General features: G+C 57.5%; 7 protein-coding genes and 2 long non-coding RNA genes across 14 annotated transcripts; 4 read left to right on the top strand and 5 right to left on the bottom strand.

Moving 5' to 3' along the window:
- Positions 1 to 4602: 4602 nt before the first annotated feature.
- On the top strand, positions 4603 to 9397 carry TMEM190 (transmembrane protein 190). Of its 2 annotated transcripts, none has more exons than XM_051990089.1 (5): positions 4603 to 4750; positions 4843 to 4878; positions 5140 to 5265; positions 5787 to 5871; positions 9238 to 9397. In XM_051990089.1, exons 1-5 carry the CDS (start codon positions 4693 to 4695, stop codon positions 9275 to 9277), a joined length of 345 nt encoding a protein of 114 aa, XP_051846049.1. In that variant the 5' UTR covers positions 4603 to 4692; the 3' UTR covers positions 9278 to 9397. The 2 variants fall into 2 exon arrangements, with proteins under 2 accessions (XP_051846049.1, XP_051846048.1); XM_051990088.1 differs by lacking the exon at positions 9238 to 9397 and adding an exon at positions 6738 to 7010.
- Positions 9382 to 12696, bottom strand: TMEM238 (transmembrane protein 238). 2 transcript variants are annotated; one of them, XM_051990090.1, is made up of 2 exons: positions 11733 to 12696; positions 9382 to 10359 (listed from the first exon to the last, which is right to left on the bottom strand). In XM_051990090.1, exon 1 carries the CDS (start codon positions 12254 to 12256, stop codon positions 11744 to 11746), a length of 513 nt encoding a protein of 170 aa, XP_051846050.1. In that variant the 5' UTR covers positions 12257 to 12696; the 3' UTR covers positions 9382 to 10359; positions 11733 to 11743. The 2 variants fall into 2 exon arrangements, with proteins under 2 accessions (XP_051846050.1, XP_051846051.1); XM_051990091.1 differs by having other exon boundaries at positions 9382 to 10356.
- Positions 12697 to 14992: 2296 nt separating this feature from the next.
- Positions 14993 to 16521, top strand: RPL28 (ribosomal protein L28). The gene is made up of 5 exons (XM_051990092.1): positions 14993 to 15081; positions 15381 to 15492; positions 15590 to 15713; positions 16180 to 16298; positions 16390 to 16521. The coding sequence occupies exons 2-5, from the start codon at positions 15412 to 15414 to the stop codon at positions 16477 to 16479; spliced, it is 414 nt and encodes a 137-aa protein (XP_051846052.1). The 5' UTR covers positions 14993 to 15081; positions 15381 to 15411; the 3' UTR covers positions 16480 to 16521.
- A 2307-nt stretch (positions 16522 to 18828) lies between these two features.
- On the bottom strand, positions 18829 to 20501 carry UBE2S (ubiquitin conjugating enzyme E2 S). Of its 2 annotated transcripts, XM_051990083.1 has the most exons (4): positions 20409 to 20501; positions 19948 to 20095; positions 19678 to 19868; positions 18829 to 19297 (listed from the first exon to the last, which is right to left on the bottom strand). In XM_051990083.1, exons 1-4 carry the CDS (start codon positions 20409 to 20411, stop codon positions 18965 to 18967), a joined length of 675 nt encoding a protein of 224 aa, XP_051846043.1. In that variant the 5' UTR covers positions 20412 to 20501; the 3' UTR covers positions 18829 to 18964. The 2 variants fall into 2 exon arrangements, with proteins under 2 accessions (XP_051846043.1, XP_051846042.1); XM_051990082.1 differs by lacking the exon at positions 20409 to 20501 and having other exon boundaries at positions 19948 to 20390.
- A 414-nt stretch (positions 20502 to 20915) lies between these two features.
- LOC127556717 (uncharacterized) lies at positions 20916 to 21772 on the top strand. Its single transcript, XR_007952501.1, has 2 exons — positions 20916 to 21010; positions 21473 to 21772. It is a non-coding gene; the product is annotated as an uncharacterized LOC127556717 (long non-coding RNA).
- A 9759-nt stretch (positions 21773 to 31531) lies between these two features.
- Positions 31532 to 40677, bottom strand: SHISA7 (shisa family member 7). 3 transcript variants are annotated; one of them, XM_051990077.1, is made up of 6 exons: positions 40371 to 40677; positions 36947 to 37655; positions 36186 to 36340; positions 35583 to 35648; positions 35233 to 35382; positions 31532 to 34890 (listed from the first exon to the last, which is right to left on the bottom strand). In XM_051990077.1, exons 2-6 carry the CDS (start codon positions 37633 to 37635, stop codon positions 34235 to 34237), a joined length of 1716 nt encoding a protein of 571 aa, XP_051846037.1. In that variant the 5' UTR covers positions 37636 to 37655; positions 40371 to 40677; the 3' UTR covers positions 31532 to 34234. The 3 variants fall into 3 exon arrangements, with proteins under 3 accessions (XP_051846037.1, XP_051846038.1, XP_051846039.1); XM_051990078.1 differs by lacking the exon at positions 40371 to 40677 and adding an exon at positions 39040 to 39138; XM_051990079.1 differs by lacking the exon at positions 40371 to 40677 and adding an exon at positions 38533 to 38879.
- On the top strand, positions 39651 to 40607 carry LOC127556710 (uncharacterized). The gene is made up of 2 exons (XR_007952500.1): positions 39651 to 39803; positions 40366 to 40607. It is a non-coding gene; the product is annotated as an uncharacterized LOC127556710 (long non-coding RNA).
- A 128-nt stretch (positions 40678 to 40805) lies between the features above and the next one.
- ISOC2 (isochorismatase domain containing 2) lies at positions 40806 to 43247 on the bottom strand. Its single transcript, XM_051990080.1, is given in 6 exon segments — positions 40806 to 40973; positions 41144 to 41235; positions 41238 to 41260; positions 41848 to 41918; positions 41991 to 42203; positions 42950 to 43247. Coding segments are annotated over 6 exon segments (618 nt in total). The 5' UTR covers positions 43088 to 43247; the 3' UTR covers positions 40806 to 40892.
- A 557-nt stretch (positions 43248 to 43804) lies between these two features.
- C3H19orf85 (chromosome 3 C19orf85 homolog) lies at positions 43805 to 44779 on the bottom strand. The gene is made up of 2 exons (XM_051990081.1): positions 44607 to 44779; positions 43805 to 44328 (listed from the first exon to the last, which is right to left on the bottom strand). Exons 1-2 carry the CDS (start codon positions 44777 to 44779, stop codon positions 43887 to 43889), a joined length of 615 nt encoding a protein of 204 aa, XP_051846041.1. The 3' UTR covers positions 43805 to 43886.
- Between the last annotated feature and the right edge of the window lie 20127 nt (positions 44780 to 64906).

Raw genomic sequence — 64906 nt, 5'->3', positions numbered from 1 at the left:
GAAGTGAGACACCCAGAGGGAAGAAAAGGTTAACTAAGGCCGACACCAGGATGCTCAGTTACCCAGGACTGGCAGGCCCAGAGATGGGCAAGGACACACACATAGGACCGTGCAGAGACAATATGGAGACCAGGTGCCCAGAGACCCACCCACTGAGCCACCCAGGTGTAAAGCCACTGAGCTGGAGACAGGGAACGAAGGAGACTTAGAGGGTTATGGCCCTAGATGGGGAGAGAGAAAGACCTCAGTGTACCTAGAGATGGGCAGAGATGGGCAGATTAATGAGAGCAAGCCGGCAGCCCCTGAGACCAAAACCCTGAGGAGGGAAAGGAGAAAAGTGGGAGGGAGGGAGAGAAAGGCGGGGGAGGAAAAAAGGGAGGGAGAGAGAAGAGGGAGAAAGGTGGGAATGTGTGTGTAAAAGAGGAGGGATGGAGTGAAGGAGAAAGGGAGAGAGAAGAGGGAGAAGGGTGGGATGTGTGTGTAAAAGAGGAGGGATGGGTGAAAGAGAAAGGGAGGGAGGGAAAAAGGGGGAGGGAAGGAGGGGAAGGAAGTAAGGAGAAAGGGAAGAATAAAGGAGGGGAGAGGGCGAAAGGGGGAGGGAGAGGCAGGGAGGGATGAGGTGGAGGAGAGAGGGAGGGAAGGAAAAAGGAGGAAGGAGAAAGAGGAGAGGGAAAAAGGAGAAAGGAGAAAGACGGAGGGGAGGGAGAGAGGGAGGAAGAGGGAAAGAGGGAGAAAGAGGGGAGGGAGACGGACAGAATCCTAGGGACCCCCGGGAGACACACGACAGAAGAGTGACCTCTCAAAGCTGGGAAGTGAAAGAGTGAGATGAGCCCAAAGAAGAGAAAGCGGGGGAGGAGACTGAGGCAGGGACCCGGTAGCTGCAGGAAGGGGCAGGGAGCCTGCAACCGACACCAGAGGGAAGGAGACCCCGAGCTGGGGAGCAGCCGGAGCGCCAGATGGAGAGAGGCTGAGAGCGGCGGCGCCAGTGGGGCAGGCTGTGCGGGGCCTGGGCTCTGGCTGCCCCTGCCAGTTGCCGATGAACGGGGGAGGGGAAGAGGGGTCCCTTGTGGGGGGTCCTGGAGAAGATGACGTCATATACCCCAGCGTGGGGCATGAGCTCATAGGTCAGGTGATCCATCCCTACCTTCCCAGTTACAAAGGGAAACCGAGGCAGGGGGGGCCGGCTCTGACCACCAGCCTCCGGGTCTCCACCCCGCAGGGGGCAGTTTCCGGTGGGTGACTCAGTGCGGGGGGCCAGAGGCCGCATCAGCTCTGACGTAGATGTCATTCCCCCCACCCCCACCCCAGGTCAGTAGTCAAAGTGAGTCAGGCCCGGGGCAGGGGGATTCACTGACTGGGGGAGGGGAAGAGCAGCTCCAAGCAGACCTTCCCCTCGGCTAGATCTCCAGACTTTGGGGCCCCGGGGCTTTGTTCCCTTGGGGCCCTCCTGGGGCCGAGGTATTCACCGGCCTGGGGGGGAGCCAAGGGCGTCTGGGGAGGGGGAGAACCAGGGGCCTCTGGGGGGGAGGGGCTGTGTTCAGAGACCTGGGCCTCCACTGGAGGAGGGGGAGGGGCTGCCCTAGCCCTAGGAAAGTCTAGGGCGCCAGAAGGATGCTTACCTGGCAAGGAATCCTATGGGACCATTTTACAGAGGGGAAAATTGGAGAGTGTGTGTGTGAGGTGTGAGTGTGTGTGAGAGTGTGTGAGGTGAGTGTGTGAATGTTTGTGTGAATGTGTGTGAGGCAAGAGTGTGTGTTTGCTGAATCTTGCCGGCCATAACCCGGACCTGACGCCTCAGCTCTCGCTTTGGGGGGGGGTCTGAGGGGCTGGGGTCGGGTCCCCAAGCCGGGGCTGGAAGCCGAGTCTGACACGGGCCTTTCTCGGGGGATGTCCCGGGGGGCCCGCGAGGGGGGGCCGGGAAAGCCCTTGGGCATCAAAGGGAGCAAGGAAGGCCGAGGCCGGGCGCGGGGGGAGCGATGGGCCGGGAGAAGGCCGAGCCGGCGGCGCAGGAAGCCGAGGCCCCGGGGCCAGGGGCGGGCGGCTCCGGGGGGCTCCCTAGGTGGGGTGGGCTGTGAGCTCAGCGGCCGGGGGGGGGGTGTCTGCCGGCCGAGGCCGCGGGGGGCCGTCTGGGCCGCGGAGAGGGTGACGGGCCGGCGGCCGCAGAGGCAGGGGCAGCCTGTCATTAGTGGTGTGGGCCGGTGACGGAGGGCCCGGCCCCACAGGGAGCCGCCCCCCGCCCCCCACCCCCTCACTGAGCTGAAAAGAATCCCAGGAATGGGAAGTTGGCCCGCGCCGCTATTGACACAGGAAGCGGCGGCCACGGCTGAGGCCGCCCCCCCCCCCTCCCACCTGACCGTGGCAACTCTGACGGAGACGCCGGCCCCTCAGCCCACATGTTTACTGGGCTGGGGGCGGGGGCCGTTACCGGCAGTCTCACCTCCCCATTGGCTCTGCCCGGGGCCAGGTGCCTTCCCGCCGCCTCATTGGCTCGCATCGGCCGCTTTGGGAGCCCGGACCCCAGCCCGCCGCGCTCACACCCACATCCCTTCCTTTCTCAGGGACCCCCCATCCGGAGACCCCAGCACCCCATTCCTGAGCCTCCTCTATCGGGGACCCCCCATCCGGAGAACCCCATTCCTGAGCCGCCTCTGTCAGGGACCCCGATCCTCCCAGGTCCCTCAGGGACCTTAATACCCTGAGGGCTCATCCATGTCTCCCTTCAGGGAAAGAGGGTCTTTCATCCTCCCCCCCCCCATCCTGTCTCAGGGAACGGAGCATCTAGTATATCCAGCCCTCTCTTCCCTGGGGATGCTGGTTCCCTACACTCCCACACTCATGTCACACACAAACTCACACTTTCTTACCTCACACTCACACACATTCACACAAACTCACACTCACCTCACACACAAACTCACACTTTCTTACCTCACACACACATTCACACAAACTCACACTCACCTCACACACAAACTCACACTTTCTTACCTCACACTCACACACATTCACACAAACTCACACTCACCTCACACACAAACTCACACTTTCTTACCTCACACTCACACACATTCACACAAACTCACACTCACCTCACACACAAACTCACACTTTCTTACCTCACACTCACACATTCACACAAACTCACACTCATCTCACACACAAACTCACTCTTACCTCACACTTACACATTCAAACTCACACTCTCATCTCACACACACTCACTTTCTTACCTCACACTTACACATTCAAACTCACACTGTCATCCATCCACTCATTTTAACATACACATTCCTCTCTCCCACACATACACATTCATTTCACACACTCACATGCACACATTCACTCTTCTCACACTCATACACACACTCACATTTCACACTCATCTCACACACTCAAATACAGTCATCTCAGATACACTAATCTCATACACACACTTTTCTCACACACATACACTCCTCACACATTCTCTCATCTCATACATACACACTCTTCATCTCACACACTCAAATACACTGTCATCTCAGACACATACACTAATCTCACACATACACACTCTTCTCACATACACTCCTCACATACACTTATATCACACCTACTTTTCTCACACCATTCCTCTCACACTTATCTCACACATACACTCCTCCCACACTCATGCACACACTCCTCACATATACACTCATCTCACACCTACACTCTTCTCACACATTCCTCTCACACTCACCTCACACATACACACTCTTCTCACACTCACACACACTCCTCTCACATACACATTCTCATCTCATATACACTCTTCTCACACACACACACACATACACTCCTCACATACACTCATATCACACCTACTTTTCTCACACCATTCCTCTCACACTCACCTCACACATACATACTCTTCTCACACTCACACACACGCCTCTCACATACACACTCTCATATACACTCCTCTCTCACACACACATTGTCTCATCTCACACATTTACAACCCCCCCCCCATTGAGATATCCCAACCATGGGGGTCTGGCTCCAGGTCGAGGGGTCCAGAGGCCCCCTCCCCAACTCCTCAGAGGCCGTGCACCCCGCTCTCCATGCTTGGCCCTGCTCCCACCCCCCTCTTCTCCAAATTCCAGGCGGTCACCGAGCCCCTCTCCATCACCAAGTGGTTATTGTGCCGGGCACTGTGCCGGCCTCAGGAGCTTCCCTCCTTCCTCTCAGGAAGGAGAGTGCTCGGGGAACAGAGCCGTGGGCCTAGGAGGCCCAAATGCTGGTTCTGCCCCTCGCTCCCGGTTCTGAGGCCCTGGCCCGGCCCCCTTTCTTCTCATGGCCCCTGGGCCGATCTCCTAAAGCCGCTAGGAGCTGTCCGGAGGTGGGGGAGGCTTCAGGTCGCTTTGGGTCTGAACTCGGAAGAGGCTGGAGATCCGGAGAGGGGGCGGCCGGGAGCTAGCGCCAGGGCACGGCCCGTGGAAGCACGGGACGGGGAAGGAAGGGCAGCGGCGAGCAGGGCCCCGAGCCCCCAGGGCCCCACCCTCGGGGATACTGGTAGTCATGGAGAGACCCACCCCTGCAGGAGCATTCTAGACTCTTGGGGCCTGGGGCGGGGCCGGCCTGGGCTGTTTGGGTTACCGGGGGAGGCTCCTCAGAGACCCCTCGAGGTCAGGGGAGGAGGAGCCCGAGTTAAGGGCTCCCGGGGCCATCATGATGGCTGCCGCCCTCCCTGCCCTCAGCCTCCTGCTGCTAGTGATGGGCAGAGCTGGTGAGGGGGAGAGCATGCTGGGGGGGCTGGAGGCTGAGAGGCTCCTGATTCTGTCCCCCCTCCCACGACGAGGCTTCCTTCTTTTCTTCCAGAGGGGAACGGAATCCAGGGCTTCTTCTACCCGTGGAGTGAGTTGGAGGACTGGAGACCCGGACCCCTGGGTCCCCGAGGGAGGAGGCGGCTGTGTACACATCATTGTGCCCGGCTTCCCGAGGGAGGAGAGCCCTTGAGGGAGGAGAGGGCCGGGGAGCGAGCTAGCGGGGTCCTCAATAAAGGAACAGGCTAGATCGTGGCCCTTGGTCCCCGAGACAGAGGGGGCTGGGGCGTAGGACCCCGAACCACTGCGGGAGGAGGGATCTGGGATGTTTGGTCCCCATCCCCTCCCGTAGGCTGCGAAGGGGACGTCTGGGACAGGGAAGCATGTGGGGGACAGGCGGCTGTCGAGAACCCCAACCTCTGCCTTCGGCTGCGCTGCTGTTACCAGGAAGGGATCTGCTACCACCAGAGGCCTGACGGTGAGCGGACACGTTCCGGGAGGTGTGCGGTCCGGGCGATGAGCGCCTGGGAGTCTTCCTGGGATTTCGGGGCCCCCCATCTGGGTAAGGAACGAGGGCGGACCCTAGGATTCCCATGAGGCCAGGAAGCCGTGGGAAACAAAAGCAAGAGGGGGGCACCTTGGAGCACCCAGACGGCAAAGTGGATGTAGCACCTGCCTTGAAGTTCAGGACCTGAGTTCAAATCCCACCTCAGACACTTACTAGCTACGTGACCCTGGGAAAGTCACTTAATTCCATTTGCCTTGTGAAAAAAGATCAGGGGGGGACCTGGAGGCCCAGGGTCCCCAGGCTAACTGGGCTGGGTCCCCCTTCCCCCCAGGGATGAGAAAGAAGGCTGGTCCCCGCCCTCCCTTCCCTAGGTCTCCGTGGGGGAGTGAAGGGGGGCCAGGTCTCTCCAGGGCTAGATCGGGTCCGTCCCGGGAGGAGGAAGCGGCCGAGGACTCCCAGACAGCCCGTTCTGCCTTCCTTCTCCCCTCCAGAGAACCTGCGAAAGAAACACCTCTGGACCTTGAGCCTAACCTGTGCTGGGCTGGTCACGCTCATCTTTCTCATCTGCTTCTTCTGGTGAGGGGCCAGACCGGGGGCTTGAGCGCCAAGGGAATGGGGCCGGGAAGCGGGGGACCTCGCTGGGAACGCCGCTCCTCCCTCGACTTCCTTTCTGGGGTCCTCGCCTGGGAGGCTGCTCTCAGCTCCGCTGGGATGTGATTCTGTACTGAATTTCCTTCTAGCTTTCCTTCCATGATCCCATCACCCTCTCTGAACCTCAGTCCCTTCCTCTGTGAAAGGGGAATGATAATGAACCCATTTTGCAGACTCTTTAAGAGCTGTTGCAATGGGAGCCATTTTTGATAGCCAATCGATTGATTCAAATCGATTCAGGGGCCATTCTTAATGGCAGATTGATTGATTTAGGGGCCATTCTTGATGGCCAACTGATCGATTCAGAGGCCATTGTTGATGGCCGATCGATCGATTCAGGGGCCATTGTTGATGGCCGATCGATCGATTCAGGGGCCATTCTTAATGGCAGATTGATTGATTTAGGGGCCATTCTTGATGGCCAACTGATCGATTCAGGGGCCATTGTTGATGGCCGATCGATCGATTCAGGGGCCATTCTTAATGGCAGATTGATTGATTTAGGGGCCATTCTTGATGGCCAACTGATCGATTCAGGGGCCATTGTTGATGGCCGATCGATCGATTCAGGGGCCATTCTTAATGGCAGATTGATTGATTTAGGGGCCATTCTTGATGGCCAACTGATCGATTCAGGGGCCATTGTAGATGGCCGATCGATTGATTCAGGGGCCATTGTTGATGGCCAACTGACCGATTCAGGGGCCATTGTTGATGGCCAACTGACCGATTCAGGGGCCATTGTTGATGGCCAAGCGATTGATCGAGTACCCGATCATCTCCTCCTCCAGGTGGGCCAAACGCCGGGGCCTGTTCAAGCATCTGAAGATGCCGGGCCATCTCAACAGAATAAAGAAACCCAAACTGTCCAGAAAATTCTCCAGAATGTCCCCCAAGTCTCCTCTCCTAGAAGCAGAGGGAGGTGACCCCCAGCAGTCTGCTGCTGATGGCCCAGAGGGCACGGAAGGCTCTAAGGTGGAACGGGAAGAGGAGGGAGGACGGGATGAGGATGATGGAGAATAGGGGGCACCGGGCCACTTGAAAAAAATAGAGCTTTGCTCACAGCCCCCTTGCCTTCATTTTCAGCCCGACCTGGTGTGTGCCCGTGCTTGTGGGCCTGATGCAAGGCTCCGAGGGGAAAGGGGGTGAGGGTCTTCCTTTGGCCACAGCCAGATCCGGGGCTCTGGGAAAATCTCCCAGGGAGGACGTGGAGGCAGCGGGAGCCGTGCCCCGTGCTTGCCCGAGCCCCATCACTCCGGGGAGCAGCCTTCCGGGCGGGCGGCCGGACTCCCCCGGGGAGCGGAGCCAAAGGAATCCCAGGGAAAGGCCGAGAGCACTGACGGACGACTCCGTGAGCATTGAGTAAACGCTCCTCGGAGCTCCGAGGAGACTTCCGGGCATCTGGGCCGACCAGTCCCAGGCTGGAACAAGAATACTGTGTGCAATTCACCTCCCTGCGGTCATCCAGTCTCCCTTGAAGCTCCCTAGGGAGAGAGGGCTCCCTGCCTCCCGCGGCAGCTCATTTCACTCTCGGGCAACCCCCCCCCCTTAGGAAACCGAAATCTGCTGGGAATTTCAGGCACTGCTTGGCTTCTCCCTTCTGGAGCTAGAACCAAGCTAACCCCTCTTCCCTGCGGCAGCTTTCCGGTCCTTGAATTTAGCCTCCTTTTCTCTGGGACAAACATCCCCGGGGCCTTCTCCGGACTGCTGGATCGGCTTTCCAGGCACCTTCCATTGGGAAGAGCGGAGCTAGATAGCTGATCTAATCAGGACCCGCACAAACAAGAACTTTGCCTCCCTCCAGGGAAGGACATTATAATGTTTTATATATATGTGTGTGTGTATATGTATATGTACATATATATGTATATGTATATATTATTATAATTATTATTAATACATTATTATAATTATACACACACACACATTATATAATACATAATGTCCTGGACATTAAGCCTCTCTCCCCCCCCCCCCGAGACCTAAGATTGCTCTAGTTTCTATGTTCTAGTTTCCAGTGTCTTGTTTGTAGTCCACTAAGACCATGAGTCTTTTTCTTTCTCCCCTGCCCTTCTCCCAATTAGACCTGTGGTTTCCTGGTGTAAGGAAATCACCAATGAGGAACCTTCCTCCTCTGAGGCAGATGGGGAACTGTCCTGTAACTTAAAAGTTTCAAGGAGCCGCTAGGGCACCAAGAGGTTAAGAGCTTGGGACCAGAAAGCCCGGGCTTGCCTCCACCAGGTAGGTCTGGCCATGGAGGCCCCCCGTCTCCAAGGACAACTCTCCCCCCTAGGCCGCGAGGGCCTCCTGGATTTATTCCCCACGAGCCGTCCTTTGGACGTGTTTGTCAGATTCTGCTAAATGGCATTTCGTCACCTTCCCCCGGGGCGGAGGGGAAGTCATTTTTCTGAGGGTGACACTTAACCGACATCCTCTGCTGCCTCCTCGAGCCACGGACGTGGGCCCAGTAGTTTTGCCAGCCGAGTCGGCAGAGCCCGAGAGGCTCGCCGTCACCGCGCTGCTCCCCGGGGAGCCCAGGGTGCCCGCCGGAACCGGAAGGAGTCTGCGGCTCGCTTCGAACTCGTTCCTCGGGCGCCTTTTATTCGGCTTGGCCTAGACTCTGAAGGGTCTTTGGGAAGCCCTGGGGGCATCTGCCCGTTTCCAAGCTTAGCCACCTTTGAGTCTTTTGGGATCAAGAGGCCAATGTTTTCAGGACACAGAGAATTTCTCTTGTGTGTGGGTGTGTGGGGGGAGCAATAAGGGTTAGGTGACTTGCCCAGAGTCACATGGTTAGTGTGTGTCTGAGACTGGATTTGAATTTAGGAAGACGAGAACCCCCAATTCCGGGGCTGGCGCTCTGTCCTCTGCTCCACCTCGTTGTCCCCCCAAAGGGGATTTCTTTCGGCCCTGTGAGGGGACCCGAGCTCACAGCAAGAGTAGCCGCAGGCTCTCTTCTGTTCTCAGAGATCTCCCCTCGCCCTATCCTTTCCTGCCTGAAAGCAGAGAAGAAAAAAGCCAAGCAGGAGTCATTGTTCACCTTTCCATCCCCCGTGTACTCCTGCAAACCCCTCCCAGAGACCCTGAGCAGTGCGCTCCATTTGCTCTTCTCTCCGCCTCGGTACAGCTGCTTAGAGGCAGCTCCGTGGTACCGTGGAGAGCGCCACGTCTGGGATCAGGAAGACGCATCTTCCCCAGTTCAAATCCAACCTCAGACACATTAGCTGAGTGGGTTCAAAGCCAAGCTGACTCGTGCTAGCCGTGTGACTCTTCCCTTCACTCTGTCTGCCTCAGTTGTGTCAGCGGTAAAATGAGCCGGAGAAGGAAATGGTGAACCGCCCCAGTCTCTCCGCCCAGAAGCCCCCCAATGGGGTCAGGAAGGGTCAGATGCCCCTGAAATAACTGACCGAGCACCCTCAGCAACCTCAGATCATTAAACACTTTTGTCCTGGGAGTTTTATAGGGCTCTGCCTCATTTTGACATTCGGCTTGTTACACGCTCTGAGTCTCTGACGCACGCTTTCTTACGGTTTTGAGTCCTTCCAGGGCGCTCCGGTGCATCCACGGCTCTCTTTAGACGGCGTTTTCCTTCATTTCAAGCTTGAGAATTCTCCATCCCATCTGGGCCAGTGTCCCACGCTTGTTCTTTAAACAGTTTTAACTCCGTTATGTCCAAATCTCTGGGTCTTTGCGTTCCCCTCAGCTTACCCAGCATCCACCTTCACTATGGAGATTGATGGATAACTGCAGGGATGCACAGAGACGGACTCCCATGGTACCCGGTCTCTTGGTCACGGACCACAGACTCAGAGCTGAGAGGGTCACAGGTTATATATGCATCTATACATACAATGCCCTCATTTCACACGTGGGGAGCCCGGAGGAACAAGGGATTTGTCTAGAGTCACACGGAACAAGCCAGAGCCTGAATCTGGGCCTAGGTCATGTGACTAGAGAGCCAATCGTCTCCCTCGGCCACCTTGAAGGGGACAAGCAATCGAGGGCAGGAGGAAGGCGAGGAGGCCGTGGTTGGCTTCCTCGCTCCCGGGGGGCAGAATTCCTAGATACCAACAGGAGACTGAAGTGGAAAGGGAATGGGGGGGGGGAGATCTGGCCCTTCATCTCTCCAGGTCCAATTAGTGGGGGGGGGGGGTCCTTGAGGCTCCAAGGAAGGCAAAGTCTCCTTGGTGCTGAAAGTTGGTCTCCCACACCCGGGGTTCTTAAACTGGTTCCTAACATTGCCCAAAGATAAACGTGGGAGTCCCGGTCAGGAGGGGAGTGTTTGTCCAGAGGGCAGCGGATGGGAGGAAGGGAGGGGGCAGGGACAGGGAACTGTGTCTGAGGAACAGGGGGCTCGTCTTTGCCTCTGGGGCCACGGCAGTCTCTGTCTCCATCCGGATCTGGGCAGGACACCTGCTGGAGAGAGAACGGCCTGTCAGCCCTTACCCCAAGTCCCCCAAGAAGCAGGGGGGTGCGCACGCGCTGCGCCTCGGCATCTCCCCCTCCCCAAGGAGGTGGCGACTGAGGGAAAACGGAACCGGGGAGAAGGGGAGAAATCAAGCCCCTGCCAAGTGCCAGGCACTAGATGGGGGGGGGGAGGTGGGGGAAAAGGGGATACAGAATGGGACTGGGGAGAGTGGAGAGAAGGGAAGGAAAAAGGGCAATGGAGAGAGAACAACGTGTCTGGGGATGGCAGAGGTGGAGGAAGAGACAGATGTAGGAGGGGGGTCAGGGAAGAGAATGGAGGTCAAAGAAATCACAGCATTCACACACACACACACACGCACGCACAAACACATGCCCACACGCACAAATGCACACATGCACACACGTACAAACACACAAACACACATGCACATACGCACACACACACGTGCACACACACACAAACACACGCACGCACTCTCAGCTGAACAAATCCCTTCAGGCCCCCAGCCAATGGTCTTGCGGCCTTGGTTTGGATACAAGGCCACGCTCTCCTTCCTTTCTTTGGGGAGACGGCGATCTGCCAGATCTGAGCGTCTCAATAGACTTAAGTCCAGTTCGGATCTACAGTAAAACAACCCGCCCAGAGCCCGGCCCTGCCCCCTTGGGCAAGTTCCGCCATCGGGGGCTCCGAGAGGAGCGGGACCAACGTCGGTGACCGGGACACCGGCAAGGAGGAACGGGGGGAACCTAAGAAATGTCTTGGCGCGTTCGAAGGTCCCATGGGAGGCAGAGCGCTCGGGCCCGTCCCGTTTGGCCCAGAGGGGGCGGCCCCGTCCCGTGCTTGGGGAGGAGGTGGAGTCTCTGGGAACTTTCTAACGGGCCCGAAAGGCCTCGGGCTCCTTTGGAGGCGGGAGGGGGCAGGGGTGAGACTCCCCGGTCTCGCTGTAACTCGGGAGGGGGCACGAGGCGGGTCAGACGCTCCAACACCCTTTAGTTTTGGGAAGGACGGAGGGAGAAGGAAAGAGGAGGATGGAGGCTGTGGGGGAAGCGGGGGGGGGGAGGTGGGGGAGAGGGGAGAGAAGGCGGCGGGAGGTGGGGGGTGCTGTGCCGGGGCTCGGGTGAACGGCTGTGGGGGGGCCGGGGAAGAGCGACCCACTTTACGGTCCATTTCCTCGAAGGGGCCGCCCAGCCTGAGAGGGCAGCGTGGCTGGGGAAGGGACCGAGGGTGGTCCTCCGGTGACAGAGGCCCGGAGGGACGAGGCCCCCCCGTAACAGTGCAGAAGTGGCGGCCTCCACCTCAGGACTGGGGGGGCGCGATGGAAGAGAGCCGGCAGCCGAGCGCAGGGTCCCCGCCCTCTCACCTGGGCCCGGGTCACTCCGTCCCCGCTCCCGCCGCCGGGGCCTCCAGGGGCGTCAGCTGCAGGCGTACCCGGCGCGCCGTCTGGGCCTGCTGCTTGGGGGCGCCCCGGCCCCCCCTCCGGCCCCCGGCCCCCGCCCCGGGGCCCGGCGGGGCGGACCAGCGCCGGGACAGCTTGTGGGCCAGGCGGGCCAGGGTGCCGGGCCTGCGGCCGTAGTCCCTCTCCAGCTCCTGGCGGGAGATCTCGATGTTGCCCGTGTACCAGAAGATCCAGCCCAGCAGGCTGAGGAAGACCATGAGGGCCCCGGAGTAGATGAGCAGGTCTCCGAAGTCCCGCCCTTGCACCTGGAGGTGGGCGAAGACGCCGGTCAGCAGGGCCACCATGCCCGCCACGTCCAGGCCCACGGCCAGCAGCAGGGCTGCCCGGCAGCGGCCCAGGCCCGAGGAGGCCGGGGATGGCCGGGGGGCGGGGGCCGGGGCCGCCGAAGCGGGCCCGGGGCCCGGGGAGGAGGGAGAGGAGGCGGCCATAGCCCGGCTCGCTGGAGAGGGGGAGCCCCGAGGAAACCGGTCCGACAGGTTCCGGGGTGAGAGCCCCAAGGGGCGGGGTTAGGGGAGGAGGGAGCCGGGAGCCCTCGCCATCTTCCCGGCCCCGGGGTGAGGGGCCCCGGCTACCCGAGAATGAGGAGGGTGGAAAGGTCGGGGAGCCGAGCCTTGAGCCCAGGCCGCTCCCAGAGAGGGGAAAGGGCGACCCGAAGGGGTCAAGGGGCTCCCTCTGGCTCCGGCCCCAGGAAGAAGCCGGGGTCCTGAGGGGCCGCCGGGGCCCTGGGCCCAGCCGGACGGGGTCTCCCCCTCAGGGCAGGCACGGAGTGCGTCCCCCGCCCCCGGGCCCGAGGGTCCTCGCCCGAGAAGCCGGCCCTGGGTGAGGGGGCGCTGCCCACACCCACGAGGCAGCGCCTGGCGTCCTCAGGGCCAGCCTGGAGAAACTGAGGCAGAGAAGGCCCAGAGCCTGCGGGAGAGAGCGCCCGAGACCTCCCCCCCCAGTCACTGGGAGAAAGCAGGGCCCAGGGGCGAGGGACGGGCCAAGGTCACTCGGTCAGGGCTCGGCACCGCGCCCGGCATCCAGGAGGTGCTTAATAAATGCTGGTGCACGGGGAGCCGGCACTGGCATCCTCCCCTTCTACCTCACTGCAATCTGCCCTTTGTGCCGCTGAACCCTGGACTCTGGGCGCCTTTGGTCACACCCTCTCAATGAACTTCCGGGCTCCTCTCGCCCTGCAGCCAAGTGCGACCCCCCCTCCCGCCTCCCAGCCGGGGTCACCTCCCCAGGGGGCGGCCTTGGAACCTGACCCCCCCCATGGCCTCCCCGGGTGACGCTGGAGAGCCCTCCTCTCTCTGCGCCCCAGGACCAAGGCTCAGGGCGAAGGGGCTGCAGCAAGATCCGGGGGCCGGAGCCCCTCACGTTTCTCTGGGTGGCCAAGGGGCCTGCACAGAGATGCTGAATAAGCTGGGGGGGAGTGGGGGGGGGGGGAGGGGGGCATTGCCCGGAAAAGGCCTTTTTTCAACTCCCGTCAATTCCCAGCTCTGACGGTTCCTCCCTTAGTGACCCTGGGTAAGGCCCCTTTTAAAAAAATAGTTCTTAGCCGTCCAAGCCTGGCCTGGGGGAAGGGGGCTGCCTTGTATTGCCTGGGGGGGGCTGCCTCTATGGCCTGGGGGGGGCTGCCTTGTATTGCCTGGGGGGGGCTGCCTTGTATGGCCTAGGGGGAGGGGCTGCCTTGTATGGCCTGGGGGGGGGCTGCCTCTATGGCCTGGGGGGGGCTGCCATCTATGGCCTGGGGGGGGCTGCCTCTATGGCCTGGGGGAGGGGGCTGCCTGTATGGCCTGGGGCTGGGGGCTGCCTTGTATGGCCTGGGGGAGGGGCTGCCTTGTATGGCTGGGGGAGGGGGCTGCCTTGTATGGCCTGGGGAGGGGCTGCCTTGTATGGCCTGGGGGGGGGGGGGCTGCTTGTATGGCCTAGGGGGAGGGGCTGCCTTGTATGGCCTGGGGGGGGGGGGGCTGCCTTGTATTGCCTGGGGGAGGGGGCTGCCATCTATGGCCTGGGGGGGGGCTGCTTGTATGGCCTGGGGGGGGCTGCCTTGTATGGCCTGGGGGAGGGGGCTGCCTTGTATGGCCTAGGGGGAGGGGCTGCCTTGTATGGCCTGGGGGAGGGGGCTGCCTTGTATGGCCTGGGGGAGGGGGCTGCCTTGTATGGCCTAGGGGGAGGGGCTGCCTTGTATGGCCTGGGGGAGGGGGCTGCCTTGTATGGCCTGGGGGAGGGGGCTGCCTTGTATGGCCTGGGGGAGGGGGCTACCTTGTATGGCCTGGGGGAGGGGCTGCCTTGTATGGCCTGGGGCTGGGGGCTGCCTTGTATGGCCTAGGGGGAGGGGGCTGCCTTATATGGCCTGGGAGGGGGGCTGCCGTGTATGGCTTGGGGGAGGGGGCTGCTTTGTATGGCCTGGGGGAGGGGGCTGCCTTGTATGGCCTGGGAGGGGGGGCTGCCTTGTATGGCTGGGGGGGGGGCTGCCTTGTATGGCCTGGGGGGGGGGCTGCCTTGTATGGCCTGGGGGAGGGGGCTGCCATGTATGGCCTGGGGGGGGCTGCCATCTATGGCCTGGGGGAGGGGGCTGCCTTGTATGGCCTGGGGGGGGGCTGCCTTGTACGGCCTGGGGGAGGGGGCTGCCTTGTATGGCCTGGGGGAGGGGCTGCCTTGTATGGCCTGGGGGGGGGGCTGCCTTGTACGGCCTGGGGGAGGGGCTGCCTTAGCACCGAGGGTGGAAAGCCAGTCCCAATGTAACCCAGCCCTGGGCACACAGTAGGTGCTTCTTGTCCTTCAGTTGAAAACCAGGCACCCGCAAGCATTTCCTTGGCGCTTTGGGGGCAGCCTTGGCCACGTGACCCGGGCCGCAGGGGGGCGGGCACGTTTACAGCTGGGAACCGAAGGCCCAGAAGTGACCGAGGATTGGAACGCGAGCCTAGCTGCCTTCCGGCCCAGACGCCCGGGTGCGCCACCTAGCGGCCGTGCTCGCCACTCGCACGCGGCAGGCTTGGCGGAGCCCCAGGCCTCGGCCCCGACCCGGCCGAATGGCTCCGGAAATGCCCGAGCGAGCCGGGCGGGGGGCGGGGCCCGAGCGAGCCGGGCGGGGGCGGGGCCCGAGCGAGCCGGGCGGGGGCGGGGCCCGAGCGAGGCCGCCGAAAGATTCCGGATCTTCCCGAGTCCGGCCGAGCGAAAGCGGAAGCGGAAACGCGCAGAGTTATTAAAGGCTCCGCCCCGCCCCCAGCAGAGCCTTTTCCGTCTCCGGGAGTCGCCGCGAGTGCAGGTAATGGCGGACTCGGCTCTCTCCTCGTGCTCCTGAACGCCGCCGCCCGAGGGCTCCGGGACCTCTCTCTCCCCCTCGCCGCCCGAGGTCTCCGGCGCGCCTCCTCCCTCCCGGCCGCCCGAGGTCTCCGGGGCCTCTCCTTCCCTCCTGGCCCGACCCCCAGCTCCGGCGCCCGCGGCCTCCCCCCCCCCCCGCCCCCCGAGGCCTTACTCCTTGTCGCCCCCAGCCCCGCCGCCCGAGGTTCCCCCCTCCCCGCCCGTGTTCTTTCATCCCCGCTGACCTCCCCCCTCTCGCCCCAGCCCGCAGCCCGAGATCGCCGCCGCCGCCGCCATGTCGGCACACCTTCAGTGGATGGTTCTCCGGAACTGCTCCAGCTTCCTTATCAAGCGCAACAAGCAGACGTATAGCACGGTGAGGGGGGGGGGGGTCGCGGGGGTGCGCGGGCGGGGGCGGCCCCGGGAAGTGGCGGGGGTGGCCCCGGACCCGGCTCACCGGCCTCTTCCCACAGGAGCCCAACAACCTCAAGGCCCGGAACTCGTTCCGCTACAATGGGCTGATCCATCGGAAGACGGTGGGCATCGAGCCGGCCGCCGACGGCAAGGGCATCGTGGTGGTGCTGAAGCGGAGGGCAGGTGGGCAGGGGGTCTTCGGAGGGGCTGTGGTGGGAGCCCTGGCCCTGGGGAGAGCAGCTGGGAGGGCTGGGACCCCAGAGAGCAGAGCTAATGCTGCCGGGCATCTGGATTCTGAGGGTGTGGGGAGCGCTGGCACTGCCCGCATGGCAGGTACCCGTTGTCTGCCTCAGTGACCCTGCATCTTTCTCAGAAGCCCTGACTCAGGCGGAGGTGATCAGGACCCCTCCCCCGCTGCCAAGGCTGCCACCTTTTGGGGCTCTCCCAGGCAGCTTGCTGGGCCCTTGCCCTCGTACACACCGCAAAGCCCAGCCCCCGTGGTCTCCTGCCTCCCCCCCTGCCTGGGGGCACTTAGCTGCTCCTCTGTCCCATGCTCTGTGTGGAAGGGCTGAGGTGGGGCCTGACCGCCCCAGCCCGGGGCCCTCTTCCAGGGTGAGGGTCCCTCAGATGGCTCTTGTTCCCCCTGCAGGTCAGAGGAAGCCCGCCACTTCCTACGTGAGGACCACAATCAACAAAAACGCCCGGGCCACGCTCAACAGTGTCAGGCATATCATCCGTAAGAACAAATACCGCAAAGATCTCCGCATGGTGAGTGGGAGCCCCCTCCGGGCGGGCACCGGGCCGCGGGCGGGCACCGGGCCGGCAGTGGGCTGACCGCTCACCTCTCCTTCCTCTTTAGGCCGCTCTGCGCCGCGCCAGCGCCATCCTGCGGAGCCAGAAGCCGGTGGTGGTTAAGAAGAAGCGAACCCGTCCCCCCAAGAGCACTTGAGGTGTCCGGCCTCCTTGGGCTAATAAAAGTCATTGTTCTGTAGTCTGTGCCGCCGCCTCTTTCCCTCGCCCAAGCTCATATACGATGGGTCGGAGCAGGGGGGGAGAAGGGGGTCAGGCCATGCTCAAAGGCCTCTGGTCCTGGAGTCAGAAATGAGTCACTTTGGGGGTGGGAGGTGTGGTTAGAGCACCAGCCCTGGAGCTGCGAGGACCCCAGGTCAGGTCCAGTGTCAGGTGTGATCCTGACCAAGTCCTCGAGAGGAACAAGGCGGCTGTGGGCCCTCTGGCCCTAGGCGAGCTGGGCGCTCCCCAGGAAGCATCCTTTTGGGCATTCTGGCACCCTTCCCTCTAGCCTGGGCTGAGTGGTCCCTGAGCAGTTGGCCCATCTTTTAGACAGGGGGACAATCTGCTCCCCCAAATTGTCAAGACTCTGCCCCTGCCTTTCCCGGGTCACTTACTGGAGTCCTGACCGTTGTTGCTGTTGTGTCCCCATTCCCCAGTCTGGCCCTGGGGCTTAGCCCTTCATCCTCATCCTCCTCAGGCCATTAGGGGCCGATGTCCACCTTTCAGGGAGCCTGTGGCTCAGGGGAGGTTTGAGAAGGGTCAGGGAGCAGCTCTCCACTGATTGCTGGTTCCTGGCAGCTGCTGGTTGCTAGGGAGCACCTGCCTCCGGTTGCCATGGAAAAACTCATTTGGAGTTGCCATGGCTAAGCCATCCTCCTGCCGAGGCCCCGCCCCCTCACGTTCTGGGGCTTGGGTGTCTTCTCTTTGGGGATCATTGAGGTACCCGGAAGCAGGACCAGGGGTTCTGGCCAAACTAGGGCTGGGGGGATGGCTTTGCCTTTTTGAGGGGTTCACAGAGTTGGTCTTGGGGTAGCTGATGGAGATGAGTCCTGGATCTGGGCACATAAGTCATTTGTCTCCCACCTTCGAGTTTCCACCCGTAGCGGGTTAATATTCAGGGGAGATAAGGGGGGGCTCTAGTGGTGCCCCCGGAAGCGAGCCTCTGCTGCCACCAATGGGAAGGTACCTTTTGTCTGGGTTGCTATGGAGTGGACTCTGTTGCTAGGGGATTGGTATAAAGTGACCCCCGTTGCTTAGGGTTTGCTGTGGAGTGATTTCTGTTGCTAAGGGGGAGCTAATGGAGGGCCCTTTGCTCTGGAGCGGGGGAGGGGAGCAGGGAAGGCCACTGGATGCATCTTTCTCATTGTTTGGCCGGAGCTGGTCTCTGCCCTTTGGGGCAGAGCTCTGTTCTGGGGCCATCACCTTGAAGATGGTCAGGGGGGGGGTGAAAATGGACTCGGCCCAGATGAGTTCAGTGCATTAGGGAACATGGGCAGTGATGGGGCCACGATTGGGCTTGCATAGGGCAAGCCCCCGTGTCCCTGCTCTCAGGAATTCTCAAATATCCCTAGTTGGAGACATTAAACGAATAAACAGCCGAGGAAGGGCTTCCTTACTGAGACCTGGGGGGAAGCTGGAGATTGGGGGCTCCCAAGGGATGGACGGGTTTTGAACCATTTTGGGATTGTGTTTAATAGGAAGTGATAGGCAATCACTGGGTTTTGGAGTCAGGATATAGACTGAGCAAAATTCACATAATAATTGGGTCTTGGGGCCGTGATGGAAATCGGCCCGAAACGGCAAAAATAGGAAGCTGCCGGTGTTGGGGGTGATGGCCAAGTCAAAGTGCTCTTCACGAGGATAGGCGCAGATGTAGCTGAGGAGCAAAATTAGGGGCACACTTGAGGTGAGCTCAATTGGGACAGCTCTGGAGAGGGTGAAGGGTCAATGCAGAGGTGGCCGTCCCCCTGCCGCGGGCTCCTGGCCAGATGTCCCCGTCTCTGCCTTGCTTTTGAGTCCATTTTCAGGTGGGACTCGCAGGTCCCACCTTGTCGGTGCCATAGCCTCCCGCCTTGGCTGTCCAAGCGCAGAGCCGGGCTGAGGGCTCTCCTGGCCCAGGGCCCTGTCCTCCCCACCAAGTTCTCTCTAGATGCCCAAGAGGCCCTAGGATGCTGCGGTGGACGGGAGGCCAAAGCTGCCAGATGCCCTCCAGGACACCCCGCTCCCCACGAGCCCACCCCTGGCCAGTGGGACGTTTCCTTTCTTCCCGTTTGTTGCCATCCAGCCCGGCACTCGGGGTTGGGACTGGGGGGACAGAAGGTGGCCCTGGCCAGAGGAAGAGGCCTAGCGCAGAACCCACGGCCCCACAGCCCAAGCTCCAGGATCAGGGTTAGGAACGGGCGACGAGTTCTTCTGGCCCACGATGGCGCGAGGGATGCTCGTGTCCACCCCAGCAGGCCAGCCCGTGAGGGCAGGGTTCTCAACCTCAATCATCAGAACCTTCAGCTGCTTTTTCAACTTTATTTTAGAAAAAAACCAAGCCCCCCTCCCATCCCCTCCCCTCCCCCCCATAATTTAAATAACTTAGTGAGATACAAAAGCTGCCCCTCCTCCCCGCGCCCTCCCGCAATGGGGGGGCCCTCCTACAGCCTGCGCAGAGCCCGCTTCTTGTCCGTCTTCTTCTTGGCGGCCTGCTTCTTGTCCCGCTCCCCTGCATGCTTCTTGGCCATGGGGCCTTCGGCCCCAGGGCCGGGTGGGGAGGAGGAGGAGGCCCCGGCCTCTGCTGGGCCGGCCTCTGCCCCGCCAGGGCCCCCCCTGGCTGCCCTCAGGGCCCCAGGGCCCCCGGCCCCGCCATGGATCTCTGTCAGCAGCCTGGCCCGAGCTGCATACTCCTCGTAGTCCTCCAGAAGCAGGCGGCCGGCCTCCTCATTCAGCGCCGACTCGGGGTTCGGGTGGATCAGAAGGCACTTGATAGTCTAGGCAGGGCAGAGGGCACATTGAGGGGGAGGGGCTTCCAGTCTTCCCCCTCACAGAACTTGACAGCTCAGCCTGAGAGATGAGCAGGGCTAAGGGAGGACTCCAGACTGAGCCAGACTACAAATCCCATGATGCTCCTTGGGATGAGAAAGCAGGGCCCTATGGGAGCTGTCATTGTGGGGCATCCCCAGCTGGGAAGGTGGGTACTGTTAGATCCCCCTGTCCTCTGCCTCTGGCATGAGGTCCCCATCTCCCCTTTGGCGAGGAGGCCGCCCCTCCCCTCGTGCCACTGGCCACCCCCTCCTCCACCCTCTCTTGGGGGGCAGCCTCACACGATGGGGGGGGGAACAGGCTCCCCCCAGGGGGGCTCGGCACTCACCAGCAGCACGTGGCGGATGCCCAGTTCGGCGGTCCAGTCTCTCTTGAGCACGTTGACACAGATCTCCCCGTTGGCCCCCACATTGGGGTGGAAGATTTTGGTGAGGAAGAAGCCCTTTGGGGGGGCTGCCGGGAAATCCTTGCCCAGGAGGAGCTTCATGCGGAACAGGCCTCCCGCGTAGGGGGTACCCTCTGGCCAGAGAGAGAGGAGACTCGTGAGCTGGGTGGGGGGGGGGGTGGGGGGCGCAGCGGGGGTTGGAGCGGGGCTCACCTGGGCCTTCGATGGTGACCTGCAGGTCCGTGACGTCTTCCTCATTGGGAAACACCTTGATGCCATCGGGAGGGTCCGAGGTGAGCGTCGTGACCTCCTTGTACACCAGGCGGATGATGTGGGGGGGCAGGTTCTCCACGTTGGAGTTCTGGGGGTCAAGGGAAGGGAAGAGAATTAGATGGGGGGCGGTCACCGGGACCCTCCCGGCGCTGCCCCCTACCCAGAGATGTAGACACGGACACGCGTGCGCGCACGCGCACATACGCACACGCAAGCAGGGGCTCATTCATTCTGCTCATCCACTGGGGGGGAGCCGGGATCTTCCCTCCCCCCCCAAGACACCCACCGGGATGTCCCCGGAACCGCCGCCTCTTGAACGCCGCTGGGCCCTGTCCCGGCCAAGGCCACCTCCTCCAGGCTGGACACCAGGCTGACACCAGGCCTACCCCCGCCCAACTCACCATGACGCCGGGGCCCGGGGGCGGCTCCCCCCAAGCCCCCTCCTCGGGGCGACCTCCGGGATTAGGGGGTCGGGGGAGGGGGCCGCCTCCCCCGCGTGCCCGGTGCGCCCGGGCTCCGATTCCTCCTTCTCTTTCGCCGAGGCCGCCTACTCGGCCCCGGCCCCCGCGGGCCGCTCCTACTCCCGCTGTCCTGCGTCGCCTCCGCCGCCTCCGCCGCCGCCGCGCCCGCTCCCGCGACCGCCGCGCCCGCCCCTCGGCTGCCCCGCCGCACTGAACCCGCCGCGCGCGCAGCGACGCCTTTTTATATGCGCCGGGACACTCCCCCCCCGCACCAACGACGTGGGCACGTCCGTTCCACGGCGTATGTGCACCCGCCCGCCCGCGCACCCGGACGAGGCCTCGCGCGTGCGCGCCCGCCGCCCGTTGGGACCGCGATCCCCCGACCGAAAGGATGGGATCGGCCAATGGGAGCCGAGGGCCAGGAGCGGAGCCGGGGCCTCCCGGAGATAGAAGGCCAATGAGAGAGTGGAAGGCGACGCACGCCCAGAGCCGGGCGAGGAACGGGAATCGATGGGAGGAGGCAGGGGCTGATTAACACGAAGGTGGGGGGGGGCGGGCGCCACCGATTGGGCGGTTTGAACCCGGCCCGTCACGCGGCCCCTGCGGGGAAGAGAGGGGCGGTGTCTCGGGTGCGCGCGCTCCGTAGCTCGGGGGCGTGCGCGAGAGAGGGAGGAGTTGTTTACGCGAGTAACGGTCGCAGCGAGGGGCGGGGCGGGGTTTTGAAACGTCTGAGCGACAGGCAGCTGGGCCAATGAGCAGATCGAGAGAGTCCGGGACGCCGATCCGGTGCTCGGGCCCCATGAAGCCTGAGCCTATCCGGGCTGGCAACAGCCGGGACTGCGCTACCCCACTTCGCCGTGGCCCACTGCGGGGTTGGGGGGTAGGGGAGGCTTCGCCTGCGCAGAGCCGCCATCTTGGATCTGGGATGCTAAAGGGGTGAAGAGATAAAATTGACGAGAGGTCAAAGGTCACCCTGCATACCCGGATTCTGGATTGCCTTTTAGGGCCTCTGACCCCACTCCCATCAGCAGCGGCCTCAGTCACATTTGTCAGATGAAGACGGTGCTGGAGATCGTTCAGGCCTCAGTTTACCCTTTTCCATACCAACGGGGCGGAGAGAAACTCAGACACAATTGGATGCAACTTCAGACAATTAACTACCGGCATGACCCCAAAGGGCCATTTAACGTCTGTCTGCCTGTCTCCTCATCTATAAAATGTAACCATCCTAGTGTAGTAAGGATCAAATGGGATAATAATTGTAAAGGGCGATCAAGGCTGTATAAATGCTGTCACTATTACAATGCTCATGACTGTTATTACCTAGATCGAGGGACACACAGATGTTCTGAGAGACAGAGACACTGGCAGAGACTCAGCTGGGGGAGAGATGCTGGGGGAGGAGCGCTGCGCCACTGGGACACTGAGACCGACAGAAAGATAGACTGAGGAAAAGACCTGGAGCGAGATAGGTAGAGACGCTCAGAGACGCGGAGGCACCAAGACTGAAAGGGTATATGGAGACACGGATAAGTCAATAAACATGTATTCAGCACTGATGATGAGGATACAAAGAGTAACCGGGAGTCCCTGCCCTCAAAGAGCTCCACTTTAATACAGAAAGAGCTGAGACCGGTGGGTAGCAGAATGCGGGGGAGGGGGCGGGGAGAGTAAGCAAAGAGGAGATCTCGGTGCCCCCAGCCCCCTCCCTTAAATGGAGGATGAGGGAGGCGGTCTCCGGGCCAAGCCTTCATTCTGTCCAATCAGAAGGAGGGAGGAGCCCAGGGCAGCGGGGGCAGCGGCTGGGTGAGTTTCCGGGTGGGTGCGACCCCGCGAGTGCTTCCCTCTCACGACACTGGGGGCGCTGCCTTGAGGAAGCGAGCGGCGCCAGGGCCGCCTTCCCCAGTCTCGGAAAGCCCGGACGAGGGTCTGTGCTTCACGTGCGTCCGCCAGGGGGCACTGCACTCTAACAGCCGCACCGGACCTCTGGCCGAGGTCTCTAACCCCCTTCCCTGGGCTCTCTCCGCCTTAGCCCCCCCTCCATCTCCGCTTCTCGGCTTTACGTCAGGAAGCGATGCCTTTGCGGGCCGCGCTTCCCAGCGCCTTAAGGAAAATGGACAAGGAGCCGGGCGGCAGCGGTGGCGAGCGCCCTCCAGCTGCTGCCTTCCTCCTGCACAGCGGAGAACCCGCCCGCCCGCTCCGAGCGGCACCTCCCTCCCCTCCCGGCCCAGTGGGCAGGGCTGTGTGCCCGCTAAAGCTCGGGGCCCCCAGAAATGGCCCAGGGCCTCCCCCTCTGAGAAGGGTCGGGCCCGGATGGTCTCTGAAATGAGCCGAGCCAGGAGTCGTTACCAGAGCCCGGGCCCGGCCGTCATCGGAGCCAGAAAGGACCGCTTGTGTCCTCCTGCAGTGCAGCTTCAAATGGAGGCGCTGCTGACCATGGGCTTCCCCACCACCTCCCTTAAACAGTGTTCAACGGTCCATCCGAGCTTCACCCGGCAGATAACATACACTTTCATGGCGCTTTAAGGATTTTTGTTTTTAACTGAGGCAGTTGGGATGAAGTGACTCGCCCGGGGTCACACAGCCAGGAAGTGTTAAGTGTCTGAGGTCAGATTTGAACTCAGGTCCTCCTGACTTCCGGGCTGGGGCTCCATCCACTGCGCCAACTAGCTGCCCTGGGCTTTAAGTGCTTCCTTTCTACACCCGAAAAATCGGAATTATCCCTCTTCTTGATATCCTGTCAGTGGGACAAGCGAGCATGTCTCTTGCAAACATACCCCCTAAGCCCCTTCAACCAATCAGGTGCCACCAAGGCCTGGTCACCCCAGCTCACGAAAAAGACCCCCGAGTGTCTGTCCATCATTTCCTGTCCCATCATTCCCTTTTTTATATTCATACTTTATTTTCCTCAGCGACACGTGGAACAATTTTTAACATTTGTTTTTAAAACTTGGAGTTTCCGATTCTCTCCCTTCCTTCCTGCCCCATTGAGGAGGCACCTGGGAAGTTATGCAAAACATTTCTCTAAAACCCTCAAATGATCTAAGGGGGGGGTGGGGGGGTGAAGGATGCTTCACTCTGTATTCAGACATAATCAGTTCTTTCTCCGGGTGTGAATAGCACTTTTCATCAGAAGTCCTTCAGAGTACTCTGGGATCATTATATTGCTGAGAATAGCAGTCATTCACAGCTGATCATCCCACAACTGCTATAATTTGGTTCCAAATACATTTCACTTGAAATGAGCTCAGGGAGAACTTTCCAGGTTTTTCTGAGAGCATCCTGCTCATCATTTCTTATAAAACACGGTCAACGCCTATCACGGTTTATCCCCAAGTGACGGGCCCCTCAGTTTCCAATTCGTTGCCCTAAGAAAGAGCGGCTAGAAATATTTTTGTACATATTTTTTCCCTTTAAAAAAATCTCATTTGCGATCCATGCCTGTTAGTGGGTTTGTTAGCTCAAAGAGTGTGTGGGGGTTTATGGCCCTTTGGGTATAGATCCCATCTTTTAATATTTATCATTTGGGGAATGATTTTTTCTATATAAATGTGAGAATCGAGGTCTTCGTCAGAACATTTCGCTTCAAAAATCTTTTCACAGTTCCCGTAGAGCATTCCCAATAAGTCCTCGTTTATTTTAAGATCTCCAGCGGGAAAGGACCCCGCTAATTAAGATGCAGTCGTCTGTTCTGGTCTCGGACAATTCTTAGGAAGGTCTTTTCCGTGATGTTATGATTCTTACAAGGTGCTAAGTCACTGGAATTGCTAGGCACTCTGGGAGATTGGCAAGTCAGGATTCGGGGGAGGAGATTCACAAGTCACAGCTCCCACAAATCCACTCTCTCGGAGGAGGAGGAGTCAGATTCATTCCATAGTCCACCTTTTGCAAGGGCTGGAGGCTTTGGAGTCGGAGAGAGCCAGAGGCGGAAGCTGGCAGAGGCAAGAGACTAGCAGCAAGAGCTCTTGGAACCAAGGAGAGAGAGAGGGGGGCCTCTAAGAAAGCTAATGGGGCTATTTGGAAGAGACAATAAAGGACTGACCTTTTCCCAGCTGGCTGCCTTTGGGGTGATTATTGATCTGAACTGAAACTAAGGCTGCCTCCAGAAGCTCCCAAGAAACCTGCTCCCAGAGAACATTATATTTTAGAGAAGAGAATATTATTACACTGTTATATATACATACATACATATATATATACATATACATACATACACATACATATATATATATAGAGAGAGAGAGAAACAAAAACAAAGAGATAACTAGATATACATGTACATGTGGGAATGTCCACATACCTACATATGTCTTATGTTGAGCGTTCTCCTTTCTATCACCATGCTCCAGGCCCAGCTCAGACCCTTGTCATCTCTTTCCAACCATGAGCAAAACTTCCTAATTGTTATTCCAATACATCATTCAATTGGAAAGAGAAGATAAACATATATATAGTATGTACTATATGCTAGTCTCTATGCTAAACTCCGGGTGAATATTTTATTTAATCCTCACAACAACCCTTTGAGATGGGTTATTACCCCATTTTACAGTTGTGGAACCTGAGGCAAACCTTGAATAGCAGCTTTCCCAGGATCTCACAAATGTTAGATTGGAACTCAGGCCTACAGATTCCAGCCCTAGCTGATACAATCAGTTCCTCACACACCTCCTCTGATCTTGCTCCGTGTCAACTCGAAGTCTTCTGTAATTTTCCCGGCACCTACCTAGGGAAGTAATAATTTCTTATCCTGCTATTTAGGGCTCTTTGAAATGTAGCTCTACTCTACCCTTTTCTCCATAATTGAGGCCCCACAAGACGCTGGAAACTGAGGGAAGGCCCATCATTTGGGGAATGGCTGAATGAGTTATGGGATAGGAATATTATGGAATATGATTGTTCGGTAAGAAACGACCAGCAGGATGACTTCAGAAAGGCCTGGAGAGACTTACAGGAACTGAGGCTGAGGGAAACGAGCAGGACCAGGAGATCGAAATACACGGCAACAACAATACTGTACGAGGATGTATTCTGAAGGATGTGGCTCTTCTCAATAATGAGATGATTGATGCCAGTCCCAGTGATCTTATGAGGGAGGGAGCCTTCTGCATCCAGAGGGAGGACTGTGAGAACTGACTGTGAATCACAACATAGCATTTTCACTCTTTTTGTTGTTCGTTTGCATTTTCTTTTCTTTCTCCTTTTTTCCCTTTGTGATCTGATTTCTCTTGTGCAGCAAGCTAATGGTATAAATATGTATGCCTATATTGGATTTAACATTTATTTTAACATGTTTAACATATATTGGATTACTTGCCATCTGGGGGAGGGGATGGGAGGAAGGAGGGGAAAATTTGGAACACAAGGTTTTGCAAGGGTTAATGTTGATGAATTATCCATGCATATGTTTTGAAAATAAAGAAGCTTTAATTTAAAAAAAGGATTAAAAATATAATTGAGGCCTCAGAATCCTAAATTTGACATAAACCCAGTTCAGTCTTGGAAGGTTTGCAACTCTCTCTGTTCAGCTCACAATGAATACAACACTATAATAGAAAGAACAACCATAAAACCCATTAAGAGGGAAAGTTGTCATTCTGGGGAGTGATTTGCAACGGTGTCCAAAGGGCAACCAAACTGTGCATATTCTTTGATCCAACCATACTATTACAATGTTTAAGTAGAAAAGAGATCATAAAAAGGGGGAAAACCCTGTATCTGTGAAAATATTTATAGCAGCTCTTTTTCTGGTGGCAAAGAATCAAGTCGATGCCCATCGATCGGGACTGACTGAATAAGTTGTGGTACATGTTTGTGATGCGGCATCATTGTGCCATAAGAAATGATGAGTGACTAAATCACTATTGATCAGAGAAATGCAAATTAAGACAACTCTGAGATACCACTACACCCCTGTCAGATGGGCTAAGATGACAGGAAAAAATAACGCGGAATGTTGGAGGGGATGTGGGAAAACTGGGACACTGATGCATTGTTGGTGAATTGTGAACCGACCAACCATTCTGGAGAATGATTTGGAACTATGCCCAAAGGGCTATCAAGCTGTGCATACCCTTTGACCCAGCAGTGTTTCCACTTGGCTTGTATTCCAAAGAGATGTCAAAGGAGGGAAAGGGACCCACATGTGCAAAAATCATTGTGGCAGCCCTTTTCTTAGTGGGAAGAAACTGGAAACTGAGTGGATGCCCATCAGTTGGACAATAACTTAATAAGTTATGTGTAAAGTTCTCTGTTTCGGTTCTCCTGGGGTCTCTGGAGGCAGCCTTCCTTTCAGTTCAGTAATCACCACAAGTGCAGCCAGGAGTTAAATCCAAATCCTTTATTGTCTCTTTCCAAGTCTTGTCTCCTTTCCTGGGGCCCGGTTAGCTTTCTTAAAGTCCAGATCCTTTATTATCTCTTTGCCTGATGCTGGGCGGCTTTCTGGAGAGCCTTTCAGTCTGGCCTCCATCTTAGTGGGGAAGTGCAGGAGGCCAGGCCAGTCACCAGGAAGGTCGAAGATGGAATTGAATTTCTCCCCTCGGTTCTGCGAGCACAAGCGCCTGCCACCAGTCCTTTGCCTTCTCTCCGAATGTCTCTGAATCTCCCTGGCTGAGGCTTCTAGCTTACATGCCCCACACTGAGTACACTCCAATCATTCTATCACTGGGAAACCATTATTTGTTGTAGGATTAAATCAGTGCTAAACTAGATTTAACCACTGTCTCCTCAGTTCCACTTAGTCCCTTGTTTCAAGTTCTGGCCCATAACATCTTGTAGGAGTAAATCGATCCTACTGAACCGTGCTAAGTTAGATAACTATCGTCTCTATCAATTCCACCGACTTAGTACCTTGTAAGAATCCTGTGTTTCAAGCTCGGACTTCTGGCCTATCACAGTTATGGTGCATGAATGTTAGGGAATATTATTGTTCTGCAAGAAATGACCAGCAGGAAGATGTCTGAGAGGCCTGCAGAGATTGACATGAGCTGATGCTGAGTGAAATGAGCAGCACCAGGAGATCATTGTATACTTCGACAACAATACTATAGGATGAGCAGTTCTGGTGGACGTGGCTCTTCTCAACAATGAGATGATTCAGGCCGATTCCAACAGTCTCGTGATGGAGAGAGCCATCCACATCCAGAGAGAGGACGGTGGGAACTAAGCCCAAAGGGCTATCAAACTGTGCATGCCCTTTGACCCAGCAGTGTTCCTACTTATATCCCAAAGAGATCTTAAAGGAGGGAAAGGGACCCCCATGTGCAGAAATGTTTGTGGCGGCCCTGTTTGTAGTGGCCAGAAACTGGAAACTGAGGGGATGCCCATCAGTGGGAGAATGGCTGAACAAGTTATGGAGTATTATTGTCCTGTTATCAATGGTCAGCAGAGAGGCCTGGAGAAATAACATGAACTAATGCTGAGTAAAATGAGCAGAACCAATAGGACTGTATATGGCAACAACAAGATCACCTGGGGTGGACTTGGCGCTTCTCACAAATGGACTGATTCAAGGCCAATCCCACAGACTTGGGAGGGCAGACGCCATGTCATCCAGTGAGAGAGATACAGACACTGAATACGTATCAAAGCATAGGCATTTGGGGGCTTGGTTTTCTTCGTTTAGTTTTGTTTTTTTCTCATGGCTTTTTTTTTCTTTTTAATGCCCCGGGGTTCTGCCTTTGGCCAATTGCCATTTCCAGATCCAGTCGTTCCCTGGGGAATATGGCAGAAATGAGCATGATCCTCTGGACCTTGCCCAGTGGCCAAAGGCCGCTCTCCAGCATTTTGCGACTGAGCCTGGTCTGCTCCGTCTGGGATAAAGCTGCTGCTCTGGGGCCCGGAAGGGCACTAGGCAGCCGGAGCCCCCGCTCCCCTTCTTTTTCGGCTCTAAGGCTGTCAGCCTCTGGAGACGACCCGGCCTCAGTCTTTTCCCTCGGGGCTGACACCCGGCTTCCACTGCTGTGAGTTAATTCCTTCCCTCTTGGAGGGGAAGGATGGTTGGAGACGGCCACCCCTTTGTGAGTCCGGGGAGGGACTGGCGGCTCACTGCCAGAGGTCCGCGAGCGGGTGAGTGCTCGGGCTCCCAGTTCTGCTCTAGACTTCCCCACGTCTCCGCCCCTTTGTCCCCCTGGGGCCCCGCCATGGCGGAGCATCCCACCGTACTTAGGGCCTGCTTCTCCTGGAATATCCTCCGCTGGGCGGGCCTCCGTTTTGGAGGGGCTCAGGCCCGTGAGCCTCCTCTCCCTTCGCAGCCACCCCCACTTAGGCTCCCCTTTGTGAATCCCGCTCTTTGAGGGCAGGATGGGCTTTCCCTTTGCTTCCATCTGTATTCCCCGCACGGCACCGAGCACAGCGCCGGGAACGCGGCACGCTTTTAACAAATTGTGGCTCCTGACTTCCTTCTTCCCCCAGCATCCCCTTGGCCAAAAGTCGAACCTCCACATGGGCCCCAGCCACGCGCCCCCCGATGTGCCGTTCTGCGTGTGACCGCGAGCACTCTCCCCGTGGGTTATATTTGTGGGAGCGCGTGCCTCGGGTTCTCAGAGAACGCTTCCTACTGTGCCACCTCAGTAACCGGCTTTCCTCGGGATCTGGCCCCGGGAGGCTGACCCCAGAGACTGTCCGTGTGACCTCCCGTGGCCTCTGTCCCTTTATCTGCTAATTGGGATATTAATAGCAGCCACTTCACAGGACTAATAGTAACAAAGCCCTTAGCATAGTGTCTGATACATAACAGAGGCCTTGTGCGTGTTCTTCATCATCATCATCATCATCCAGCCTCAGCGACTTACTGGCTGTATCACCTTGACCATTTACTCTCTCAAAGCTTCGTCTCCTCACCTGTAAAATGGAAACAATAGGACCCCCATCACCGACTTGTGATGTACAAATGACGTGAGCCACATAACCCACCTAATAACCCTTAAAATGCTTAAGAAACGCTACTCTGATGCTCCTCCGGCGACGACTGGCGGCTGCCTCTGCGGGTGGGCTCACCATGGACAGCTGCAGACTCACAGTGGGCCCAGATCTAACCGGTAAGCGCCACTTGCACTGTGTTCAGTATGGCTGGGACCTTGTTCTTTTTTATATTTTAGGGGCAGACAATGGGAGTTAAGTGACTCGCCCCGGTTCCCACAGCTAGGAGGTATTAAGTGTCTGAGGCGGGATTTGCACTCGGGTCCTCCTGACTTCGGGGCCGGCCACCCGGCCGCCCCTTGTTTCTAAGTTCTGAGGGATCGGGGCGATGGCCGGGGAACAGTTCTGTCCACGGTGACGCTCCGTTTCAGGACAACCTTTGCATGCCATAGTCCGGGGAAGGGCTCGGCGTCTCTCAGTTTAGGAAGGGAATGAGCCGCCGGTGTTTTACTTCTGGCCACCCGACCGTGTCCTTCCCGGTACTCAGTGGGGGGGATCGTGGTTTTTAGCGCCTCCTTCCTTGCTCTGATAACGTCCAGGATCCCGAAAGAAATCGTCCCATATCACACCCTCCTCCATCCACTTGGCTCCGCCATTTGCTCAGTGTGTGTCGCTCTGGGCGGTCATTCGTCGCCGTTACCTGTCGCGGTTACCTTGCTTCCCTTGCATGAGGGTCACCTGTGCCCGCCCTCTTCCTGCTCCCAGACTGACTTTCTGGAGGGCAGGGGCCGTGCTCGGAACGTGTTTGGGGAGGGGGGGGCAGAGCAGGAGTCGGGAGAGGGGCAGAAACAGCCTCGTGTGGTTCAGTCCCGTGGAAGCCTTAGGGAGCCCCTTAGGGTTACCCGGCAAAGATACTGGAGTGGTTCGGTCTCCTTCTCCGGCTCGTTTGACGGGTGAGGAAACTGTGGCAAATGGGCTTAAACGACCTGCCCGGAGTTGCACAGTGTGTGTGAGGTCGGGTTGGGATTCAGGAAGGGCAGCCTTCCCCGCTGCAGAGCCAGAACTCTGTCCACTGCCCCACCTAGCGGCCCTCAGAGACTCGGAGCCATGTGCAGAATGACCTCAGGCAGTGAGAGAGGCTGGGGGGGCTCAGGGCAGGGCTTGCGTTGTACCCAAGGGGATCCCGGAGGGGGCTGTGGCTCCTGACTCTGTCTCGGTTTCTCTGGCCAATAGTTGGCAAACTCTTTACAGGTTGAAGCGTTCCTTATAAACACAGGCGGGGGCAACCTCCGGGAGCTGGAGGCTCCCCAAGCAAAGACAGATTCACCACGGGGGTGTCTGGGGGATGGAGAACAGCGGCCCTAGCTCTCCTCCCCCGGGGGGGCAGCTGGAGCGGCTCCTGGCCACGCGTAACTTATTGCACCGAGCAGGGATCTTCCGAAGGACCTGGGATGGGGTGCCTGGGGACAGCCCCGGCCGTCCTACGCATGTGCTTAAAGTGGGCCAGAGAACATCCTCCGGGACCATCTGCTTAAGGGAAGTCCGCACGGCTCGGAGGCGCTCCCGGGCTCCCCGTGCTCAGCGAGTACTCTGGCTCCTCCAGCAGAGCTGCTCGCCTTCGGGTTTATGGAGCTTTACGGGAGGGTTTCCTCGGGTTCTCAGAAATCATGTGGTCCAAGCCCTCCTTTCCCAGATGGAGCAAATGAGATGGAGGGGCCGAGACAGAGTGGGGACAGAGGGGCTGAGACGGGGCCGGGATGGAGGGCTGAGACGGGACCAGGACAGGGCCGGGATGGGGGGGGGGGCCCAGATGGGGCTGGGATGGGGGGGCCAAGAAGGGATCAAGATGGAGGGCTGAGACGGGGCCAGGATGAGGGGGCCGGGATGGAGGGCTGAGACGGGACCAGGACAGGGCGGGATGGGGGGGGGCCCAGATGGGGCCGAGATGGGGCTGGGATGGGGGGCCAAGAAGGGATCAGGATGGAGGGCTGAGACGGGGCCAGGATGAGGGGGCGGGATGGAGGCTGAGACGGGGCCAGGATGAGGGGGCCGGGATGGAGGGCTGAGATGGAGTTAGCGGGGCATGAGTGGGTCAGAGGCAGAAGTCGCACACCAGAGACCCTCCATATGCTGGAGAAGGGTCAGACTTTCCCTAGCACCAGAGCTCCCATGGTCAGTAAAAACAGAGCCTCCTGAAACAGGAAGCAGGAAAACACCTGTTTATTCCAAAAATCTCAAAGATACAACTCTGGCTTCACTCAGGCGGAGAGCAGAGAGGGAGAGGCGAGGGCTGGAGCTGCTCTCCCACGGGGCGAGGGCTGGAGCTGCTCTCCCACGGGGCGAGGGCTGGAGCTGCTCTCCCACGGGGCGAGGGCTGGAGCTGCTCTCCCACGGGGCGAGGGCTGGGGCGTCCTCTCCCACGGAGTGCTCCCTCCTCCCTCCTCCACCCCAGCAATTCCAGAACAGAAAAGGTCCAAAGTGTCCTGGGGTGGGAGAGGCTGGATTCCTGCAGCTTTGCTCTGCTCCCAAAGCCTGTCCCGCTCCATCCCCCCTCCCCCCCTGCCCTGGCCTTTTCCCATTATGGCTTATAATCATCAAGGGGGCGCGGGCACCCCGGGCAGATGGGCTAGTGCCCACCTGGGTCCTTGAGAGGGAAACAAAGGGAGGGAGCAGAATGGGGGTGGGGGACAAACGGAAGAGAGAGTTCTGGAGTGGGGAAGGCTGGGAGGCCCCATGGAGTGGGCTGTGGGGCGTGGGCCCGGGGGCCTCGCACAAAGGAGTCCTGCCGGGCAGCGCCGGCTCCTCCCCCGCCCTGCCAAGGGCCTGGTCTCACCACTAAGGTGCAGCTGGAGCTGAGGGCAGAAGTGCAGGCATTGGGGGGAGGGCTGGGGACGGTCGGGGAGAGGAGCCCCCCACCTTGCCCTGGGGCTGGGGAGGGTTTAGCCCTTTAGTGTTGGGGTATAGGCACCCCCAAATCATGGCTATGTACAAGGGGAGGATGAGTTGTGCGTGGGGAATGGGGGAGCCCCCAAACACCAGAAAGGCTCCCTGGGGGAGGGGAAGGGGAGATGCCTTAAGAATGGTCTCAGCCCCTGCCGGCTCCTCCAGGCTTCCCTCTGCCCACCCCCAGCCCCAAAGGGGAAGCCCGAGTCCGGGAGGGGGGGCCGGAGGTCGAGGCAGTCAGAGGGGGCAGAGCTCACGGCAGTGAGGGCAAAGAGGCAGTGATTTCACGGAGAAGGGGCCGCTCCCCAAGCCCCCGGAGCAGGAATCTCCGAGGGAGGCCAGGACATCCTCGGCGGGGAGGAAGCGCCCCCGCAGGCAGACACGAGCCGCCCCACCCGCCGGGGGGCCGGGTCACTCTCGGCCAGGCCCGTGAGCAGTGACATCCGCTGGGGGGGAGGGTCCCCGAGGAGGCGACGTCATCGAGGCAGCCGTCCGGACAGCAGCGGCGACACCGGTCACCGGAGGGAGGCGCGACACGGGCCCCGGGGACCGGCAGGAAGGAAGCGACCGCCCGTCCCAGGGGAGGCCCCCAGGCTGGGGGCGGGGGCCTTCAAGCCGGGGGCCCGAGGCGCAGGAGGACGCCCCGGGGACCCAGACCCTCAGGCCGGCCCCGGGCCGAGGAAGCCGCCTCCGTCAGGCTGCCGGGTGGGGAGCCCCCGGGGCTGCGGGAAGGCGAGGCGAGTCCGGCTGCTCGCTGCCTGGTCAGGGCGCGCCCACAAGGCTGGGCGCGGTTCTGGGAGCCCCCGGGCAAGGAGGACCCGGATCAGCCAGGACAGCCCGGGGCCACCGGGAGACGTCCTTTGAGAGGACAGCGTGACTTGAGCGGGGAGGCTGGGGGGGGACAGGGGGTGGGGAACGGGGGGCTGTCTCAGAACGAACGAGATTTCTTCCATTTGCCCCGAGGCCGGAGCTGGGGTGGCGGGGCCTGCAAAGATGCTGAGTGGGCCCCGATCCCGCGAAGAAGTCCCCGACGAGAGCTGCCCCCAAGCCCAAGAGACGCGCGGGTCGCTCCCTGGAGGCTTCGAGAAGAGGCTGCGAGCGCCCTCATCGGGCGGGAGGTGGCGGCCGGGGCTGGACGAGATGGCCGGCCATCGGGGGCTCCAGCTGCCGCCTTCCCTGGCTCCTCTGAGGAGGACCCGGAGGGAGGAAGGCCGGACGGCCGAGGGGGAGAGGCCTGAGCCGGGGCCCAGAGGGCTGGGCTAAGGGCCAGGCTCCCCCAACGCCCCCGTGCGATGGCAGCGAGTTCACACTCTCGGGGGGCGGTGGGAGTCCTCAGGCCCAAATCCCAGGAAGGAACGGGAGCGGGGAGGGGCCTCTGGGAAATGACACCACGGAAGGGCCCGGCGGGAACGCAGCGGGGCGTGGCCAGTCTCCTGCTGACCCCCGCTGCTCCCGGGTCGCCTCCCAAGAGGGTCGGAACCCCCAGGAGAACGCTCCGCAGGGAAGGAGCCCGGGCGGCCCGGGTGGCGTCGCAGAGATGGGCGTGGTGGAGCAGGGAGGGGCGGAGATCTGCCGATGGCCGCGTGGAGGGCCACGTGCCCGGGAGGGGGCGCCGTGGGCGAGGGGGCTAGCAGCGGGGGGGGGAGCCTCTAGCACCTCGGGACACCCAGGAGCCTCGGGGTGAGTCGGGAGGGGGCCTCCGGAGACGCCGTCGGGGGGAGAGGAACACGTGGAAGGGGCGAAGGCTTTGGCAGTGATGTCACGAGAAGGCGATCACCGGGGACAAGGGGAGAGTGGCGGGGGCGAGGTCCAGGAAGGCCCGGAGCCTCTGGAGCTCGTGGCGCAGAAGGGACGCGCTGGCCGGGGCGGAGCCCCAGAGGCGAGGCCCCCGCGGCCCCCGGCGGCCGGGCAGCCTGGCCGGGCCTCGCGCGGTGGGCGCCTCCGGGAGGGCCAGCTTCGGGCCCTCAGACCGTCACCTCATTCTTGCTGGCTGTGCGCAGGTGCTGTGGGTGGTGGTGGCCGGGGATGAACTGGAGGGTCTCCAGGCCTCCCTGGTGCTGGAAGGCCGGGCGCCGGGCCAGCGTGCCTCCCCCGCCCCCCGCCTCGGGCCCCATGCCCCCCCAGGCCGAGGGGGACAGGCCGTGGCGCAGGTGGTGGGCGTGGTGGGCGTGGTGGGCGTGGAGGGGAGGGGGCAGCCCGTGCAGGGGCGTGGGGGGGCCGGGCCCCAGGAGCAGGTTGGTGTGGGAGGCCGCCAGGCCCCCTCGGGGCGGGTCTGGAGGCGGGGCGGGGCTCCGGGGCGGGGACAGGAGCCGCTCCTGGCTCTGGAGGGCCTCGGGGGAGGAGAGCAACAGGCGCTCTTGGGAGACCAGGCGGGCCCGGGGCAGCGTGAACTCGTAGTGGGAGCCCCGGCCGCTGTCGGACAGCAGGTGCTCCTGGGACATGACGCGGCGGGGGTTGGGCATCGGGGCCTGCTCCTCGGGGCTGCCCCAGCCTTCTCCGGCCCCGCCGTAGCCACCGCCCCCGGTGCCCGGCCGGCGCATGGCGTGCAGGGGCAGCGTCCCGCGGGGCAGCTCGGCCATGTGCCTCCGCTTCATGTAGGCGTCGTCCAGGTCCTTCTCGGCTGCGCAAAGCGGGGAACCGGGGCTGTCAGCTCCCCGGCCTCCCTGCGCCCCGCGGGCTCCCGACCCCCGCTCCAAGGGAGTAGCGGCCCTCGCCCCCTCCCAGGAAGGGGAAGCGGCCCGGAAGGAGACCCGGAAGGGCTCCATCAGGGAGGACAGAGACCCGCCATCGGGCAAAGGGAGGAGGGGCGGGCAGGGGGGAGTCAGGCAGGACCGAGGCCAGCAGCCACCCGGAGATCCTCAAACCCCACCCCCAGCTTTGGAGAGAGGGAAGCTCTGGTCCTCCACCCCCAGCGGCCCGGGGGCCCCCGCAGCCCCCCATCCCAGCCCCGGTTGGGCCTCACCAAGTCTCTTGAGGGAGGAGTAGCGGCTGAGCTCCGACTTGACGGCCGCCTCGTAGGAAGGGGGCAGGTGGGAGAGGTTGTGGAAGGACCTCGAGCAGGAGAGCGTTGAGTAATGGAGGGCCGGGCTGGGCGGGGGCTGGGCCCGCCAGTCTGGGACCAAAGGGGGCAGCGGCAGAAGGAGGCCCGTTGGAGCCCGCAGCCTGGCTGGGCGGCCTCCCGCTCCCCTTCCCTTCTCCTCCTCCCCTTCTCTCCTCCTCCTCCCCTTCTCTTCCCCTCCCCCTCCCCCTTCCTTTCCCCTCTCCCCTCCCCCCCAGGGTCTCCCTTCCCCCCCCAGGGGCGCCCCGCCATACCCAGGGTGGCAGCGTGATGTTTGGGGCTGTTGACATTGAGGTGGATGTAATTATGATGCAACGTGTCTGTGTGGGAAGAGGAGGCTCCACATTAGCTCAGGAATAATCGCCCTCACCCTGTCTTTGGAGAGCCCCCAAAAGGACTGAGGGCCCCCCTCATTGCCCCCGGGCTCCCAGCCCTAGTACTCTGCAGCCACCCCCAGGAAGGTGAAGACCACAGCCACAATGGCCCCATTTTCCAGAAGGGGAAGCTAAGGCCCAGCCAGCTTCGGAGTCGGACCCGGACGCTCCATGCGGCCCCTAGATGGGTCGGTGTAAGCCAAGAAAAGTCTGAGGGAACCAGAGGGCAGGGGAAGGGGCTGGGGAGGCAGAGGAGGAGGGGGAGGACGGGAGAAGGCAGGCGGAAGCTGGAAGTTTCCGGCTGGGAGGAGGGAAGGGGAAGGGCCTGAGCAACGGAGTGAGGAGGCGGCAGGGAGGATGGGCGCTTGTGGGGGAGGCGATGGGGAGCAGAGGCAGAGAGGCAAGGGCCTGAGAGGGATTGTGGGAAGGCCAGGACGGCAGGGGGAGCCAGGGATGATGGGACCCCCGGGGCCCCAGGCTTACCGTGGTTGGAGGCCTTGACGGGATTATAGAGGTTTTTGGGGGGACGGGGCGGGATGCTGTCGGGTCCCCCCAGGCCTGGGGTCAAGGAACTGCTCCTTGCCCGGTCAGGACGGGTGGTGGGGCCCGCCTGATGCCTCAGGATATCCACCAGGGCCCTGAAGCAGGGGGTGCAGAGAGGTCAGGGGCGTTGGGTCCCAACCCCCCCGGGGGCCCAGCCCCTGCCCTCCCGGGCTGAGGTCCCTCTGCTCTCTCCTCCCCTGCCCCCGCCTGGCTGGCCCTCGCTCGGTGCCATCCCGGGCGGCTTCTTGGCACCTGGCCTCCTGGGCGTTTACCTGAGGCCCCCGGCCTGAGCAGTGGCTAGAGCTGAGGCAATTTCTGGAGGAAGCCAGTGGCTGCCTAAGGCTGGCGGTGTAGCCAGTCTCTGCTGGCCGGGCAAGCCCCTGTAGCCACCCCCTCGGCCCTGGCGCTCCATCCCCCCTCATCTGGGGGCCCTGCACGTGTCCCCCCACGTGTCCCCAGAGGCTCTGGGTCCCTGCACTGATCCTCCCCTTCTCACCCCCGCACAGCATGTTACCCCAGGGGGTCCCGCTCTGGGGTACAGGTCTAGGGCATGCAAACCTGCAGCAGGCCCCCCCACCTCCTGGCTGTTCTGCCCGCGGGCAGCTGGGTCCTGATGCCCGGAAGCCCCTCGGGCTGGCCCGGGCTCCCGCAGCCCCCCCTCTGCAGCCCCAGCATCCCCCGCCCGGCCCCGGTGGGGATACCTGGGCACGTTGATCTCCCGGTGAGCCCGGGGAGCCCGGGAGGCTTTGCTGAAGGCCACCTTGGCGCCCACGCCCACGGCCAGGGCGAAGCTGATGACGCCGCACACCACGTAGGCCGTGCTGCCCCCCGGCCCCTCACCGCCCCTGCCCCCGGCCCCTCCGGCTCCGGCCCCCGCCCGGTTCCCATCCAGCCAGCCCGGCTGACCGGGCCCGGGCCCCCCGCCGTTGCCGCCCGCCCCGGGCCCCCCGGCGTCGGAGGGCTGCGGGGTGTACGCCCAGACCGGGGTGTCGTAGTTGGAGCAGGAGGCCTGCGCCAGGCGCATGTGGCGGTGCTCGCAGCAGAAGCGGTAGTAGCAGGTGCCGCAGCAGAAGCGGAAGGAGCCGGTGCTGCAGTTGAAGGTGGCGTCGTACTGGCCCATGACATCGTAGTAGCCGTGGCACAGCTCTGCGGGCAGGGGCGCCCGGGCCGCCTGCCCCCCGCCCCCCGAGGTCCCGTTGCCGGGCCCGCCGCCGCCCCCGCCGCCGCCCCCCGTCACGGCCCCCGTCAGCCTGCGCAGGTGGGCCAACAGGGCCGGGAGGGGGCCCGTGGCCGCCGGGCCGGTGGTGCCGTTGGGCAGGTGGGCCAGAGCGGGGGCCGGGCCCAGGGCGCAGGCCAGGAGGAGGGGCCACAGGAACAGGGCGGGAGGCATGGCCGCAGCAAGGCTTGGCGCTGCGGGAGAGAAGAGGAGAGACGTGAGCCACGGAGGGGCCGGAGACGAGAGGGGGCTGGCCGCGGGGACACGGGGAGGGCCCCAGAGGAGGAGGCGGGCTGGGCGGGGGAAGGACCCCGCAGACTGCTGGGGGAGCACCCAGACAGGGCTCAGGCCCGGCCGCCAGAGAGTGGGCAAAGGAAGAGGATGGGGCCGGGCAGGACAACGAGCCGCTGGGCTCCTCTGCCACCTGCCTCTCCCCGGAGGGGAGACAGAGGGAGCAGCGACAAAGAGCCGAGGCCCAGGGAGGCCCAGATGGGAAGCAGCCGCCAGAGCTGGCGGGGCGGGGCTAGGAGGAGGTGGAAGCAGCCCTTCCCCCCAGGCAGGGCCGGGCCGTCACCTTGGACAGCGCCCCGGCCTTTCTGCCACCTGTTTCCATGGCAGCCACCCACCCAGGCAGCCAGCCCCCCCCAGACGCTGACAGACACCGCCGGCGGCCCCGGCCACGCTCTGCCCCCGGCAGCGCGGTCCGGCCCGACGGCCGCGCGCCTCCTCCGCGCCCCGGGGGCCCGGCTGCAGGCCAGACACTACTTGTGGCCGCCGCACTTCCCCTCCCGGACGGGAGCTCTCCGGTCCCGCGGCACACGCACACGCGCGCTCACACTCACGCGCGCACACGCAGTGACAGACGCATCCGCATACACAGGTGCACACTTGGTTCCCACAGGCAGGAACCCATCCCCCACCCCCAGCCACCGCAATCACAATCCCCAGAAACACCTGGGCACAGCTCCGGCCGCCCAAGTCACAGCGGGGGTGGGGTGCCCCCTCCCCCAAACGGGGCCCCGGACACACACAGAATCCCCCTCCCCCAAAGTCCCCGGCCGGCAGACGGACCCCCTTCCTTCTGCTCCCCCTTAGCCTCCGGTGGTCTTTGGTGGGGGCGGCTACAGAGAGTGGCGGCCACATCTGTCCCCCGGGCCCCCACTAGCCTCAGCCGGGAGAGGCGGCCACCTCCCGGCCCCAGAGTGAGAAGCAGGAGAGCCGAGAGGGGCAGACAAAGGAGACGACGCAGACTGAGATGTGGGAGACACTTAGAAACAGCGAGGGAAACGAAGCCGGGGATGGAGGGGGAGGCGAGGCAGGGGAGGGAGGGGCAGGGCCAGGCCGCTCTCACCCGCGAGCTCTTGGCCCCCTGCCACCGGCCCGGGCTTCCCGGGAGTGTTGGGTGGAGAGCTCCAATGGCCCCCTAGCCCCCGTCTCCTCCGCTGGCCCCCGTCTGCGCTCCTCCACCTGCTTATGCCAAAGCAGAGATTCAACGCCCCCCTTGCCCATCCCCCAGCTGGGAGCAGGGCCACAGAGACGGACAGGGGCTGGGCGGGGGCTCCGGCCCCCCCTCCTTACCCGGCTTTGCCAATTGCCCACAGCTTCAGCCTGGGGAGCGTGTGAGGGAGGGAAGCGGCCGAGCGTTGTGAGCGGTGTCGGTGCGAGCTCGCTCCCTGTGTATCTTTGTGTGTGTGTGTGGGGGGGGGGGCAGAGCCCCGTCTGTGTGCCTGTGTGTGGGTGGCTAGGTGGGAGCTGGGGCACTTGGGGGGTGTGTGGCTCTGTGCAGATTCTAGGGGCTCCGGGGGAGGATTTAGGGTTGGGAAGAAGGAAGCCTTCGGAACGGCAGGGGCAAAGGACGGGAGCCGCTGGCCATGGCATGGGGGGACACGAGTGGGCTTCTGGACAGCCAGACGGAAGGGTCCTGGAGCAGCAGAGTGGGGGCGGGGTTCTGGCCGCTGCAGGCTGAGCCGGGAGGAAGCAGGGCAGCGCCCGTTTATTGCCCCCCCCCAGTACCCCCCCCAGGCTGCGTGCCTTCCTATGCTAGGGTCCTTTCGTCTCAGGCTCCATCGTCTTTCTTTGTTCTAGGCACCTCAGCCCCGGCCTGTCATCTCCCCTCCATTTCTCCCTGCCTGGGGGGGCTCGGCGTGAGGAGGGGGGCGACAATGGCAGACAGACTCAAAGAGCCCCTTCCCTTCCGGGAGCTGGGGTGGGGGACGGGAAGGGGAAAGTGGGGGGGAGGGCCACGGCTGCGGCAGAAGCGGGTTGTTCCAGGCGCAGAATAGACTCCTGTTGCCATGGAGATGGGAGCGCGGGCCTGGGGAGGGAGGCAGGCTTCTGCATAGGTATGGGGTCCAGGGTTCCGGGGTCCTTGCGGCGGGGGCTGAGGTCAGGACTCTCGGGGGAGCGGGGTAGGAAGGAGAGAGCAGGTTGCCCGAGTCCCGGGAGGAGAATATGGCTTGGGTACCAAGGATGCCTGGGGGGCTTTGAAGGGAGACCAGGGATCACGCCACCTGCGAGAGGGGATGAGGGGGCCCGGGGGCCCGAGAAAGGAAGAACTTGGAGGGGGAAAAGCAACGTTCCCCCAAAGGGGCTGAATTCCTGACGCGGCCGCCCGAGGCAGGAGGCTGCGCCCCGGGACTTCCGAGCCCCTGAAGGCTACCAAGATTGCGGAGAAGGGATGCCCGGGTCTCTGAGGGGGCGGGGGTTAGGAGCTCGGATGCCTGGGTCTGTCGGGGGGGGGGGAGATCGAGTTCGGGTGTCTGGATCTCTCTTGGGGGCGTTAGGAACGCGGATGCCTGGGTCTCTGGGGAGGGGGGCGCTGACGGCGGCAAAGGGGGCCGATGGGCGCCTGGACTCCGGAGCTGACGTGCTGTGGACTCGCCCCCCCTCCCCCTTTCTCTGTAGCTCACCTGGCTTTACGGATGTCGGGCTTCCGGATCTCGGGACAGACGGGCTTATCCTCCGCGCCCAGTCCTGCCCCCGACGGCCCCCTGCCTGCCCCTCCCTGTCGCCAAGTATCTCGGTATAGCCGCCACGCGTCTCTCGTCTCTGAGCATCTCTAAATCTCTGAGGACCCCCCCACCAGTTCCCAATGGCCCCTTCCTCCCCCGCGCCCCCTCCCGTAATCAAGAATGGTTTCGTCCATATGTGGAAGAAAGCTTTTATTCCCCGAACTCGGCTTCGAGGGTCACCTCCCCCCAGTCCGCCCCCTCTAGAGCTCAGCCAATCCTCTCCTTCTCCTCCAGGAACATTTGCATAGAGGGAGGTGGTCGGCCAATGGGACAGGTGCTTTCCGCTGAGGGTGGGGAGGGAGGGTCCGTCTCAAGTGGGAAGCTTTCCCCTCTCCCGGGACTGAGCCCTTCGCCCCCAGGAGAGGGGAGCCCAGGCTGACTCGGTGTGTGTGTTTGGGGGGGGGGAGGGTCTGAAGGTGTTCAGCTGAGGAGGGGGCTCTGGCCCTGGAACAAGCCGAGGAGGCCGCTATCGGGGGCTGGCTCCCTAATGAATCTCTGCACCTGGAGGGAAGAGGAAGAAGTGGGGAGAAGTGGAGACAGGAGGAGTGGGCTAGAGAGAGGAAGAGGAAGAGTGGAGGAATAAACCCCCGGGGCCGAGCGCAGGATTGGGGGAGGGAGCTGCAGGCCCAAGGAGGGAGGGGAGGGGAGCCCAGTGCCTGGGGGAGAGTTACCTCCTTGAAGCGGGGATGGGCAGAATCGCCCACCAGCTGCAGTATGAGGCACTCGCTGGTGGTGAGGAAGACCCCGCTCTGGCGCATCTGGACAAAGCCAGCAACCGATCCACCTGACTGGAAGAGGAAGTGAGGTGGGGGTGGGGTGACAGCGCCTGGAGATCTCTCTCACCTCCCCCACGGTGGGAGATGGGGTGGCTCTGGGCTGGGTGACCTGGGCTCCGGCCTCGCTCTCGGAAATGGGGGCGGGAGTGTGGCTGGATGACCGATCTCTCAGAATTACAGCAACACCCATTAGGCTCCAGCTGTGTACCGGGCACAGTGCTAGGCCGGGGGAGGCAAACGACATGGGTTTGGGGAGGAGAGGGCTGACGGCCAGGAGCCCCGGGTTGGGGGAGGGGAGTGCTGCTAGAAGGTCCAGACTTCTGTGAGGGAGCCAAGGAAGGGACAAGGTGCGGATCCTGCGCAGGCCTGTGACACTGACAGCAGTAACCCCGGGACCAGAGCTTACTTCTGTTGGGGGATGAAGCCGGACCTCTCCTCCCTCTTCTGGCTGCCTGCTGGTTCAGTCCAAAGGGGAGTGGGCTCCGGCCGCGCTGGGGCCTCCCCTCCACCCGGGGGCCAGGTGGTACAGTCCACTCCCTCATTTACTTCTTTGCACAAGTGCCCCCCAGATCTGGGCCCCTCCGCACCGGCTCACTGACCTTCGGGAGGAGCAGGCGTCGGCCACCACGTGCACGTCCAGGCCTCTCTCCAGCAGGTCCAGGGCTGTGCTCTGCGGAGTGGTCAGAGGTCAGGGCCGACCCCAAGGGTCTACCTGACATGGGGGGGGGGTGGGGGGGCCTACCATGATACAGGCTTGGGCCTCGATGCCGCACAGCAGCACCGACTTCAGGCCCGGCTTGGCCTTCATCAGCCGCTCCACCTCGGGCACCACCATGCTGAAGGTCGTCTTGGGCACGGCTCGGATGCCCTGGGCCCCCAGCTCTGGCACTGTGGGACCAAGGCCCTCGGGGTACTGTTCTGTCAGCATCACGGGGATGTCCAGCACGCGGGCCACCTGCGGTCAGGGGACAAGTGGGGGGTCAAGTGGGGACGAGACACCTGGAGGGGGAGTCAGGTGGGAATGACAGTGGGGGGGTAGGTGAGGATAAAACAGTTAGAGGGGGGCCAGGTGGTACCAGGCACCTGGGGGGCTCAGGTACCAGTTATTTGGAGGGGCCCAAGTAGTACCAGACACCTGAGGGGTTCAGTTGTACTAGACACCTGGGGGGCTCAGGTACCAATTATTTGGAGGGACTCGGGTAGTACCAGACACCTGGGGGTATCAGGTAGTACCAGACATCTGAGGGGGTCAGATTTTACTAGACGGTGGGGGTGGGGATGGGAGTGGGGGTGGGGTGTGGGGTCAGGCAGTACCAGACACCTGGGAGGCTCCAGTGGTACCAGACACCTGAGGGGTCACGTACTAGATACCTGGGGGGCTCAGGTGGTACCAGACACTTGAGGGGTCAGGTTGTACTAGACACCTGGGGAGCTCAGGTGGTACCAGATACCTGCGGGGGTGGGGGGTCAGGTGGTACCAGACACACGAGGGGTCAGATTTCACTAGACAGGGGGGTGGGAGTGGGAATAGGGGTGTCAGGGTGACACCTGGGAGGCCAGGTGGTACCAGACACTTGAGGGGTCAGATTTTACTAGACACCTGGGGAGCTCAGGTGGTACCAGATACCTGCGGGGGGGGGGGGGGCTCAGGTGGTACCAGAACCTGGCCAGGCAGGTAGAGAGCTGGGGCGGGGCCCGCACCTGGAGCATGCGGGCGGACACGGCCACGATCTGAGGGAAGAAGGAGATGACGCCTCGGAATTTCTCCTGCATGTCGCACAGGAAGAGGATGGAGGAGCCGGGCAGCACGCGGCCCAGGGCCGGGCGGGCTGCGGCCATCGCTGGGGAGGGGTCACAGGAGGCTGGGAGCCGTGCCGCCCCGGACCGCTCCGGACCCCGCTCTGTAGAGAGGGAAGGCGAGGTGGGGCCCGGGACTCGAAGCGGAGCCCCTTGCCCACTTGGCCCCAGCCCCCGGGGTCCGAAATCAGCAACACCGGTTACTCACTGCCTCCTCGACCTTCGCGATTTCCTCTGAAATACGAGACGTCCCGCCCCCGGCGCAGGGGGCCAATCGGAGCGTAGGCGGGGCCAGAAGAGCCAATCGGTGCTTAAGGGCCCACTGGGCTCGGGGTAAGGCGCTTCTATGTCCCGCCTTTGGCGCTTCTATTGGTTAGCTGGAGATCCCGCTTCACCAATTAGAAACCTGAAATCCTGGGAGAGGCGGGGTCAAACAGAAAAGTCCGAGGAAAAGAGACCAGGTCCGCTAACCTCTGACCCTTACCTGGCCGTAGGTGGAGAGATCTGCTGGAGGGAGCCGGCAGGCAGGCGGGACATGAGAGCCAAGGTTACGGGGCTTATTGTCCGGCCGAGGCCGGGGCTGGAGCCCCAACCCGGCCCGTCCGCTGTCCCGTGGACCAATGAGGAGTCTCGAGGTGTGGTCACGGCAGAACTACCTGGCAGAATGGTCCCCGCCCCCCTTCTCTAGTGCCTGCAGCATATCTGCGCGTGCGCGCGCGGAAGCGGGGCCTGAACGCCCGAAGAAAAGACTCGAGTCCGTTCGGTGCTAGCATTTATTTAACACCTGCTGAGCCGGGCTCCGGGCTGGGGGCGGGAGGGAGCGCCCCCCCCCGGGGGGCAGCTAGCAGAGGAGGGGGCGGGAGAGCTCCGGGCTCCCGCAGGACGGGACCCACGTCCCCACAGCCAGGGGCCCTTTCCGAGACCCCCGGGCCATAGTGGGGCACGGTCCTGGGTCCTGGGTATCTGCGATCATTGGGGGGAGAGTCACTAGCGGCGGCTCAGAGGGGTCGGGGGGCAGCTGGACAAACCCGGAGGAGTCTTCGGTAACTGCAGGAAGAAGGGAAGGCCCGGGGCCCAAAGGGACGATCTCCGCCAGCTCGTGCGTCGGGCTCTGCAGATCCCAGGCACTCAGGGCCAGCCCCGGGCCCGGACTCTCGGGGGCCGCCAGGGCCTGGGCCACCCCAAGGAAGGGGGAGGGCGGCCGTGGGAGCCGGGGCCTGGCCTGGGGGCCTGGGCCCTCCCGGGCCCACCGTTGGGTGGCGTCCTGGCAGTGGGCAGAACTCCTGGGTAGATCGGGGAGGAGGGGCTGGGTCACCGCCTGGGGTCTGCACCGCCCCTCCCCCATGCCGTGGCCCCACGTGTCCCGCCCCCTCCGCATCCCCATCCTCGCGGAGCCTGGCTCCGTGCCTTGCTGTGCCCGGCCCTTGGTCTCTATTTCTGTCCCTGCTTCTCAGGGTCAGTTTCTTCCCCCCTCCGCGGGCCTGTTCATCTGACTCGACGTGTCTCTGACCTCGCCCATTTCTCTCCCCGCTGCCCCGCGGGCCCTTGGTCCAGTTCTCACCTGTACGGAGGACTGTAGGGGAATCTCCGCGGGGTGGATTTTCTCCGGGGGGGCCGAGTCTTCCGAGGCTGCAGGGTCTTTAGGATCTGGGCAGCCACCCCGCTCATGAAGGCGCACAGCTCCTGGGGTGCGGGCTCAGGGAGCCAGGAGGCCGCCGGCGTGCCAGGATGCATTGCCCTGCCTCCAGGCGCTAGGGGGTAAGGAAGAGAAACAGGCTTCTGCCCCCACCTCCACCCCCCAGCACACACAGAGACCCCAGCTGAAGGCCCCTCTCCGCCCCTGGAGACATTGTCTGGCTCTGGGCAAACCCCTGCTCTTTTTTAGGCCTCAGCTTTTCCCTCTAGAAAATGGGTAGGGATGGGGGTGGGGTGGCTTTGATGTTGCAAACTCTCTGAACTGCAGTTCTCCAGTGTTAAGGATAGAGTAGGAGGAGAAAGAAAGGGAGGAGACGTGGGACTGAAAGAGAAGAGGATGAGCAAATAGAGAAGGGGGCTGGGAGGAGTAAAAATGGGACTGGGGGAAAGGGATCAAGGAAAAGAGAGAAGGAAGAGGGGATGGAGGAGAGAAGGGGATAGAGAGAAGAGGTGGAGGAGAAAGGAGAAGGGGAGAGAAGGAGATGGGATGGGGAGGGAAAAGGCTGGGGGCTGGGAGAGAAAGGGATGAGAGAAGGGGAGAAAGGAAAGAGGATGGAGGAGAGAAAGGAATGGGAAGGGATGGGACAGGAAGGAAGGGAAAAGTCTAGGGACTAGGATAGAAAGGGGTGATGGAAAAGAGAGAAGAGAAAGGGAGAAGGGATGGAGGAGAGAAGAGGATGAGAGAAGCAGAAGGGATGAGGGGGAAAAGAAAAAGTTAGGGACTGGGAAAGAAAGGGATAATGAAAAAGAAGGGAAACAGGATGGAGGAGAGAAGAGAAGGGAGGGAAAAGGCTAGGGACTGGGATAGGGATGCGGGAAAAGAGAAGGAAAGGATAGAGGAGAGAAGAGGGTAAGGAGGAAGAGAAATGGGGAGGGAGGGGAAAGGCTAGGGATGGAAGAGAAAGGAATAAGAAAAGCGGAGAAAGGGAAAGGAGATAGAAAGGAAGAGAGAAAGGGTGGAGGAGAGAAAACAGAGAAAATGAGATGGAGAGGAAGGGATGAAGGAAAAGGAGAAAGGGAATGGAGAAAATGTATGAGAGAAGAGATGGGACATGGGGGGAGAGAAAAGGCTGGGGACTGGGAGAGAAAGGGATAATGAAAAAGAAGGGAAACAGGATGGAGGAGAGAAGAGGGTGAAGAAGAGAAGGGAATGAGAGAATGGAGGGAAAAGGCTAGGGATGGGGAGAGAAAGGAATGAGAAAAGATAGAGAAGAGAAAGGGAGAGGAGATAGAAAAGAAAGGGGGAATGGAAGAAGGGGCGGAGGAGAAAAGTGAATGAGAGAAGGAAAAGACTGGGGACTGTGAGAGAAAGGGATGAAAAAGAGAGAGAGAGAAAAGGAGAGGGAATGGAAGAGAGAAGGGGATGAGAGAAGCAGAAGGGATGAGGAGGGAGAGAAAAGGCTAAGGACAGAGAAATGGATGAGAGAAAAGATAGAGAGAGGGAGAGGGGATAGAGGAGAGAAGGGGATAGAAGAGAGGAGAAGTAGAGGAGAGAGGGTAATAAGAAAAGGTGATGGGATGGGGAGAGAAAAGGGGGGACTGGGAGAGAAATAGATGAGGGGAAAGAACAGAAAGGGAAAGAAGATGGAGGAAAGGAGGAAGGAAAATGGGGAGTGAGGGGAAGGGCTAGGGACTGGGAGAGGAAGGAATAAGAAAAGCGGAGAAAGGGAAAGGAGATAGAAAGGAAGAGAGAAAGGGTGGAGGAGAGAAAACAATGGGATGGAGAGGAAGGGATGAAGGAAAAGAGAGGAGGAAAAGGGGAGAAGAAATGGAGAAAGGAAAGAGATGAAAAGCAGAAGGAAAGAGGAGGGAGACAAAAGGCTAGGGACTGGGAGAGAAAGGGATGAGAAAAAAGATGAAGAGAAAGGGAGAAGGGATGGAGGAAAGAAGGAGGTGAAAAGCAAAAGAGATGGGGGAAAAAAAAGGTTAGGGACTGAGAAAGAAAGGGATGATGAAAAAGAGAAGAAAGGGAAAGAGGATGGAGAGAAGGGATGAAGGAAAGATGGAACAGGAAGGGAGAGAAAAGACTGGTGACTGGGATAAAAAGGGATGGTGGAAAAGAGACGAGAAGAAAGGGAAAAGATGGAGGAGAGGAAAAGGGGAATTGGGGAGGGAGGGAAAAGGCTAAGGATGGGAGAGAAAGGAATGAGAAAAGATGGAGAAGAGGAGATAGAAAAGAAAGAGAGGGCATGGAAGAGAGAAGGGGTGGGACAGGAAGGGAGGGAAAAGTCTAGGGACTAGGATGGAAAGGGATGATGGAAAAGAGAAGAAAGGGAAGGAGGATGGAAGTGAATGAGAGAGAAGAGATAGGACAGGGAGGGAGGGAAAAGGCTGGGGGCTATGAGAAAAAGGGATGAAAGAAAAGAGGAAGAGAAAGTGAGAGGGAATGAGAGAGAAGCAGAAGGGATGGGGAGGGGGTGGAGAAAAGGCTAGGGACAGAGAAAGGGATGAAGAAAAGCCAGAGAAGATAAAGGGAGAAGGGATGGAGGAGAGAAGGGATGAGAGAAGCAGAAGGGATGGGGCCCCGGGGAAGGGTATGGCCGTGGGGGAGAGGGAAGCAGCTGGGGGTCTGCAACTCATGTCCGTACCTTCCTTGGAGAATTGGCTCCCTGATCCAGACCTGGGGGTGGGTGGGGCTGATATAGAGGGGGGGGGCAGCATTTCCCTTCCCTGCCCCCAGCCAATTAGTACATAACTCTGACTGGGATTCGGAGACTGGACCGGCGCTGAGCAGAAAGGCCACGGAAGTGCCAATTATGGGCACAAAGAGGAATCGGGGGCTGGGGGGAGTCGCAGAGATCAACTGCAGCAATCAAAGTGAAGGGCTCTTAATTGGAGCTGGGGCGGCCGAACGCCTGGGTCGCCGAGGGCTGGGGGCTGAGCCGAGAAGATGACGTCATGTATGGGAAGCCCCTCGCCGTCCCCGGCCCCCACACTGCGGGATGAGGGCCTTAGCTCGAGGGCGGCCGAAGCCCAGCCTCGGAGCCGGAGGCCCAGCTCTCCCCCGTGGGTCTCTGTAGCCGGGGATTGCTGGGAGGTCCCTGAGTGTCTCTGGCCGCCCCCGGGCCTGGATCCCACTCCCTTTGTCACTGGGGGTGGGGGGGGGAGACCTTCCTGCTTCCTTTAAGTTCCAACTTGAACCCCCCAGTTCGCCAGGAATCCCCCCCACTGCGACTGCCTGGATGGAGACATCTGTGTGTGTGCTTATACGTACAGCGCACACACGCGTGCACACACACTCACACACACGCGTGCACACACACACACACACACACACACACGCGTGCACACACACTGGATGGAGATATATATATGTGTGTGTATGCTGGCGGGTCCTCCCCCCTCCCCCCCATTGTAAGCTCCTTGCGGGCAGGGACGGCCCTTGGATGGGGTCCGGGAGAGGAAAGCTGGAGGTTCTGTGGGGGCTGGGCGGGGAGGAAAGCAAGGTCAGAGGGCGGGGCCCGGACCCCTGCTTGTGCAGCTGTCGGAGGGTCACTGGCTCCGGGGGGGCGGGGAGAAAGTGGGGGGTGGGAGAGGCAGAGAATAAGCTTGCGGCTCCCGCTCTGGGCCAGGCTCCCGCTGAGCACTTTACCACAATGACCTTGCTAGGGACGCTCTCCTTTCACCGCTGAGGAAACTGAGGCAGGAGAAGGCAAAGGGCCTGCCCGGGGAGGGCCTTTCTGACTCCAGGCCTGGGGCTCTGGCCGCCGAGCCACCCCCCGTACTGAGGAGCTGGAGCGGAACCGGGAAGGGGTCTGAGGGGCCACGGACCGGGGGCAGGGAGCTTGGGTGTGGCCTGCGGGAAGGGAGCGTGGGGCCTGCTGTTTTCTCAGTGGGCACCGGGAAGGGCTGGCTTGCCCCGGGGCCCTGAGGTGGGGAAGCCAAACGGGCCAGAAACTTCCTGGGGCGGGCGGGGATACAGCTCGGGATGGCAGGGAAAGGTGCCCCCCGCGGGCACCGTGCCCCTCTGGCCTGGGCCCTCTCCTTTGGCACCCCTTAAGTAGCCTCCGGACCTCTGGGCCTTCCCAACCCCCCCGCGCTGGGCTGGCTCTGCTGGGCCGGCCCCCCCATGCCCAGCTCCTTGAGAAGGGGGCTTTTCTCCTTGGTTCCCCAGCATCCACTTTGCACTGAGAGTGAATCTTAATAAAATGTATTTTGAGACTTCTCCCAATGTTCATTCATCCTCAAAATGTCCCACCTGAACTCATCCTCTCCCTCCCGCCTCTTCTGGCCTCCGGGTCAGCCTCCGGGTCAGTCTCCGGGTCAGCTTCCGGGTCAGTCTCTGGGTCAGCCTCCGGGTCAGCCCGGGTCTTACTATCACCCTGTGGTCGGGGACGCAGGGAGGCCGGGGAACTGACAGCCCGGTTCCCGCTTTGCGCAGCCGAGAAGGACCTGGACGCCCCAGGTAATCCTCTGAGCCCTCTGGCGGCTGCTCCCGGGCCTCTCCCCCCAGCTCCTCCCTCCCTCAGCTGCCCCAGCGCCTTCCTAGACCCCAGGTTGGCTGTTGCCCCCCCCCCATTCCGGGGTGTCTGCCTGGGCCCCCCGCCCGCAGTCACTGCGGGACTTTCCTTCCCATCAGGCCTTTCTGCAGCTCCCTCACGGCTGAGGTTCTGGCCCTGCTCCGTCCCCTGGCTCCCTTCAAGCCGTGACTGGAGTCCTCCTTTCTACGAGAGCCCCCCCCTCCCTTCGTGCCTTCCCTCTGCACTGGGGGCTGCGGAGCGTTTGGGGAGGGGCTGCTCATCCGTCCGGGGCCCAGCCCTCCCCCGGCGCCGTCCCTCTCCCCGGCAAACGGGCTGAGCCAGGCTGAGGGGCCGGACCGGGCCTGCGGCCGTTGGGAGCCGGGCGCGTCCGCCCCAAGAGTGGGAAGGCGCCCCCGCTGAGATGGGCCATTGGGAGCAGTTCCTTTCGGGGCCACAGAGGCGGCTGGAGCAGGGGCCGGGACCACCCCCCGCCTGGCTTCTCTCGGCCGGGGCTTCAGCCCCTCAGGGAAGGAGCCGGGCCCACGGCTGGTGCAGCTCTGCCAAACCTAAACCCGATTCTGCACAAGCCAAGACTCCGTCCCTTCCGGCCTGGGGGGGGTGGGGAGGACCGGGACACTGGTGCATTGTGGGTGGGGCTGTGCACGATTCTGGAGAACGATCTGGAATTCTGCCCCAGAAGCCATCACCCTGTGCGGACCCTTTGGCCCAGCAGCGCCATGCGGGGCTTCTGCCCAAGGAGACACTGAAGAAGGGAAGGGGCCCGGAGGTGCCCGAGTGTTGGTGGCCCCTGCTTGTGGTGGCCGGAAGCCGGAAACTGAGGGGATGCCCATCAGCGGGGGAACCAACGGGGGTACAGGCGCGTCATGGAGTATCATCGTTCGGACAAGACAACATTAGGACATCCCGGAAAGATTCGCGCGGCGGCTGCCGAGGCCGGCGCGGGGCCGGGAAGGACGAACAGCAACTCCCCCGATGCCCGCTGGCGGCTGGTTCGCGTCGCCGGCCTGCCCCGAGGAGGGCTCCAAGCGGGCGGAGCAGAGGGCGCGCCGTGGGGACGCCGCTTTAAGATGGGCTGGGGGGGTGTGAGCAGCGGGCCTGCGGGGCCAGAGCTGGCGGGGGGCTCACGGAAGGTTCTGTCGGGCCTTTGTTCTCAGAGAGGACCCCGGCCCGACACAAGCCCGGGGCAGCTACCGGACTTTGCCTTCTTGATGTTCCAAGCATCCTGGACCAACGGGGTCACACCCCTCGCCCCCATCCGGGGCTCCCGTTCTCTGCGGGACCAAACACAGACTTCTTTTCTCGGCATTCGAAGCCCTTTCTGGCCTTGCCCCACCCTCCCTTTCCAAACCTTGCGTGATCTCCGTCCCCCGTACTTCCCTCCGGGCCGAGGACTCCTGCTGCTCCGGGAGCGGCTCTGGGCATTTTCCCAGGGGACTCCGCTTCCCTGCTCAGGCAGTCGGGGGGAGAGCCTGGGGGCCATCCCATCTCCTTGTAGGCCCCGGGCCCCTCCGGCTGGGAGGGTTCTGGGTGCCGGGCGTTTGCCTCGAACCTCAGGGAGTCCGGAAACCCGGGACTCGGGTCGGGGAGAACAGGGGCCTGGCCCGCCGGCCCAGGAGGACTTTGAGCTTAAAAATGAATGTTTCAGATGGTCACGACCCCCCCCAGCCCATCTTAAAGCGGCGTCCCCACGGCGTGCCCTCTGCTCCGCCCGCTTGGAGCCCTCCTCGGGGCAGGCCGACGACGCGAACCAGCCGCCAGCGGGCATCGGGGGAGTTGCTGTTCGTCCTTCCGTTGTGAGGAGGCCCCGCGAAGTCATGGACCAAGTCTCGATTTTTTCCTAGTGAATTTATTTGTTTTTAACACACATTATGTCGGGAGAGAAAAATCAGAGCAAAAGGGAGAGAGAAAAGCAGGGAAAAGACGCCCCCGCGGCCCGTGCTGATCTGCGTCCAGTCTCCTCGGTTCCTTCTCTAGTTCAGACGCACCTTCTGCCCAAAGTCTGTCGGGACGGCCCGGGAGCGCGAGCAGAAGCGAGCCCCAGGGTCGGTCCCGGCACGTGCTGGCTGCCGTCCTTCCCGGCCCCGCGCCGGCCTCGGCAGCCGCCGCGCGAATCTTTCCGGGACGTCCTAACGTTGTCTTGTCCGAACGATGATACTCCATGACACGCCTGTACCCCCGTTGGTTCCCCAGCTGATGGGCATCCCCTCAGTTTCCGGCTTCCGGCCACCACAAGCAGGGGCCACGAACACTCTGGCACCTCCGGGCCCCTCCCCTTCTTCAGTATCTCCTTGGGCAGAAGCCCCGCATGGCGCTGCCGGGCCAAAGGGTCCGCACAGGGTGATGGCTTCTGGGGCAGAATTCCAGATTGTTCCAGGAAGCCGTTTCGGGTTTGAACTTAGGGGTTCTCCTGGAGGAAAGCTAAGTGGATGGGGGGGCCCTAAGTATCCAGGATCTTGATTCTGGGGTAGGACCCCCCCCACAGAGGGACTCAATATAACGCGAATTGGAGGGCGGAGACAGTCCAGGGAGTATAATTTGTGCAAGAGACAAAGAAAGAACAGAAAATAAATCGAGAAAGAGCCTTCCTGGAGAGATCTGTGGGTCTGGGTGTGAGCCCGGGCTCACGAGGTATCTCAGAGCCAGGAAGCCCCCAAAGCCCTGAACGAGGTTGGAAAGAACGTCCCAGAGGCCTCGGCATCCACCGACCGAACCCTGATCTTCCCCCAGTTCCAAGAGAATCACATCCTGAGGGCAGCAGGGAACGGGGCAAGAAAGAGCTACCTGGGGCGCTTGTCATCCGGTGATTGTGAGAGTGTCCAGCTGGATGCAGCTGTAAAGGTTCTTTCCCAACAGGGGCCTCCCATCTATATTCCACCTGATTCAAGGGTCCGCAGGCCCCGTTCAACAGGTCTCCAGAAATATAAGGCGAAGGGTTTGGGGGAGCACGAGGGAGATGGAACCAGAGAGCGGAACGGCAGGAAGGAAGGCGGTGAACGCCCCCTCTGAACTCCCAGCAGATACACAAAATGCTCCCCTCCCAACCCCGCCGGGGAGATTCAGAAAGTCCCAGGGAGCCCTTTGTCCAGCCCGGCTCAGGACCCAGGAAGGGCTGTGGAGATGGGGGGGCCGGAGCTTACTGGGAGGGGGACACGCCAGCAGCTGGGGAGAAGAGGCGCACGGGGGTCTCAGACGCCATCTGGGACCCCCCCAAGGCCACTCTGGTGAGGGGAACAGATGCCACCTGGCAGCTTTCTCACCCGCGACTCGGCCCAGGGGCAATGAGAAGGGGAAGGGGCTGGGCGGCAGCATTCCCGGGACAGGCCCTCGCTCCAGAAGCAGCAGGGGCAGGGCTGGGACTGGACCCTCGTTCAGCCTGCGGAGGAATACCCAGGGCAGGAATCTCAGACCGAACAAGGGGAATCCTACAAACCGGCCACTCTGAGTACACCGAGCTTCCCAGCCGGACGATGGTGGGGGGAGAGCCAGTAGTATCTACACCTGCTCAGCTCCAAATCCTAGTGAGGAGTTCCAGGCGGGAAGGAGCAGGTTTTGTCCCGGATCAGACCACTCTGGGACCTCTGAGATCCTGTAGATCTCTAACCTGTCCCTGAGTTCCTGGGACAGCCCCACCCCGAGAAAGCAGAAACAAGGCTGGCCCAGGCCTGGATCCAGGAGGGTCCAGATCTAACATCGAATCCAAAGGCAGGAACGAGTCGTGTGCAAACAAAAAGGGAAATCCTTCAAGAGCTAGGATGACGGCAGGGATGCTTACGGGACAAACCGGAAGAGAATGACTCCAAAACATCTGCAAGCAAAGCCTCAGAGAAAAAACCAACTTGGACACAAAGTCAACTAGAATTCCTGGAAGCGGTAAAGCCAATGTCTTTAAATGATTTTTATAAATGGAAAAAGCACTTGAGAAAGAAAATGGAAAGGGAATGAGATTTACTGGAGAAGGAATTGGAAAGCGATGAATGGTTTGGCACAAGAATTACAAAGCCTTGGCTAAGCAACAAATTCTGAAAATTTGAATGGACTAAATAGAAGTTATAACTCCATGAAGCAACGAGAAATATTAAAGTAAAAAGCCTGAAAAAAATAGGAAAAATGTAGAGTAGATCCTAACAAAAATAACTGATCTGGAAAGCATATTGAGGAGAAAAAAAATTTAAGAATCATTGGGCTTTCCAAGGCAATCCCAATAAACTCTGGACGGAAAACACCATCTGCATCCAGAAGAATGATGGAGATTGAATGTAAATGAACACATGCTATATTCATCCCTTTTTTCTTTTTTTTTTCCTCTCTCATGGTTTTTCCTTCTCGTTCTCGTTCTGATTTTTCTCACCCAATATGATTCATAAAGCAATATGGATTCAAAACCAAATTCATTAAATTAAATTAACAAAAAAGAATCATTGGGCTAACTGAATACCTCAATAAAAATAAAGAGCCTAGACATGACATTTTAAGACATTTGAAAAGAAAATTGCCCAGAAGCAGAGGTCAGAGTGGAAATAGATAGACTCTAGTAGTCATCTCAAAGAGCTCCAAAATGAAAGCTCTCCAAATCCAGAGCTTCCAGGTCAAAGAAAAAAAAATACCGCAAGCAGCCAGAAAGAAAGAATTTAAGTATTAATTGAGCCACAGTCAAGAACATACAAGATATAGCAGCCAACTCAGGAAAGAAGTGTAGAGATTGAAATATATTCCAAAAGGCAAACGATATGGGCTTATAGCCAAAAGTAACTTAACTCAGCAAAAATGGGTACAAGAATACTTGCGAGCTACTGAGGGTTGGGTTCTAGACCCCAAAAAAGTGAGTCACATGAATTTTTCCATTTCTCAGTGTAAATAAAAGTTATACAATTAAGTGGTCCCTTACGTGTTCAGTAGTGTTATATCTGAAATGTACATTGTATAGACTTTCATTGAAAATATTTTATTGCTAAAAAAAAAAAAATTAACCATCATCCGAGCCTTCAGTGAGTCACCGAGAGACAGAGGGTTTTGCCTTGCTGGTGATGGCTGCTGACTGCTCAGGGTGCTGGGGCTGAAGGTTGGGATGCTAAGGGGCAATTTATTAAAAGAAGACAGTGATGAAGTTTGCTACATTGATCGATTCTTCCTTTCATTTGCATACTTAGAGGCCAGTACAGGGTTATGGATTGACCTCATTTCAATATTGTTGTGCCTCAGGAAACAGGAAGGCTGGAAGGCTGGAAGAGGGGACAGATGGTGAGACAGCCTATGGAATAATCAGAATATATACAACCTTTATCGATTAAGTTTGCCATCTTATATGGGCACAGATCGTGGTGCCCCCCAACCACTACAATGGTAACATCCGGGATCGCTGTTCCCGGATCCCTGGGACAGACATAACAATCACGGAAAAAATTTGAAATATGGCCAGAATTACCCAACTGTGACCCAGAGACATGATGAGAATACATGGAAAAATGGCAGGGATCGATTTACTTGATGTAGGATGACCACCATCCTGCTATCGGCAAAAAACCCCCACAAAATCTGAGAGGCTCATTAAAGCAAAGGAAATAAAAGGAGGTCTGCCCGTCTAATGTAACAAAGCGGGGAAAACGGACCTTCGGCCAAATAAAAAATTCCTGGTGAATGATGAGAGCTGAGGGAAAACTGAAATTCAGCCACAGGAGTGAAGGGAAATATAAAAAACAGTCAACACATATGGGTAATGATGAAGGATGAAAAATTGCTTATAGTCAATTATAGGGCGATGGTACGCTGTGCTCTCGGAATAAGATTGTCGTCTGGGGTTCTAGACGGAGCCTGCGTAGATAAGGCCGGGGGGGATTGTGCTAGAACTTGATGATTTTAAGAGAAGAATGGAAGGAAATGGAAAGAGGAATATACTTTCTGGGGTAGTTTAAGGTGCACAAGTTGACATTTCTACAAAGAAGGAAAAGGGGGTGCAGGGAGAGGCTGACACTTGCACCTCACTCTAAGCTGAACTGATGCAAAGAAGAAACACATGTAGGGTGGGATACAGAAATACATCTTACACATTAGGGAAATAGAAGGAAAGGGGAAAAGCAAGAATAGAGAATAAAGGGAGAGGAAGTTAAGGAAGGGACTATTCTTTTTTAAAATTTAATAATAGTTTTTTATTTTCAAAATAAACGCAAAGATAATTTTCAACATTCACTTTGTGTTGGGGCAGCTAGGTGGCCCAGTGGATAGAGCACCAGCCCTGAAGTCAGGAGGACCTGAGTTCAAATTTGAACTCAAACACTAAACACTTCCTGGCTGGGTGACTCTGGGCAAGTTACTTAACCCCAATTGCCTCAGCAAAAAACTAAACTAAACTAAAAAACCCTTATATTCCAAATTTTTCTCCCTCTCTTCCCCCTATCTCCTCCCCTAGACAGCAAGTAATCCATTATTAGGTTAAACATGTACAATTCTTCTAAATATATTTCCACAATTATCATACATCATAAGAAAGATCAAATAAAAAAGGAAAAAAAAAGAAAAAGAAAAAAAATCAGGCAAACAACAACAAAAGTGAAAATACTCAGTTCCCAGTCCTCTCTCTGGGTGCAGATGGCTCGCTCCCTCTCAAGTCAATTGGAACTGGCCTGAATCACTTTGCCATTGAAAAGAGCCAGGTTTGTCAGAGTTGATCGTCACATGATCTTTTTGTTTTTGTGTACAATGTTCCCCCGGTTCTTCTCACTTCATTCAGCATCAGTTCATGTAAGTCTCTCCAGGCCTCTCTGAAATCATCTTGGTGCCAGTGAACGCTGTAAAAATTGTGTGAGATACTCACTGAAACCATGTCCCCTTTGATCTGCAAAGAAGCTAGATCAGGGTTTCCCAGAGTCCAAGGCATCTAGAGAGAAGGCCCATCCTCCCAGGATGAGATAAGCAACATTATTCAAAGGCAAATCAACTCCCACTGATCTTTTGGGCAGTCACATCCTCATTCAGGAAATTCTACATTTTCCTTCAATCAAGAAATCCTGGTCTGATTATCGATTCAAACTGCCCTAGATTTGCTCTTTAAGTGGGTCTTTGTCATTCTTTGCAAAATATTTCTTCATTAAGAAATAGGCCTGTTTTCTAGCCATATAAAAAGATTCTCCAAGTCATTATTAATCAGAGAAATGAAAATTAAGACACACCTGTCAGATTGGCTAGGATGACAGGAAAAAATTATGATGAATGTTGGAGGGGATGCCGGAAAACTGGGACACTGATACATTGTTGGTGGAATTGTGAATGCATCCAGCTATTCTGGAGAGCAATCTGGAATTATGCCCAAAAAGTTATCAAACTGTGCATACCTTTGATCCAGCAGTGTTTCTACTGGGCTTATACCCCAAAGAGATACTTGAAATAGGCCAGGAAATAAAATTCAAGACAGCCGCAATGAGGAAGATTTAGGATTTATTTGATACCAAGCTCGGGACAGAATGGTCAGAATTCCGTACCTTCACAGCACTAAGGACAGTTTTTATAAATGTTTTTCTTTGTTCGGCTATGTTACATTGGAATCTGTGATTAGCATTTTACAACAGGGTGGGAGTAGGTATTCTGCATAAAGAGATTAATCTTGAGCACCAGCCCCCCCCAGCACCACCCACCTGGAACAGATAACCTTAAGGGCATTGTTGACCCGGTCTTTTGAAATACAAAACAAATCCCCAATCTAACTAAGCAAACTTTCTTCTGCTGGCCCGAGGCGGGAAGGAGGGATTTGTCCATTTCATACTAAAGAAGGGAAAGGGACCTGTATGTGCCAAAATGTTTGTGGCAGCCCTGTTTGTAGTGGCCAGAAGCTGGAACATGAATGGATGCCCATCAATTGGAGAATGGCTGGGTAAATTGTGGTATATGAATGTTATGGAATATTATTGTTCGGTAAGAAATGACCAGCAGGAGGATTTCAGAAAGGCCTGGGGAGACTTACATGAACTGATGCTGAGTGAAATGAGCAGAAGCAGGAGATCATTCTATACTTCAACAACAATACTATCTGATGATCAATTCTGATGGACGTGGCCCTCTTTAACACTGAGATGAACCAAATCAGCTCCAATAGAGCAGTAATGAACTGAACCAGCTACACCCAGGGAAAGAACTCTGGTAAATAAGTGTGAATCACTACATAGAATTCCCAATCCCTCTATTTTTGTCTGCCCGCATTTTTGATTTCTTTCTCAGGTTATTTTTAACCTTATTTCTAAATCTGATTTTTTCTTGTACAGCAAAATAACAGCAATATATGTATAATATATTGTATTTAACCTACACTTTAATGTATTTAACATGTATTGGTCTACTTGCCATCTAGAGGAGGGGATGGGGGAAGAACCGGAAAAATTGGAACAAAAGGTTTTGCAAGGATCAATGCTGAAAAATTACCCATACATATATCTTGTAAATAAAAAGCTATAATAAAAAATTAAAAAAAGAAAAAAGAAATAGGCCCACTAAGCCTCTTAGTTAAAATAAAACCTCCTGTTTTTGACATAGTCTTTGGGATTAGTGAATTTTTTCGATTCTGAACCTGTCTCTCGGAGCAAAAGGGATCTCATTCATTCATAACCAAACCTCATCAATCTTTGCTGATTGTTTTTTATAGAACAATAATGTTCCATAACTTATTCAACCATTCTCCAACTGATAAGCAACCAGTTAGTTTCTAGTTCCTTGCCATTAAAAACATTTTTGCACCTGTGGGTCCTTTTCCCTTTTTTTTTTTTTTTAAATTTCTTTGGGATACAAGCCCAGTAGAAATACTGCTAAATCAAAGGATATGAAGTTTGGGCCCTTTGGGCATAATTCCAAATTACTCTCCAGAATGGTTCAATCAGTTCACAACTCACCAACAATGTGTCAGTGTCCCAGTTTTCCCACATCCCCTCCAACATTTATCATTATATTTTCCTGTCATTTTAGCCAATCGGAGAGGTATGAAGTAGTTCCTTAGAGAGTTTTAATCTGCATTTCTCTAATCAAAAGTGATTTAGAACATTTTTTTCTCTCACGTGTAGAAATGGCTTTAATTTTGCCTAAAAACTGTCTGTTCATATCCTTTGACCATTTATCCATTGAAGAATGGCTTGTATTCTTATAAATTTGAGTCAATTCTCTATGTATTTTAGAAAAGAGGCCTTTATCAAAGCCTTTGGATGTAAAACAAATTTCCCCCAATTTTCTGCTTCCCCTCTAATCTCCATTGCATTGGTTTTATTTATACAAAAACTTTTAAATTTACTATAATCAAAATTATCTATTTTGCATTTCATAATATTCTCTAGTTCTTCTTTGGCCCCAAATTATTCTTAATCAAATTCTTAAAACAAATTCCTAAAATGTACAAAAATTAAAGCTCTTTTTGAGATGGCAAAAATGGGAACTGAGGGGCTATCCACAAATTGGAGAAATGGAGGAAAAAATCACAATCCATAAATGTGAGGGCACACTGTTGTGCTGAACTCTTAGCAGCATAATGACTAATCAAAATTCCAAAGGACTCATGATGGCAGCAGCTGATAGAGAAGCAGAGCACTGGGAAGCCAGAATGAGACCCAACTTGAGGACGTGGCCCTGGAGAAATCTGTTTGGATTGACTAGACGTGTGTAATGGACTTTGTTTTTCTTCTGTTTTCAATAAGTGGGGGAGCCATGTGGACTGGGACCGAAGAAGGAGAAAGCGGATCTTGATTGATTAAAATAAATTGTAGCCATAAACAGAAAACTTAGGAACTCCAGAGAGATACGATGACCAGCAACAATTCCTGAGGACTTGTGATGAAACCTGCTGCCCTCTGCTGACAGATGCAGAGAACAGATTCATGCTGGCCTTTCCATGTGGCCAATGAGAAATGGTTTTACTTGATTTGTGTGCAAAACAGGGGTTTTGTCTTTTTTCATTCTTTCTCAGTGGTGGGAGTTGAGGGAAATGGGAGGAAGAGAAAGTTGATATTTCCATATGAATTTATTTTATTTATTATTATTATTATTTTTTGCTGAGGCAGTTGGGGTTCAGTGACTTGCCCAGGGTCACACAGCCAGGACATGTTAAGTGTCTGAGCCTGACTTCAGGGCTGGTGCTCTATCCACTACACCAACTAACTGCCCCTCAAATGAATTGATTTGAAAAAAAAATACAAAGCACAAAGGGAGTAGATGTGTAGATCCCCTTGATAGTGACAGGAGTGAACCCTGAAACTGTCCTTAACTTTTGGGGTGAGCCCTGAAACTCTCCTGACAGGGACCCACTCTTGGGGCAGTTAAGTAATTTCATTAAGACTGGCCCAGGACCACTCCCGACTTATGTGGAACTTAAGTGGTCTCATTTAGCTCGAGATCTGGCCCTGATATTTCTATTGAGTAGCTGCAGGACCACTCCTAGAAGCTAGAACTTAGGTAATCTCATCCCACTGGGAATCTAGGCCTGGGGGCAGTGACAAGTTGAAGTAATTTCATTCAATTGAAACCTCAGTCTCCGATTTCCTATTAAAGGGCAATGGGCTCATTTCTTTGCAGAGGAACCAAAGCAGGACGAGGCCTTGTGAAGGAACCTCTCTCTCTCCTTGATACAGCTGCCTGCCAGGACCCTGCCCCCTGAGAAGACATTCTCCTCTCAGTGTTAACTCCTCTTTATCTCTCTGCCCCGATTTCTCTGCTAGGCCCCTTATCTCTCGGCCAGGATTTCTCTGCTAGGACCTTTATCTCTCTGCCAGGATCTTGCCACTGAAGAAGTCAGTCTCCTGGCAAAAGCTGACTTCTGCAGTGCCCACAATAAACTTCCTTTTGCCAGTCTAATATTCTGGGTTCCTGAATTCTTTCATGTTGGTCGACCAAAGAAGGCTTCCCACAACTCTCTGCGCTGCCCCTGACTCATTTGGTTCTCTAACCGCATTAATAGGCTTTTCAATAGCCCACACCCTCCTTGGAAGAGGCACTTCACTGCTGGGGCAAAGCCAGGAGGAGACACCTGGGGGCCACTGGTGTTTGGCAGGAGTCATGGAGGCTCAGGCTAGGAAGGCAGTAGCATTCAAGAGACTCTGGGCAACCACAGTAGTAGGGACAGCGTGGTAATTGACTTCCCCAAGCCCATGGAAGAAAGGGAAGATGAAGGTGGTGATCCAAAAGGGGCAACAGTCCCTGGTCCCTTTCCAGTTGTCTCCTGGCCAGAATAGAAATGAATGGAACTGTCTTGATGTGAGCTCTCTCTTTCACTAATCTGCATAAAACATGTTTTTTTCCCCTAAAAAATATTTTTAAAAATACATATTGCTTTAGAAGGCACTATGATATCTAGGTCTATTTGCAAAAAAACAAAAGGAGGCATTGCTACAGTTTTGGATTTTTTTCCCCCTAAAACATCATTATTGTAAAATGTTTCTCCAGACTTATAATTTGCCATTTTTAAGAATTTGGCTCGAGTTGACCACTGCTATTCTAAAAACTCTTTATCTCATGGTTGTGAGCTGCTCCAAGTATTCTGGAAAGCAATTTGGAACTATCCAGCAGTGTCTCTGCATCCTAAAGAGATCATGAAAAAGGGAAAAGGACCCATATGTACAAAAATATTTGTAACAATCCTTTTTGAAGTGACAAGGAACTGGAAACTGAATGGATGCTCATCAGATGATGGAATAAATTATTGTATATGAATGTAATGGAATATTATTATTCTATAAGAAACTATTATCAGACTGATTTCAGAAAGATCTGGAGATACATGAACTGATGCTAGGTGAAATAGTAATACAAAGACAACATTGTACATAGCGACAACAAAATTATGTGAAGATCAACTCTGATGATCAGCAATGAGGTGATTCAAGCAGATTCCAATAGACTTGTGATGGAGAGAGCCATCTGCTTCTAGAGAGAGGATTATGGGGACTGAATGTGGACCATATTATCTTCACTTTTTTGTTGTTGTTTGCTTGCCTGTTATTTCTTTCTCATTTTTTTTCTTTTTGATTTGATTCTTCTTATGCAGCATGATAAATGTGGAAATATGTTTAGAAGAATTGCACATGTTTCACATATATTGGATTATTTGCTGCCTAGTGAAGAGGGAAGGAGAAAATTTTTGAACACAAGGTTTCCAAGGGTGAATTTTTAAAACTATCTTTGCAAGTATTTTGGAAAATTAAAAAGCTATTATTATAAAAAAATACATATTGCTTTATGAATCATGTTGGAAGAGAAAAATCATAGTAAAAGGGGAAAACCACGAGAGAGAAAAAAATACAGAAAGAAGTTGTTTATTTCTTTTTGCTTTTTACAACAACGTGTTGATTTACATTCAGTCTCCTTAGTTCTTTTTCTGGATACAAGTGCATTTTCTGCCCAAAGTCTATTGAGATTATTTTGGATCATTGAACCGCTGAAAAGAACCAAGTCCCTCATAGTTGATCATCGCTCATTCTTGTTATTTTGTACAATGTGTTCCTGGTTCTGCTCATTTCACTCAGCATCACTTTGTGTAAATCTTCCAGGCCTTTCTAAAAGCAGCTGGTTCATCATTTTTATAGGAACAATAATATTCCACGACCTTCATGCACCACAGCATGTCCAGCCATTCCCCAATTGATGGGCATCTACTCGTTTTCTAATTCTTTGCTACCACAAAAAAGAGCTGCTACACACGTTTTTGTACATGGGGGTCCTATAAGATTTCCTTGGGATAAAGACCCAGTAGCACTGCTGGGTCAAAGGGAATGCAGAGTTTTACAGCCCTTTGGGCATACCATGTTTCCCCGATAATAAGACACTGTCTTATTAATTTTTTTTGGACAGAAAAACACCAGAGGGCTTATTTTCAGGGAAGGGCTTATTTTAATGAACATTGACAGCAATTTTAATAAACAGGTAAATGTGAACAAAAAAAAGTCCCTTTATTCTATAATGATCATGTCATCTTCTTCAACAACATCGTCATAAGTGTCCATACCCTGAATTCCGTCCTGGATGTCTTGCGCCTCTATTTCCTTCAGAAGAAGTGGACCCAATCTGTCATGTCCAGCAATATAGCTTTCTTTAAATGAACATGTCTTGTCCGGGTAACCTGCTCGTAGTGCCTTGGCGACACAGCTGTCAGTCATTTTATCCCATGACTTCTTCACCCAAGTCACGACTTCTTGCAGACGGGGCTTCACAAAGTTTCCATGCTGATTTCTTTCCATTCTATTTTCAATGTAGTCATTGACTTCCATGCGTAAATGGTCCTTGAATGGCTTGTTTATTGCAATATCAAGGGTGTGGAGATAGGCAGTCATTCCTGCAGGAATCATTATTTGATCTATTCTTCTCTCTGCAAGGAAGTTCTTTATTTCTTTAGCGCGGTGAGTGCTGGCTGAGTTCTTCTTTTATCCTCCATCATGCCCCCTCACTCCCGCTTACATACTGGGTTTTTATGTTGTCCTGCCTCAGCTCTCCTCTGCGGTACTGCTCTCAATGGCGCCAGCAAGCAAATCACTGGGGAAGAACAGGATGCTTTGATCCAGCAGTGTTTCTACTGGGCTTATACCTCAAAGAGATACTAAAGAAGTGAAATGGACCTGTATGTGCCAAAATGTTTGTAGCAGCTCTGTTTGTAGTGGCTAGAAGCTGGAAAATGAATGGATGCCCATCAGTTGGAGAATGGTTGGGTAAATTGTGGTATATGAATGTTATAGAATGTTATTGTTCTGTAAGGAATGACCAGCAGGATGAATACAGAGAGGCTTGGAGAGACTTACATGAACTGATGATGAATGAAATGAGCAGAACCAGGAGATCATTATACATTTCAACTACGATATTGTATGAGGATGTGTTCTGATGGAAGTGAATCTCTTCGATAAAGAGTGCTAATTCAGTTTCAATGGATCAAGGATGGATAGAAGCAGCTACACCCAAAGAAAGAACACTGGGAGATGAATATAAACTGCTTGCATTTTTGTTTTTCTTCCCAGGTTATTTCTACCTTCTGAATCCAATTCTCCCTGTGCAACAAGAGAACTGTTCGGTTCTGCACACATAGATTGTATCTAGGATATACTGTAACCTATTCAACATGTAAAGGACGGCTTGCCATCTGGGGGAGGGGATGGAGGGAGGGAGGGGAAAAATCAGAACAGAAGTGAATGCAAGGGATAATGCTGTAAAAATTACCCTGGCATGGGTTCTATCAATAAAAAGTTATTTAAAAAAAAAAAAAGGAAGAACAGGATGACGCGCTCACTGCTGCAGCTCTGATTGGATGCAGCTCGGAGCACGGTGTGCGTTTCACTGGGCGGGAGGGGGAAGGGGGGGACGGTGCATACAGAGGGTACTGTAATGTAGTGTATAGCGCAGGGGATCACCTTCACTACAGTAGCAATCTCAATAGGGCTTATTTTTGGGAGAGGGCTTATTTTAGAGGAATCTTACACAGTAAGGGAAGGGCTTGTTTTCGGGATAGGTCTTATTATCAGGGAAACACGGTAGTTCCAAATTACTCTCCAGAATGGTTGGATCATTTCACAACTCCACCAACAATGTATTAGTGTCCCAGTTTTCCCACATCTCCAACATTTATTACCTTTTCCTGTTATCTCGGCCAATCTGAGAGGTGATACCTCAGAGTGCAAAGAACATTTTTTTTTTTTTATGCTAAGGCAATTGGGGTTAGGTGACTTGCCCAGGGTCACACAGCTGGGAAATGTTAAGTATCTGAGACCAGATTTGAACTCAGGTCCTCCTGACTTCAGGATTGGACAAAGCACATTTTAAAAGAACTGTTCCATTTGTATTTTAGCCATCACATTACTCTGTCTCTTCACATAAGCCACAGTTGGGCTGAACTTCAATCTGTGCTTTTTCTTACGTATAATTAAAACCAGAGAGAGTGTTCAGGGGTAAGCAGCCTTCTTCATCTCCCAGAGGGTGTAGGTTGGGAGTTTTGATTCGGATGACAAGAAGGAGATGGTGATTATTAATTCCACAGCTCTCCCAAAAGGCAGAGTTCTTGGAGCACAGGATCCTTTCTCTGCCTTTTTTTACCGGAAACCCAACTTCCTTTCACCCCGGGAAGGAACCTCAACTTTTAGTATCATAGTTAATATTTATGGGGCTCAGTCAAACCATTGTAATTAAATCACTCCCATTTCTGTGTTTGTGAAGAAGCTCAGAAGATCCCAGAGGAACGGGCTGTAACCGGGAGGGAAGGCCCAAACCTAAAGGCTCCAGGAGACACAGCTGCAGAGCTTGGCTCCATCCCTTTTCCAGTGGGGCAGTTGCCCAGATACCTCGTGCTCCCCACTGACACCTAGTGGTGACCTGAGCTCGTCGCGTTTTGCTGAGATGCGGCACAGAGACCAATCCCGGGAGAGCTCCCTTATGGGTAGCGAAATCTCCCAGCTGCTCCTGTTTTCAGATATAATTGTGCTTTCATAAATCCTAGATACTGAAGAATCTCCTGGAAGAGAGCCTGATCATGCACACAGGAAAGACCAAGTGGACGGAGGATGCCGTTGCCCATATCATGACACACATTTGATTGATGACCCGTATACTTGGTAATCAATCCGTGCATCTGTGACAGATGATACAGATGGATGAGATGGGCCCAGAATCAAACGGGAGGAAGAAGACAGGCTGCACTGCCCGCAGGAAATCATAAACCCCCTTTAATGACGGACGTCACACTTCTCCC

This window comes from Antechinus flavipes, chromosome 3, assembly GCF_016432865.1.
Source record: "Antechinus flavipes isolate AdamAnt ecotype Samford, QLD, Australia chromosome 3, AdamAnt_v2, whole genome shotgun sequence".
Taxonomy (NCBI): Eukaryota; Metazoa; Chordata; class Mammalia; order Dasyuromorphia; family Dasyuridae; genus Antechinus; species Antechinus flavipes.
This window is presented reverse-complemented; position numbering and strand designations above follow the sequence as displayed.

Coding starts and splice junctions, on each gene's coding strand:
- TMEM190 (XM_051990088.1), top strand. CDS start 4,693: ATGATGGCTGCCGCCCTCCCTGCCCTCAGCCTCCTGCTGCTAGTGATG. Junction 4,751..4,842: donor GCTAGTGATGGGCAGAGCTG/GTGAGGGGGAGA, acceptor CTTTTCTTCCAG/AGGGGAACGGAATCCAGGGC. Junction 4,879..5,139: donor GGGCTTCTTCTACCCGTGGA/GTGAGTTGGAGG, acceptor CCCCTCCCGTAG/GCTGCGAAGGGGACGTCTGG.
- TMEM238 (XM_051990090.1), bottom strand. CDS start 12,256: ATGGCCGCCTCCTCTCCCTCCTCCCCGGGCCCCGGGCCCGCTTCGGCG.
- RPL28 (XM_051990092.1), top strand. CDS start 15,412: ATGTCGGCACACCTTCAGTGGATGGTTCTCCGGAACTGCTCCAGCTTC. Junction 15,493..15,589: donor ACAAGCAGACGTATAGCACG/GTGAGGGGGGGG, acceptor CTCTTCCCACAG/GAGCCCAACAACCTCAAGGC. Junction 15,714..16,179: donor GGTGCTGAAGCGGAGGGCAG/GTGGGCAGGGGG, acceptor TTCCCCCTGCAG/GTCAGAGGAAGCCCGCCACT.
- UBE2S (XM_051990082.1), bottom strand. CDS start 20,233: ATGAGCCCCTGCTTGCGTGTGCGTATGTGCGCGTGCGCGCACGCGTGT. Junction 19,869..19,947: donor GGTCACCATCGAAGGCCCAG/GTGAGCCCCGCT, acceptor CTCTCTGGCCAG/AGGGTACCCCCTACGCGGGA. Junction 19,298..19,677: donor GCATCCGCCACGTGCTGCTG/GTGAGTGCCGAG, acceptor TGCCCTGCCTAG/ACTATCAAGTGCCTTCTGAT.
- SHISA7 (XM_051990077.1), bottom strand. CDS start 37,635: ATGCCTCCCGCCCTGTTCCTGTGGCCCCTCCTCCTGGCCTGCGCCCTG. Junction 35,649..36,185: donor CGTCAAGGCCTCCAACCACG/GTAAGCCTGGGG, acceptor CTTCCCACACAG/ACACGTTGCATCATAATTAC. Junction 35,383..35,582: donor ACATCACGCTGCCACCCTGG/GTATGGCGGGGC, acceptor CTTTGGTCCCAG/ACTGGCGGGCCCAGCCCCCG.
- C3H19orf85 (XM_051990081.1), bottom strand. CDS start 44,779: ATGCATCCTGGCACGCCGGCGGCCTCCTGGCTCCCTGAGCCCGCACCC. Junction 44,329..44,606: donor CCCTACAGTCCTCCGTACAG/GTGAGAACTGGA, acceptor CGATCTACCCAG/GAGTTCTGCCCACTGCCAGG.